The sequence below is a fragment of the Pleurodeles waltl genome, chromosome 1_2 (assembly GCF_031143425.1).
Source record: "Pleurodeles waltl isolate 20211129_DDA chromosome 1_2, aPleWal1.hap1.20221129, whole genome shotgun sequence".
Lineage (NCBI taxonomy): Eukaryota > Metazoa > Chordata > Amphibia > Caudata > Salamandridae > Pleurodeles > Pleurodeles waltl.
Window position 1 is genome coordinate 1,058,712,329 of NC_090437.1, and position 72,089 is coordinate 1,058,784,417.

Consider the following 72,089-nt stretch of genomic DNA (forward strand, 5'->3'; position numbering starts at 1 on the left):
GCAAGAGGCAGCAGCATGTGAACAAGGTGATTACTAGCCACATGTAGGCCCACATGTGACTTGGAAGTGCTCTAGTGTCAGTATATTGGTACTGGGTCATACCCTAATTCTCACAGCACAGTGATGCATCAGTTTTCCACATAAAATTGTGCATACCTGTATTGTGATGTACATGTAGGACTGTATGGGTAACTGTCTCCCAGCATTTAGCCCCATACGTTTAACTCCATTTACATAACACTTATGTGTTATGTAATAGGCATGCATGCAGGTGAAGGCCAGACGTGTGCTGGCATCAATGTGGGTGTTTTGGGAATTGTGTTGGCAGATCAAGTGTTGATAGTTGTCCACAACTGGACACATGAATGTAGATGTGAATGACCTATGGATACCTTATTCCTAGGTGGCAGCCCTCCTCACACGTGTTCCACTCACTAAATCCATGTATAAGTGAACATGCCTTTGTGGTTGTCCTCAACAGTTGTGATGATGTATTCAATGCCCATCACCCCTGAGACCCAGGGGTAGGAGAACATCATATATGTAGGTAGATGTGATGGTCACAGTGTAGATGACAGTCATCTCATTCAAGCATGCATGCGTCCCAAACAACACTGGCCCCTTATGATTAGCAACTGCATACCATCCTGCCAGTTACATCTATTAGTCACTAGTCGGGTGTGCTTTGAAGTTGACTCAGATGATAAAGATTAGTCTGCCTGGCCCATGTAAAGTAGTTGCAGCCTTTGCATTGTGACACATTGCACTACACCAATGCACAGATCACTTTATTTGATCCAACACTTGTTGCGCTTTGCTGTGGTGTAAATGACATGATGAGTAGGCAGCGTTGCCATTACATTCATCAGGGACATTGTATTATCTGGACTGTGATTCTGACTGCATGTGCAAATGGAGGCAGAGTGTTATATTATCATCTGTACATGCATAACACAATGATGACACTGATGGTTGCTTGTCTCATTTTTACAGCTGCAAACATAGATGTTGCGTAAATCAGGGCTTACCAAATGCGGGCAGTGCGATATTGCTACATCTTGGATGTTGAGTCTGGGTACCGCGATATGGCACGACGCTATCAAAGAATGGTGAGCCACAGGAAAATGGCAGGCTTTCAGCCAAGGGGGACCGGCATTGGCCACAAAGGTTGTAGACACCACCACACCTACACAGGGGAACTCAGCCACCACCGTCACTTCTGCCCCACCTGCTGCACCATCAACCTCAGCACCACAGCCCACCACACATGCTGCAATGGACATGTTGGCAATAGGGGAGCTCCAGAGGAACATGAGAAAGGTCCTCAAAAAGCTGGACAGCATTCAGAAGTATGCTGACAAAAAACACAAGGAGACCGAAGGCAATCAAAAAGACACTGAGGAGGGCCAACCTGTGAACTCTTGCTTCCCCTCACCCGTAGTGCAGTTGCCTCCCTCCTCATTCCTCATTCTGTTTTGTAGTGAGTTTAAGGGGTTTAGTGATAGGTTAGAGTACTGTAGTTGTTTAGATAGGATAAGCTGGTTTGGGGGTGGTTTTTCATATTATTACATGTTAGTTTGTAGGTGGGTGGGTTTTTTGTTTAATGTTGGGGTTTTTGTGTATTTAAAAAAAAGAAATATATATATATATATATATATATATATATATATATATATATATATATATATATATTTGTTTAGTATTAGGTTGTACATGTTTAGGTTGGTATATGTTGTCCTGCATGTGTCTAGTCATATAAAGGGGTTGAGGTCAAATGTTTAGAGTTTGTTGTTAAATGTGGTAAGTAAGCTTAGCATAGGGTAGTTAGGGCCAGTTGTGGGTAATGTATACTTAGGATAGATTAGGTTTGTATGGGTGTGTTACATAGTTTTAAGTTCAGTTCCATACATAGATAATACACATTTTGGTACTCCCTTACTGCATGTGTCATGTGCTTGGGGTTCAGGGTCTTTGCATGAGTGTACAGTGCAAATTGTGTTTTAACCTGTGAATTCCGTCCTGCATCCACATCCCTCTCTTGACATGTTAATTCCCACTTCCAACTGAGCTATCACATTGGCAGCTATAACAAATCTAAATCTCAATGCATTTGCCATGCAATGTGCTCACCACTCAACGTGACTATGGTTCACATGTATTGGACAGGTAGGTGTGGTTTTTAAGCTGTAATTGTTTTGATCCTGTGTCATGATGTTGGGCACTGTGGGATGTCTGCCTGCAGCCTGAAGTTCATGTCAACACTGCTAAACTGAGTAGTGCCAATTTCAGATGAGGTCAAATATACCAATGTCACGCCAATGTGTTTTACAATGTGTTTTACTTGTACTCCCAGCTGACGGGATTGGACGAGCACTCTTACACAGCCATTCCTGCTGTATGTAGTGGGAGAGCCAAGTATGTTTTAAATGTCACATACACAGTGACTTGCTTGTAGAGGGTGTGGCCAGCATTGATGTTCATCATGTAGATACCTTGTGCGTAGATAGCTGCCCACATTATTTCTGCACTCTTGTATTGACATTCTGGCCCTCATTACAACATTGGCGGTAAATCCCGCTTACCGCCATGCAGAAGACTGCCAACACACCGCCACGGCCGCGGAATTCCGCCACAGCTATTATGACCCACAGTTCTGAATCTGCCAAAACCTAGACACCCACACAAGTCCGCCGCACCAAAGGTCAGTGATAAACTGGCAATAACAAAACCGACACCGTCATGCCAACAGAAATACGCCCACACTATCACGACCCATGAATCCACGTGGCGGTCTTTCAACCGCGGTATTCCATTGGCGGGACACACCGCTGCGCTCAAAATACACACACATTTACAAAACACTACCACATTGGACAATTACAAGTAGACACACCTGATACACATACACACACCACTCCCACACACCCAATACAATATAAAACACACATCCACATCACCCACAAACCCTTACTACAACAATTCACGAAAGAAAGCCAGAGAGAGACAGCACCAGCAAGAACAACATCATCCACAGGCACACAACACCATCACCCACAGAACTTCCACGCACCTCACACAACACCCCACTACATATCAGCACACTTATCACCTCACACTCCACCCCACACATCACCTACACCACCCCATGGCACGGCAAAGACACCCCAGGTTTTCGGAGGAGGAGCTCAGGGTCATGGTGGAGGAAATCATCCGGGTAGAGCCACAGCTATTCGGATCACAGGTGCAGCACACCTCCATTGCAAGGAAGATGGAGCTATGGCGAAGAATAGTGGACAGGGTGAACGCAGTGGGACAGCACCCAAGAAATCGGGAGGACATCAGGAAGAGGTGGAACGACCTACGGGGGAAGGTGCGTTCCGTGGTCTCCAGACACCACCTGGCGGTTCAGCGGACTGGCGGCGGACCCTCACCTCCTCCCCCACAACTAACAACATGGGAGGAGCAGGTCTTGGTGATTCTGCATCCTGAGGGCCTCGCAGGAGTAGGTGGAGGAATGGACTCTGGTAAGATAAATCTTAACTATTACATCCCCCACCCTACCTGCATGCCAGCACATACCCCCACCCTCGCCCTCACCCCCAGCACTCCAACTCCTCACAAATGTCCCAACATCACAAACCACACATCCCAACAACAAGCCCTGCATGCAACAACAAAGCATGGACACCCATCACTAAAGCATGCTCACTGAACATACCCATACACCCCCCTAAACCATCATCACACGAGGTCCCACACAGGAATGCAAGCACTGGGGTACACGGTCACCCACCCATTGCACACAATGACACACACAGATGTAATAACCATCCTTTTATACTCCTGCAGGACCCCTACCCAACGTCACCGGACAGGAGGGTCCACACATGTCCACACCACCAACAGAAGAGGCCCACAGTGATGACAGCAGCTCTGTCCAACTGGATCTAGATGACCAGCCCGGCCCATCGGGGACCTCTGGACAGTCGGTTCCTCTGACATAGTCACAGGCCACTACAGAGCTTCCCCCCTCTGGAAACACCAGCACAACACCCACCCAGCGGGCCCATACCTCCGTCCCCAGGACACGTCAATCAGCTGTGTGTCCACCACTACAGGGAACCCAGGATAACCCACTACCCCAACAAAAACAGGGACCTGGGGGCAGTGGTAGTGGGCACATGGTCCAGGGGACGGAGGCCCAGGAAAACTGGGGAACTGGGAGGGCTGCTGTGCGACAGGGGGCGGACAGGCCAAGGGAACCCACTCTCCATGAGGCCCTCTCCTCCATCATGGGAGCCTACCACCACTCCCAGGAGAAGATTGCAACGGTACTGGCCAAGTTTCATGAGACCCAGCGACTGCAGGAGGAACAGTATATGGGCTTTAGGGAGGAACTCAGAACCATCAACTCCACCCTCAGCACTATTGTAGGGGTGCTGAAGGAAGTACTCAACACCAGGAGGGACACTGTGGCACTACAAGGGGCCCCTGACACTAGCCTGGACGATGAACTGCCCACCACCTCCGCCGGCGCTAGTGGACAGGACGCTTCGCCACAGGACCACCACACCAGCACCCCACCCCCTGCAGAGGGAGAACCACCTCGCAAACGGTCCCTGAGATCCAGGAACAAGACAGAGAACGATGCCAAGAGCCCCGCCAAGAAATGAGACCACCCTGATTGTCATCCTACTGTCCCACTTTGTCACCCTGTTCATAATTAAACTGCCCCAGCTCCACTTCCTATGCCTCTTTGGACAATGCACCTGTGAGACTAATAGACTGGACTCTGCCATGGACATTCCTCCACCATCACCCCACACCTTTTTACTACCCCTTCCAATATTGAACACTTAAATAAACACACTTAAAGCACAAAACAATCTGGAGTCTGTCTGTGATTTCGAAATAGTGTATTAGCAATTACAGTGGCAAAATGTTCATTCAAATGTAATGTCAACATACCTATGTCACACAGCTCTAGTCCATGAGTGATCGAAGCAGATGTCACACAGTGGGACCCACATCTGTGAAATCGTATGGGAAAGTGACAACTCAGTGACCATACACTGGGTGAAACGACAGACAGTAGAGAGGCAGTAGTGTTTAAGTACATGTAGTAGGCAGGTCTGTACTCTTACCTGTGTCTCACTGGAAATATTGCTGGATCACTGAGTCCCTGTTGTTCATGTCTTCTTCCTCTGCTTCCTCGTCGTCACTGTCCACAGGCTCCACAGCTGCCACAACACCTCCATCTGGACCATCCTCCTGCAGAAAAGGCACCTGTCGTCGCAAAGCCAAGTTGTGAAGCATATAGCAGGCCGCGATGATCTGGCACACCTTCTTTGGTGAGTAGAATAGGGTTCCACCTGTCATATGGAAGCACTGGAACCTGGCCTTCAGGAGGTCGAAGGTCCGCTCGATCACTCTCCTAGTTCACCCATGGGCCTCATTGTAGCGTTCCTCTGCCCTTGTCCTGGGATTCCTCACTGGGGTCAGTAGCCATGACAGGTTGGGGTAACCAGAGTCATCTGCAAATGGCGAGGGACAACTGTTAGACATGCACTAACCTGTAGGGATATCCCAAGACCCAGACAACCATTCCCACTGACTAGCTTCCAGGTGCTCACCTAATAGCCACACACAGTGCCTCTGGAGTTGACCCATCACATAAGGGATGCTGATATTCCGCAGGATGTAGGCGTCATGCACTAAGCCAGGGAACATGGCATTCACATGGGAGATGTACATTCATCGAATGATAACTCTTCCGGTTTCTGTACACCTGTTCACTCCTGTGGGGGGGGCACCAAAGCCACATGGGTTCCATCAATGGCACCTATGATGTTGGGGATATGTCCCAGGGCATAGAAATCACCTTTCACTGTAGGCAAATCCTCCACCTGAGGTAAAACGATGTAGCTACGCATGTGTTTCAGAAGGGCAGACAACACTCTGGACAACACATTGAAAAACATAGGCTGGGACATCCCTGATGCTATGGCCACTGTTGTTTGAAAAGACCCACTTGCAAGGAAATGGAGCACTGACAGCACCTGCACTTGAGGGGGGATTCCTGTGGGATGGCGGATAGTTGACATCAGGTCTGGCTCCAACCGGGTAAACAGTTCCTGGATTGTGGCACGGTCGAGCCTGTATGTGATAATCACATGTCTTTCCTCCATTGTTGACAGGTCCACCAACGGTTGGTACACCGGAGGATGCTGCCATCTCCTCACATATCCCAGCGGATGGTGCCTATGAAGGACAACAGCTAGCACAGAGTCAAACAACTCAGAGGTACGTACCCACAGTTTACACAGAACACCATTCATATTCAAAAAGTGGCCTGTATGTGTGTTGAGTCTAGGCCTAGGTATGTGTGACGCAGTTGAAAATGAAGCCATGTGGGCCCCTGAAATGGCGGCTGCCTGACCTTTCAAGTGGGACAATGGGATGTGAGGTAACTGCACTGGCGTTGTACACCGTCGCGGTAGGTGGTTGAAGACTGCGGCGCAATGCTGCATTGGTTAACATTGGACCCTATGGGTCCCGGGAGCCAATGACGATGTGACCGCCATTATCTATCTGTTCAATCACTCGATACCTGATCTTCGACAGGAGAGGACCTACACTGCAAGTGCTGCTGTGACCTCGGTCTGGGAGAGACAATGGCTCGAGTGTCTGGGGAAAGGGCCCCTGCCTTCACATCGGAGGAGTTGGAGAAACTCGTGGATGGGGTACTCCCCAGTACACGCTACTCTACGGTCCTCCAGACAAACAGGTAAGTACACTGGAAGCATGATGAATGGGCTATGCCTGTGTGGAGAGGGCTGGATGTAAGAAGAAAGGGGGGAGAGTGCGGCGTGCATGAAACAACTGTGAATGCATGTGTCACATGGCAAGGGTAGGGATGGGGGCCAATCACTTTGACGGTGCAGTTGGTAATAACTTTCTCTTCCCCCTGTACAATTCATGTAGGTCAGCGCCCACCAGAAAAAACATATTTGTCGTGCCATCGCCAAAGACGTCTGTACCCTGGGGGCCTACCACAGACAGGGCACCCACTGCCGGAAAAGATGGGAGGACATTTGCCGCTGGAGCAAGAAGGCGGCGGAGGCTCAGGTGGGGATGGCCTCCCAACGTGCGAGGGGTGCCCGTCGCAGCATGACCCCCCTGATGTTCAGGATCCTGGCGGTGGCCTACCCGGAGTTGGATGGGTGCTTGAGGGCATCACAGCAGCAACAAGGGGGTGAGTACACTCTCATTCTGCTGACTTTGTGCACAGTAGAGGGGTCTGGGTGGGGGAGGTGGGCTGTGGGTTTCCCTAGGCTAGGGCGAGTTCCGTAGGCAAGGTCCCTCCGTAAGGCAGGCCATGTGGCACCCCACCCCACCTCTGTAGAGTGCCAAGTACACCTAATCATGCCCCTGTGTCATCTATGTGTGCAGATGTCGTCCATAGCCTTGTTGGCCATTTCCCAGGAATTGAACAGTGGAGCCCAAGAGCGCGGCGTAGTGCAGGGGGCTTGTGTGTCTGTCATGTCCGCCAACGGTAGCGGTAATGTATGCACTCAACATGTCTTTCTTCTGCCACCCCCCCCTTTTGTGGTCTCCCTGTTCTTGTGTGCATTAGCATCATCAGGCAGAGGAGCAGTGTCACCGGAGCACCAGGGGGCTGCATCACACATGGCCATGGAGGGCCACACTACGGACTCGGAGTTCACCACGGCGGGGACTGGAGCTGAGACCAGTGACACGGACTCGCCCTCTGATGGGAGCTCCCTTGTGGTGACAGCAACGTCTGTGCCACCCCCATCTACAGGTACAGCCGTCACCCCCCTTCCAGCACCGCCCTCCCAGCAGCCCCTCAGCCTTCGCCCAGTGCCCACTCACCCGGGAGGGTAGGCATCACCTTCGCCCCAGGCACCTCAAGCCCTGCCCCAGTCACCCCTGCTGCCCTCAGTGAGGAGGCCATTGACCTCCTCAGGTCCCTCACTGTTGGGCAGTCTACCATTATGAATGCCATCCAGGGTGTAGAAAGGCAGTTGCAACAAACAAATGCATTCCTGGAGGGCATTCATTCTGGTCAGGCGGCCCTTCAGCAAGCTTTTCAGACTCTGGCCTCTGCACTGATGGCAGCCATTGTCCCTGTCTCTAGCCCCCCCCTCCAACTTCCTCCACCCAGACCCAATCCCCTGTACCTCAGCCTATCCCAAGCACACCAACAGACCAGCATGCACACACGTCAACACACAAGGGAAGCTCAGGTACACATAAGCACCACACATCCCACAGGCACTCACGCAAGCATCACACACATGCAGACACACCAACTTCCACTGCCTCCACTGTGTCCCCCTCCTCCTTGTCTCCCTCCTCCCTCCATGTCACGTCTACACTCACACCTGCATGTACTACCTCTACAGCCACTACGTCCCTCTCTAGCACACCCACCACCACACCACGCTCACGTGCAGTCACCACCCCCACTACCATTCACACGTCCCCTGTGTCCTCTCCCAGTGTGTCTGTGACGCCCCCTCCCAAGATACACAATCGCAGGCACACACCCACCCAACAGTCATCCACCTCACGACAGCCTCCAGCGCATGCACCTTCACCCAAAGTCAGCAAACAAACACCTCCTACAACCACCACCTCTTCCTCCACTCCCAAACCCCCTCCAGCTACCTGTCCCAGTGTGTCCAAAAAATATTTCCTGTCCAACCTTGACCTCTTTCCCACACCTCTCCCACCCCGTTCGTCTCCTATGTCCCAAACTAGCACCTCAGCCACAACATCTCCAGGACCAGTGGTGCCTGTAGTCACCGGAATCTGGAGTGCACTGGCCACCAGGGCAGCCAGTGTGGCACGGAGCCAGAGCACAGACAGTCCCCCACCTGTCAAGCATCAGAAGTTGGCCAGTGCCCGGCGGGAGAGGGGGAAGACTCCAGCCTCCAAAGCCGCTCCCAGGGGTCCCGGTGGGAGTGTGGAGTAAGCTGTGACACTTTCCAAGGTGGGGAAGGGCCACAAGAAACCCAGCAAGTCTGGGAAGAGCAGTACGGGGGAGAAGACTGCCATCATCCCTGCTGCCCAGGAGGCCACCGCCATCATCCCCGCTGCCGAGGAGGCCACCACCATCATCCCCGCTGCCCAGGAGACCACCTCCAGCACCAGCCCAGCTGCCCAGGACAGGACCGCCAGCACCAGCCCACCTGCCCAGGACAGGACCGCCAGCACAAGCCAAGCTGCCAAGGACTTGACCGCCAGGACCAGCCCAGCTGCCCAGTACAGGACTGCCAGCACCAGCCCACCTGCCCAGGACAGGACCGCCAGCACAAGCCCACCTGCCCAGGACAGGACTGCCAGCACCAGCCCAGCTGCCCAGGACAGGACCGCCAGCACCAGCCCAGCTGCCCAGGACAGGACCGCCAGCACCAGTCCAGCTGCCCAGGAGGCCACCGCCAGCCCAAGCCCAGCTGTCCACGAGGCCACCGCCAGCACCAGCCCAGCTGCCCAGGAGGCCACCACCAGCACAAGCCCAGCTGCCCAGGAGGCCACCGCCAGCACCAGCCCAGCTGCCCAGGAGGCCACCACCAGCACAAGCCCAGCTGCCCAGGAGGCCACCGCCAGCACCAGCCCCGCTGGGCCATGAAGGACTGCCAGCAAAAGCCCAGCTGGGCCATGAAGGACTGCCAGCAGCTGAGTCCCTGCAATGGAGACCGCCGCCTCAAGCACCGCTGTACAGGGCACCGCCATCTCAAGCACCGCTGAACGGGGCAGCGCCGTCTCAAGCACCGCTGAACAGGACACCGCCGTCTCAAGCACTGCTGAACAGGGGACCGCCGTCTCAAGCACCGCTGAACAGGGCTCCACCATCTCAAGCACCGCTGGCCCATGAGCGGCAAGGGCACTGACGCTACTGAGTCCGTCACGGGGTGAATGAAGCACTCTGGGCACCATGCCCCCTCCAGAACCAGTGGAGAATGTCATCCACTACCTCTGTCCTTAGCAGGATGAAGCACTCTGGGCACCATGCCCCCTCCATATCCAGTGGAGAGATCCATCCACTACCTCTGTCCTTAGCAGGATGAAGCACTCTGGGCACCATGCCCCCTCCAGAACCAGTGGAGAATGTCATCCACTACCTCTTTCCTTAGCAGGATGAAGCACTCTGGGCACCATGCCCTCTCCAGAACCAGTGGGGAGATCCATCCACTACCTCTGTCCTTAGCAGGATGAAGCACTCTGGGCACAAGTCCCCCTCCAGAACCAGTGGAGACTGTCATCCACTTGATAGACTGTATCTTTGCACTCCCCAGGATGTAACAGTGGGCAACCCACCCACTGTATAGACTTGAGAGACTGTGGCTTTGCACTCCCCAGGATGGGACAGTGGGCAAATCACCCACTTGAGAGACTGTGGCTTTGCACTCCCCAGGATGGAACAGTGGGCAACCCACCCACTTTAGAGACTTGAGAGACTGTGGCTTTGCACTCCCCAGGATGTAACAGTGGGCAACCCACCCACTGTAGAGGCATGAGAGAGTGTGGCTTTGCACTCCCCAGGATGTAACAGTGGTCAACCCACCCACTATATAGACTTGAGAGACTGTGGCTTTGCACTCCCCAGGATGGAACAGTGGACATGTGGCCCCATCGTGGATTTGGCGTTGTGCCCTCAAGCGGCTGAGGTGCCCCCCCTTTCCCTCCCCCTGAGGTGCCTGTTAAGTTGCTCTCTGATGCCGCTGCAGTGTTCTCTCCATTATGGTCGGGGATCTTGTGTGGTCCCAGTGTTCCACAGACTTAAATAGAGCACTACCTGGACAACTATGCTTGTTATATATTTTGTACATGGTGTATTTATGTATTTCTGCCTACTTGCTTTTAATATATTACAATGGTTACACTCATTTTCTATTGTCTTTGCATTCTAGTGGGGGGTTTGGGGGTGTAACTGTGATGTACTGATATGCATTAATGTGTGTGTTGTAGTGGGTGGGGGTGGGGGTGTTGCGTGCTGCATGTGAGTGTCACTCTCTTTTCCCTCCCACTCCCCTGTGTCGTAGGTGCAGTACTCACCGTGGTCTTCGCCGCCGGCGTTCGTGCTCCTGGTAGAGGAGCAGGATGACTATTGCAGGTAGAATTTGGAGTTCCGGGTCCATGCTGTCCTCGTGGGGTGTGTAGAGGTGAGAGTTTTTCCTTTGGAATTCCGGTTTCCGCCGTGTTTTTACACGCGGTGAATCCGCCCAGGAAAAGATGGTGGATTGGCCTGTCATAATAGTGTGGGTGGTACATTGTCCTCATGCTGTTTGTTTGTACCACCGTGGTCAGAGTATTAAAGTGGCTGCCTTTGTTGGCAGTTTCCACCACGTTCATAATTGCTAATTCTTTACCGCCAGCCTGTTGGCGGTCTTATCACCGCTTTATCACTGTCTGCCAGGGTTGTAATGACCACCTCTGTGACCATAGAGATGTTACAAGCATCACAAATCTCCAGCAAAGGAGATGTGTCACATTACACAGAAACAAAGTGGTTGTGTAGGTGCTGTTTTATTTTAAAGTGCTGTAGTACAATATTTACATAGTCCCGGTCTGTGACCCCATTAGTGTAAAACATTCTATTGTTACGCAACACAAATGTTGAGGGACATGTCATTGGACATGCATTAGTGAAGTGTTGTTCAGTGCAGGGGAACATGAATTGCCAATCGAGTAGTGAGAGGCAATTGCAGTCCATAGTGGAAAGGTTAACAGTGTGTCGGTGAAGAGTGCATGTCACTAACTGTAGCAACACTGGCATGTTGTCAAGCACAGGACAAAGGGAAATCACTGCCAATGTGGCATGGGCTGGTGCTACCGGGTACTCCTACGGGTGAAGATGATCTGTTCCACATCTTTATCCTCTGATGTGTGTGTCGTCTCCTCTGCCCTTGATGGTGGTGGGTTTTAGGGGGCCACACACTTCAGTGGTTGGAGAAGTGGACACCAAGTTCTCAGCAGCTGCCATCAGTTGACCTACGTATGGCATCACTGCAGCAAGGAGGAGCTGCTGATTATTGAGTCTGGCAGCAACATACCTGTGGTAGACAGCCATGTCTGCCCTGAGGGAGGCCAGTTCGCAGTGCATGGAGTCCTGCTTGTTGGCATGCATGCAGAAGCAAGATTGGGAGGGAAGGTATTGTGGCATCTCCCTCACGGCAGTTGTTAGGTCCCTCACACACTGTTGTATAGGGATAGTGTGACTTGTTTGGCTGCAGTCTGTTCAGTAGATGTTATCATGCACATCCCCTCAACGCTGTCTGCCATAGTTTGCATCCCCCACCCGCACCTCCTTGGCCAGCTCTCGCTGTACTCCCACTACTGTCCTGCCAAAGGTGGTCCCTGTGTCATCAGAGTCCTCAGCCGTGTTTGAGATGGCAGGTCGTACTATTGGGGTGGTGGGTGGGTCCTCTGGGATGGCTGCTACATGTATGCTCCTCCTTGTGACTGGAGGTGGTGTCCGGAGGGTTTCCAGGACATCTTCGAGGATTTCCTGGCTGATGGTTGTCAGCTGGTCATCAGGGTAGTCCAGGACAGGCAGATCCACAGGAGAGCCAACATCCTCAGCAATGAGATATTGTATAATTAGTGTGTTTTGTTGTGCCAGTTGTAATGTGATGTCACTGACTTCCTATTGGTGGTACATTGTCATCTTGGTTCCCATGCATTCTTCCTGTCATTAATGTTTGCAGTCTCTCTACCCTATGCTCCACCTGCATGTCACATGTGGTGAAGGGCAGTTTGGGCAATTGTCTGCGTTACATCTTCTAGGTGTGGGTTCTGTCCAAATTGTGGCTTGCCTCCTTCTTGTCCTCATCAACCCTCCCTCTGCTTCCATTTCCATGGTGAGGCCTTGCAATGATTGTAGGTGTGCTGATGCCAAAGCACCACACATGACAATATGGCCTTCTCCCAGTCTTTCATTTTTCACATACACCTATGCGGTGCTGGAACCTAGTACCACCCCATGCATGGCATTTTCATGAGGCAATGCACGTGTTACCATTGGTAGTTTCCCATGTTGATGTTTGTGTACGTGTGCTACATTGCATTGCAGTGATGGACGTGGCAGAGTTCCGTTTCCTCTTGTGACTGTGCGGGTGTGTTTGCCTTCCTACACACATGTGTCCTCCCTGTAGGAGGATGACCTGGTTTGTAGTGGGTACCTTGGGTACTTACACATTATACAAGGTCCAGTTATCCCTTATTAGATAAATGTGGTAGTGTTCTAGCAGCTTTGGCTGATAGAGGTAGCTATAGCAGAGCAGCTTAGGCTGAACTAGGAGACATGCAAAGCTCATGCACAGTACTGTACATATACACAAGTAAAGACAATACTCAGTGTTACCAAAAATAAAGGTATCTATTTGGGTGACACAGTACCAAAAAGATCTTAGAGACAATACTCCTTCTGGATGTTAGTATTGTACACAATATATACACTAGACACCAAAATTAGACAAGTAAATAGTCATAGAACAATGCAAACAATAGGAAATGCTATAGATTGTAATGGGGGAAAATAAGTCTAGGGGCAACACAAAAGATATGCTAAGAAAGTGGAATGTGAGTCACGAATTCCCCACTAGACAAGTGTAGTGTGTGCAGAATCGCTGGGAGAGTAAGAATACGGTAAAGATAAGTAAATTACCCCACCCCAGGGCCCAAAAAAGCAGCAGTAAAGTACTGCAAGTTTCCTTAGGACACACTATACCTCGTGATTGGGATTACGCAGTAACCATCCAAGTCTGCTAATGACAACTAATGGATTCCTGGACCTGAAGACTTGCAAAAGAAGAGGACCTAGTCAAGAAGTCAAAAGAAGTTCCAGGAAGGACAGACGACCCTGCCAACCCAGAAGAGAGTGCAAAAGAAGAGTCCCCGGTTAGTCGAAGACTGCAGAAATGCACCCTAGGAAGCTGCCAGCGGGTTTCTTCATGATGCAAAAGATGTCCCATGACATGAAAATAGATGCAGACATGATTTTCTGTTGGAAGTCGCCAACAATCCTTGGTTACTACAAAAGTGCGTGTTGCGTTAAAATGGTGCTGGCTGGACCCAGGAGGGACCTGGTGGCCTCAACTTGGTGTGAGGAGGAAGAGGGGGCTCTCAGCACTTTAGAGATGCAGCACCCACAGGAGTCCCTGGACCCGGGTACAAAGAAGGTGCAAAACGCAGTTGGTGCAGCACAACACACCACCGGAGAACAAGTCAGCAAGTTGAGCGTCACAGGATGGAGTGCTGGGGACCTGGGTCAGGCTGTGCATGAAGGAATTTTGCAAATAGTACACAGAGAGGGAGATTGGCTACCTTATCAGGTAAGGACCCATCAGGAGGGGTCTCTGACGCCACCTGCTTCCACTGGCCACTCAGAGCCCTCCAGAGTGCCCCCATCACCTTGCAAAGCAAGATAGCTGAAGTCTGAGACACACTGGAGGAGCTCTGGGCACCACCCCTGGGGTGATGATGGACAGGGCAATGGTCAACCCCCTTTCCTTTGTCCAGTTTCATGCCAGAGCAGGGACTGGTGGTCCCTGAACCGCTGTAGTCTGCCTTATGCAAGGAGGGCACCATCTGTGCCCTTCAAAGCATTTCCAGAGGCTGGGGGAGGCTACCCCTCCCCAGCCTGTAACGCCTATTTCCAAAGGGAGAGGGTGTAACACCCTCCTCTGAGAGGAAATGCTTTATTCTGCCTTCCTGGGACTGGGCTGCCCATACCCCAGGAGGGCAGAACCCTGTCTGTGAGGTGGCAGCAGCTGTAGCTGCAGTGCAATCCTCAGAGATCTGGTTTGGCAGTACTGTGGGTCCATGCTGGATCCCCCAGGATGCAAGGAATTGGCTCCCCAATACCAGGTTTGGAAAGGGGGGACAACTCCATGATCTTAGACATGTTGCATGGCCATATTCGGAGTTACCATTGTAAAGCTACATATAAGTATTTACCTATATGTGGTGCACATGTGTAATGGCATTCCCGCACTCACAAAGTTTTGGGAAATGGCCCTGAACTATGTGGGGGCACCTTTGCTAGCGCAAGGGTGCCCTCACACTTAGTAACTTTGCACCTCACCTTCAGCAAGTGAAGGTTAGAAATATAGGTGACTTATAAGTTGCTTAAGTACATTAAAAATGGCTGTGAAATAACGTGTGTGTTATTTTACGCAGGCTGCAATGGCAGGCCTGTGCAAGGCTTTTTCTGAGCTCCCTATTGGTGGCAAAAGAAATGCTGCAGCCCATATGGATCTCCTGGAACCCCAATGCCTTGGGTACCTCGGTATCATATACTAGGGACTTTTAAGGGGGGGAGGTCCAGTGTGCCAAATGAAATTGGTAAATGAAGTCACTAGCCTACAGTGACAAATTTAAAAGCAGAGCAAGCATAAGAACTGAGGTTCTCATTAGCAGAGCCTCAGTGACACAGTCAAGCACTATACAGAAACACATTAGGTGATAAACTATGAGCACTGGGGTCCTGACCAGCAGGATCCCAGTGAGACAGGCAAAAACATACTGACAAACATGTAAAAATGAAGGTAACATGCCAAGGAAGATGGTACTTTCCTACCCTCCCCCTCAATGCAGTTGTCTTAGCACTATGATACCTGAGATGTTGTATGGTGGCATTGTAGCTATTGTGACACAGGCACAGGAGTAAACACAGGGATGGCCAGCATGCGTATGAGATTACTGCTGTGTACATCAATATGTATGTGACAGTGCTTGATGGTTACTGAGTCTATGGACATGACCAGTTGACAGGAGTTGCACTTGGATAGGGATTGATGGGGATTGATCACGTAGTCATACTGAACCCCCATTTCGAGTGTATTTGTTCCATGGGCACCTAACTGCCATTTCCTAATTGAGCAGTGCACACAGCACAGGTAGTTGTGCCAAATGCTGTCAATGGGGCAGGACGCTTGAGCAAATGGCCTGAGATCGGGCATTGTCCTCTACTTTACATTCTGACAATACCAGCTTTCCTGTGACACCAGACCAGTTTTACATCTTACCCTACCTTCCTGGTCTGCTTCAACATTTCCACTAGCCTTGGCATTGCGGTGTATCCCCATGCAAAGGTTGTTGGTGTTGTGCTTTGCTGTGCCCCTGGATGCCCCTGTGCAGCCCATGCACCTGGCATGGGCAGTGCAGGGAGTCCCATGCCCTGCCTCTTTGCCTTTACCACAGCCTGATTTGCAGGGCTGACATGCATTGTGTAGTAGTTATGTGCCTCCCCCTTCTTGCACTTGACACTTTGGCATTTTAGTCACCCATGCAACTTACCCTGCATATGTGTTGTTTTGTGGTAGTCTGCGCTGTCCTGTACTGCAATACCAAGGACGATTTCCTCTGGGATGATGGCTGCAACCATCTCATCCATCTCGTCCAAGTCCTCTTGCAGTGCTGGACTCCCACCTTCAGTCTTCAGTGCTGCCTTCCTGTTCCTTGCCATTTTTTCCTTTGTCCTCCACTTGTAAACATGCCAGCATTTCTTGCACTCACTGACAGTTCTCCTGACCTCTGCCACACTGTTAATCTTGTCCACAATCTGTTGCCAAATTGCCTCTCTCCTCTTAAGTGGCATTTTAGAGGTGATGAAGAGTTGATGTTGGTGCTCCGTCACCTCTCTCACCAGTATTTATGCTTCTCTGCACTGAAACAACACTTCCTCCTCTTCTTGTCTCTCCCTTGGGTCTTGTCTGTGTCCTCCTGGCTGGTTCCTGGTTGTCTGGGGTCTCCATGGGGTCTCTCCTGGATTTGTGGATCCATTTTGCCTCTCCTTTGCACTGTTTGCTCTGTTTACATCGCTTTTTGACGCTATTGCAGGCAAAAATGGCACATTTCCGTTTTGCGATGTGTTTCCATGTCGTAAACCAGATTAAAGTCATTTTTCTTGGGTTAACGTCATTTTGCCTTAGTACAAGGTACAATGGTTAGGGTCAGGAAAAATGACTCTAACGTATTCTTAGTGCCACCCAGCATCAAAGTATAAATATGATGCATGGGTGGCGTTGAGAAATGCCGCTAGACAGAGCTAAACCTTTTGATGCAAAACAGCGTTAGCGCAGTTTTGCATCAAAAAGTATAAATCTGGCTGCTAATATTTAAATGTAGCATATCACCATCTCGGACGTGCAGTGTAGATCTTTTCAAGTAAAGACTCACAGCCCATAAGATTGTTATTCCAAATATAGGAATATAGGACTCAATTGCGATATTTAGGTTTGACAATAGGGCCGTGAAGGTCGAATGAGAGAATTATTTTGGGTAGGATTAGAACAGAGAGAATGCATATGCTAAAACCAGTGATAGTCAACACTATTTCCTTTGATAAAACGTCTCTCATTGTGTCTGTAAAAACTGTACCATCAAGATTTAATCATCAGATGGAAATGTTCTCATTTACATTATAAACCCGAGGCCTACCGATCATGAAAGGACTTCATATCAGCTATCATAGATAAGTATTTTTGCTTTAATAATTCATTGAGACCACTTTCCAGTTGTTGACAACTGTAAATAAACACAGTAGCCTGGTACATCACAATATGGCTCACATATTTTCTGTTCTCTGGCTTAAACTTTGAGCTAATGACTTGAGACTTAAGCCCAGATTTACGTGGGCCTAGTGCCCCCTTGCTCCACTTTGCAATTTTTTTATGATGCTAATGTGGCTCAAAGGGGCCAAATTCACCACACCATATGCATGCATTGCACCACGTTGTAACCGCATGGGCCACATTATGCCTGTGATGTGCATAATGTATGCAAGGGGGCGTTCCACATGTGTGTTCACAATACCTATAGTACTGAAAGAGAAACCTGGCCCTGCATTGTACACGTTCTGCTTCATAACCATAACTGCAGAGTCCAATATCATGGTACATCACTCAACAGCATGCTGTCTGCATATTTTCAATGTCTAAAATAATATGCACCTGCATTGGACACATAAGATCTGGATGAAAGAGACAACAGGGCTGTGAAATCAATGGATCTGTCAAGGTTATGTGACAAACATTGTCAGAGATGATATGAGCACATCAGTCACAGATTATGACCCTTCCCCCAATGCAATCCCAGTAGTAATCAGTGGACATAGCCTCAAGAAGCTGTATATTGACAGTAAGGCAAGATTTGGCACCATAACATTCTGTCCAGGGATACTGGGAGTGGGAACAGTGTCACACTTGTAGTGGAAAAGGGAATTGATACCAGCCCAGATGTCCAGGTATGGAGTGAGTGACAATCCACAGGCACCTTTCTCTGCAGGCTGAGCACACATACCTACACAATACACCATGTCCAAAGTATCACATGCATCACAGTACATCATGTAGCCTACAGCCAATTTAATTGGCTGTCTATATGCAGAGCTGAGGGGCATAGGGAGTCATTACCTGGCTTCGGAACAACAGTCCAACAACGCCAGATGTGGCCATATATCAAACACAACAAGCGCTAAAATTGTGGCCATCCAACAGATGCAACATTCATTGAACCCTCCTGCTGTCATGTAACCACATGTGACTACAATTTACAGACATCTTGTGGCAAGATTACGCTGGGGATGGCTATCCTAGCACCTCACCTAGCCATGTACATAAAACGCAAGCTGGTTCAGGCAACACTCAATGCACACTCACCACATTGTCTCAGGTCGACAAACCTGTCACTTGACATAGTTACATGCAGAGTGACTCAACCATAAATGCACACTGACAGGATCGACAGGGCTTTGCAGACACATTCCTACAAACTGGTCTTAAGCCTATGATAACTAAAGATTATATAAGAAGAGTACCAGAGAAAAGTGTGAACATTGTACACTTACCTGCTCCTCATGTGCACCATAGAGCTGTTCATACAGGGGTAGGACCTCCTCAACCAGCTTCTCCAGCTCTTCGGGTGAGAAGGCAGGGGCCCTATCACCTGTAGGACGTGACATGAGGTGGTATACAGCAGCTCCGGTCGTGGATGACTTGCTGGTAGTAGTGTATGGAGTCAAGTGAGAGAATCAGTAGAAAATGGAGGTCACATCCACAACATACACAACCACCATCACAAGTGGACACTGCTATTGACCCAAGACTGACACAGGCAGCAATGTTATCCAATGGCAGTGTCCGCCTCAATAGCATCCGCCTGACCCCATGACGACTTCCGCCGGAGGTGGCAGGCACTTCCTAACAACCAGTGGAGTAGGTTAAGCAGTTGTCATTTTAGAGGTCTTGTCCTGACATGTAGGTCAATAGTTTATGTTATAATGTAGGCATGTGGTCCTGCAAATGTGACAACATCATTGGGGGTTCAGCCACCACCCTCTCCACGTGTAATCCAGGATTTGGGGCACTAAATCACAGGCAGTTTATGGAGTAATTTGGACTTGAGGTTGCTGACCACATAGAGGTCTTGTACACATATGTAGATAAGTCATGCGTTAATGTTTCACAAATGTGTACGTTTTATCCCCGGTGCGTGTTGTGTATCATGATTACAGTGACTCACATGACATGTCACATTTCATATCTGACATGTATTATATAATTTGCTATGGACACATTGAGTGACTGCCTTTTTTTCTTTTTGGCCCACTTAGTTACCCAGGGAGGAGAGGGATCAGACACCCTCCTATGTCCATCCACTAGAAGACTTGCAGACCATGGAGAACAGACATATCATACGGATCTACCACCCTGATAGGCTCACAATCATAGATCTCTGTCATCAGTTGGAGCAAGCTCTGATGCCAGCCATACGTCATGCAGATAGCATACCACCCATAGAACAAGTCATGTCAGTGCTGCACTTCTTGGCCGCAGGGCCCTTTCAAAACACAGTAGTCCTATCTGCTGGTACGTCCCACACTATCTTCAGTTTGCGTTCAAGGATGTTCTCTCAGCAATGTTTTAACACCTGGACAGCTACATTTGTTTAAATCAACGTGAGGATTTTGTCAATAAAAAACAGAGTTCTATGGTTTGGCACACATACCACATGTTGTGGAAGCCATTGATGTTACCCATGTGCCCCAGGTTTCACTGGATGGCAAAGAACAGGTCTATCAGAAAAGGCAGAACTTCTAGTCCATCAATGTCCAAGTAGTGTGTTTAGAAGACTTCTACATTTGTCAAATCTGTGCCCCGTGCCCTGGTTCAGTCCATGATGCCTTTATCATGGGGAACAGCAGAATTTCCCATTTGATGACACAACTATACCATAGAGGACCTGGTTCGTTGGTAAGTAACATATGTCATGTGTGTTGTATGCTATATCTTCTACTAGAGAGACGTTGCTCTGGAGTGATGGTTGAATGCATGTCTCATTTCCTTACAGGGGATTCTGCCTACCCAAACCGTTCCTGGTTGTTGACACCAGTGAGGAATCCAACTGTGCCAGAAGAAATCTGCTTCACTAAAGCACATGGAAGAACACACCATGTTGTGGAGCGGGCTTTTAGGCTCCTGAGGGCAAGATTCTGTAGCATAGACAAATCAAGTGGAACCCTCCTCTATTCACCGGCAAAGGTTTGTAAGATCATTGTGGCCTGCAGCATACTCCACAACCTTGCACTGAGTAGAAATATCTCATACATCCGTAATGAGGTGGATCTGGCAGTGCCACCGGGTGAGCCTCCTGAAATGCAAAGTGAGGATGACTGTGATAAGGATGAAAGAGGCATATCTCATCAATCAGTACTTCACTAGAGTGTAAGTATGTGATGTTCTGTGATTACTGTGACTGCATGGGGTACTGTAGGGGTGTAGATGTGTGCAGAAGGGTATCTCTGCTACCATGAGACTGGGCATTTCGTGCTATGCATCACACAGGCCAGGTTTGCTGGCTACATCAGACTTGAAGATGTGCCTCTATTGAGGATCTCCTTTATTTGGGCTGGGCACATTACACTGTCAGAGAAACAACAGAAGTTTAAAATGACTTTTTTGTATCATGTATGCCTTTACCTGATAAAACTCCTCGTATGTTGCTTTTTCTTTCCAGGTCTCTTCACCATCCCATCCTCCAGTGGGCATTTCAGAGATGTGTCATTGGCAGGTGGCTGTAGCTGGTCTAACATGTAAGGGGGGTATGGAATTGATCTAGGAACTGTTAGTTGCAAATTTGGGTTGTGTGTGTTCCATGCCAAGGCTGCCTGGACAGTGAGAGGGCAGTTATCTGAAATGCAGAATATACCTGTTTGCCCTGGTATGTTGGTCTAATAGTTTCAAGTATGTGATCATGTGGCCTTGGAACATGTCATCCTGTGCAATCTATTGATTCTCCCTTTACATTGTATTGATAATGATCCTGTATGCCCTGTATGTAGATGTTGATGTGTTTCCTCATTGCAGACCATAGTGTCTGTGCCACAACACTGACATAGGTGTGGAACATGCCACTAGATGCCCGACCATTGTAATAGGATGGGCCTCTGACTAGGGACTATTTTACTGTCCTCTGTCTGTGTCATGGGGTATATTAAGTTGGATAGACCTGGTTTTGGTATGTGATAAGGGTCATACAAAACGCCTCCGCACGCCTGATCATCGATGCCCATCGCCACAGCCACATCACCCCCCTCCTGAGAGACCTACACTGGATCTCCGTCAGCAAAAGGATAACCTTCAAAGTCCTCACCCACGCACACAAGGCACTCCACAACACTGGTCCTTATGTGATAAGGGTCATACATAATGCATCCGCACGCCTGATCCTCAATGCCCACCGCCACATCACCCCCCTCCTGAGAGACCTACGCTGGCTCCCCATCAGCAAAAGGATAACCTTCATACTCCTCACCCACACACACAAGGCGCTCCACAACACCAGTCCAGCCTACCTCAATTGACGAATCACCTTCTACACCCCATCCCGCCAACTCCACTCCTCCGACCTCGCTCTTGCCACCGTCCCCTGCATCCAAAGAGCGACAACCGGAGGCAGATCCTTCTCCCACCTCGCCGCCAAGACCTGGAACACACTTCCTCTGCTCCTACCTCAGACCGAAGACCTGCTGACCTTTAGGAAGTGGCTCAGACCCTGGCTATTCGAGAAGTAGCAGCACCCCCCCAGCGCCTTGAGACCCTCACAGGTGGTAGTGCGCTCTACAAATACTTGATTGATTGATTGATTGATGATGGTGACAACATCCACAAATCTGTTTGTCTATACTACAGGACACGATCTGACATAGCTCTTTCTTTTTTGGCCAGGGGGATGGTACTTTGAGATATATGTCCTGAAGCAACTATGTTTGCTCATTCATGGCAATGACAGCCCAGGAAATTTTTGCAGCCTATGGGCTGTACAGTGTAAATACAAATGTTGGTGTGAGTGTCCGCTTGTGTATTTGTATTGCTATAATCCTATGCCTGACACTGCCTGTGATGTATCCCTTCTTACATTACCATCTTAAGAGTACTTCATGTGCATTGAATGAATTTCATATTGTACATCCGACAATGATGAAAAATCACTATAATGCAATGATTGTGTGCTAGTTGTGCTTATTCACATGTGCTCTAAACATAGCGGTGAACATTGATTTAAAAAATAAGTCAAATAGTGATGGAATAAGCCATGGTGTATGTAATAATTGGTGTAGCTGCTACAGCATTTGAAGTCCAAAGTCCAGTGTCCTAGTATCCTGGTAAAAGGATAGTGTATGATGAAAACTCAACAGAGTGATTCTGTGGGACATAAAGGGGCTCCATCAGGAAGGGGTTGTTTCCTGGCAGTGGTTGAGGTCTTGGGATCTACACCTCCTGACTGTTTAGGTGGATGTCCCGCTTGCAAGGTATTCTACAGAGGCAGGGGTGTCTGAGGCAGGTCTTTCCACTTGCAGGGCCTCTCTTCCACTGGCTGCCACAGAGGTCAAAGTGGCAGATGTAACTAGGCCAGTGTAACAGGTCTGGTGTTGCTCTCAATCCCTGCTCATGGTGGTGTTCATGTCCCTCAGCACCCAAGGTAGGGAGGCCAATGTGGCATTGTGGGCCGTCCTCTGTTGCAACATTTCTTGTTGGTAATCCATCTGCAGCTGCTTGATCTCCCTGGGTTCAGTGAGTACCTGGCCCATCATGCATTGGGATTGTTGGTAGGCTCCCCAAACTTGGGTGATGGTGTACTGGCCAGACCCACCCCCAGCAGCCTCATGCCAATGGCCCATGCCATCCATTCCATGTACCCTACCTCCACATGCTTGCGTCCTTGGCACAGTTTGTCCCCTACTACTGGGTACAGGTCCATCATTTGCCTAAATGTAACTCAGGTACCTGGAATAGGGGAGCACAAGATTGGTAATTCTGTCCTCTCGACCCAGGTTTGGTGGCGACTGGTTGCCTGAGATGTTGATGCTACAGGGCTGGGAGGAGTTGATGTGGTCAGGGTGGGGCTGGAAGGTATCATCCGACCAGTTTCCCCAGATGGGACAGCGTTGTCCTCAATGTCCACATGTAGAGGAGTGGTATCCTCACTGAGAGCATTATCCATGGGGGGAGCAGTAGTCTCTTGATAGGTGTCGGTGGACCCAGTGGCAAGTAGATCTGTTGAAGTGAGAGACAGAATGTTACAGGTTGTATTGTGACTCGTACCTCCAATAGTTTACAGTGACATTTGATTAAGGCCATGTACACATTGGCTTTGCATTTGTCCCTTATGTGAGAGACACACATGCTATTAACAGTATAAACCTGATGTTGGAAAATGGGTTATTGGTAAGGGCAGGTCGGTACCTACACTTAGCAATAGGCCACTAACCTCCACTAAGGTCCAGTTAGGTCTCAGTAAATTAACCCCAGCTCAACCCTTGGTAGCTTGGCAACGAGCGTCAAGGCTTGACTTAGGAGACAGAGGGGGTCATTCTGACCTCGGCGGTAAAAGGCTCTTACCGCCGGTCAGAAGACCGCCATTCTACCGCCGCGGCCGCGGTAAACCGCCACGGTCATTCTGACCCACAACTGCCAAACCGCCAAAAACCCGACATCCACAGAAGGCCGCCTCATCACCGGTCAGCGATAAACTGGAGATGACCAAACCTCCACCGTCATGCCAACACAAACACGCCCATGCCATTACGACCCACGAATCCACACGGCGGTCATTTAACCGCGATATTCCATTGGCGGTACACACTGCTGCGGTCAAAATACACACCCAGCTCCAAAACACAGCCACATTGGACAATTAGAAATACACACACCTGATACACATACAAACACCAATCCCACACATCCAATCAACTATAAAACACACACCCACATCACCCACAAACCCCCACTACTAGAAATTCAGAGAGAAGGCGAGAGAGAGAGAGAGAGAGCACAGCTATTGAAAACCCCAACACACAGAGGAACACAATATCATCACCCACACTACATCCACGCACAAAACACCACACACCACAACACACACCACACTCATCACCACAAACACCACCCCACACCACCCCATGGCACCCCAAAGACACCCCAGGTTCTCGGACCAAGAACTCAGGGTCATGGTGGAGGAAATAATTAGGGTAGAGCCCCAGCTATTCGGCACACAGGTGCAGCACACCACAATAGCCAGGAAGGCAGAGCTATGGCAAAGGATCGTCGACAGGGTCAACGCTGTGGGACAGCATCCCAGAAACCGGGAAGACATCCGAAAGCGCTGGAACGACCTACGGGGGAAGGTGCGGTCGATGGTGTCAAGACACAACATCGCTGTGCAGAAGACTGGCGGCGGAACCCCACCCACTCCACCCGAATTCACAGCATGGGAGCAAGAGGTCTTGAACATCCTGCATCCTGAGGGCCTCGCTGGAGTAGGCGGAGGAATGGACTCTGGTAAGTCTAATCTCAACTACTTCACCCCCCCCAACCACCAGCATGCCAACCCACACACCCACCCTCACCCCCAACCCCCAGCACACATCCTCCCTGCCAATGTCTCACCAGCACAACCCACCCAACACAACACCAATCCCTGAATGCCAACACAAACCATGGACACGCATCACCTAAGCATGACCACTGCACATACCCATCCCCCCCACAAACCACCCTCACAACTCCTCCCACAAGGGAATGCCAGCACTGGGGAACAAGGGCACCCACAAATCGCACGCCATGGCACACACAGAAGCAATAACCATACTCTTTTACCCCTGCAGGGCCCGAACGCCAACACACCGTCCAGGAGGGTCCAGATTTGTCCATCCCGCCCCCAGAACAGGCCCCCAGTGATGACAGCAGCTCTGTCGACCTAGAACCTGATGACCAGCCCGGACCATCGGGGACCTCTGGACAGTCGGTTCCCCACACACAGACACAGGCCACAGCAGACCCAACCCCCTCTGGGAATACCAGCACAGCTCCCACCCAGCGGGCCCATGCCTCTGTCTCCAGGACGCGTCAATCAGCGGTGTGTCCGCCACTACAGGGCCCCCAGGCTGACCCACCACCCCAACAACAACAGGGACCTGGGGGCAGTGGTAGTGGGCACACCGTCCAGGGGACAGAGGCCCGGGGAAACAGGGGAACTGGGAGGGCTGCTGTGCGAGAGGGGGTTGACCGGCCCAGGGAACCCACTCTCCAAGAGGCCCTCACCACCATCATGGGAGCATACCACCACTCCCAGGAGACGATGGCGACGGTACTGGCCAGGTTCCAGGAGATCCAGGCACAGCCGGAGGAACGGTACATGGGGTTCAGAGACGAACTCAGGAACATCGGTACCGCAATGGGGACCATCGTCCTGGCCCTCAACCAGATAGTCACCACATTGCGGGACCATGTGGCACCCCAAAGCGCCCCTGTCACTGGCCCGGACGACGAACAGCCTACCACCTCCGCCGGCGCTAGTGGACAGGAGGCCCCCACACCACGACAGGCCACCAGAACCCCACCTCCTGCTGAAGATCAACCACCCCGCAAGCGGAACCTGAGATGACGCAAGAAGACAGAGTAGGATGCCAAGACCCCCGCCAGCATAAGATACCCCCTGATGTCATCCCACTGTCCCACATTGTCACCCTGTCCAACCTTGAACTGCCCCTGCTCCATCCTTCCACAGGCATATGGACAATGCACCTGTGCGACTGAGAACTGGACTCTGCCATGGACATTACTCCACCCCCACCCATCACCGTTTTACTATCATGGACCTATATGCAGCACTTAAAATAAATCACTAATTGCACTTCAAATTTCAGGAGTCTGCTTGTATTCTTTACAAATGTATTACACATAACGGTGCAATAATGTTCAGTTACATTGTGATGACAACATACCAATGTCAATAAGCATTAGTCCATGGGCTAACAAAGCAGAAGTCACGCTGTGGGTCATACAGCTCTGAAAAGGGAAGGGAAAGTCAAAAATCAGTTAAAAGGAACTGGGGGGGAAACACAGAAAGTAGAGATGCAGGAGGCCAGAAGTAAATGTAAAATGGCGTGGGTGATTCTTACCTGTGTGCTACTGAAAATACTGTTGTATAACTGTGTCCCTGTTGTCCGTGTCGTCCCCGTCATCTTCCTCCTCTTCACTCTCCACAGGCTCCACAGCTGCTACAACACCACCATCTCGACCATCCTCCTGCAGGAAAGGCACCTGGCGTCGCAATGCAAGATTGTGAAGCATACAGCAGGCCACGATGATATGACACACCTTCTTTGGTGAGTACATGAGGGATCCCCCTGTCATATGCAGGCACCTAAATCTGGCCTTCAGGACCCCGAAGGTCCGTTCTATAATCCTCCTAGTTCGCCCATGTGCCTCATTGTACCGTTCCTCTGCCCTGGTCCAGGGATTCCTCACTGGGGTCAGTAGCCACGACAGGTTGGGGTAACCAGAGTCACCAATTAGCCACACACGGTGTCTCTGTAGCTGTTCCATCACATAAGGGATGCTGCTATTTCGCATGACATACGCGTCATGCACTGACCCAGGGAACTTGGCATTTAGATGGGAGATGTACTGGTCAGCCAAACAGACCACCTGGACATTCATCGAATGATAATTTTTTCTATTTCTGTACACCTGCTCATTGTCTTTTGGGGGTACTAAAGCCACATGGGTCCCATCAATGGCACCAATGATGTTGGGGATATGTCCAAGGGCATAGAAATCACCCTTCACAGTGGCCAAATCACCATCCTCAGGGAAAACAATGTACCTCAGGGCAGACAACACTCTGGACAAAACCTTAGAAAACATAGGCTGAGACATCCCTGTTAACATGGCCACTGTTGTCTGAAAAGACCCACTTGCCAAAAAATGGAGTACTGACAGAACCTGCACCAGAGGGGGAATCCCTGTGGGTTGGCGGATGGGGGACATCAGGTCTGGCTCCAGCTGGGCACACAGTTCATGTATAGTGGCTCGGTCAAGTCGGTATCGAAGTAAAATATGTCGTTCTTCCATTGTCGACAGGTCCACCAGCGGTCGGTACACGGGAGGATTCATCCTTCTCCTCGCAAGTCCCAGCGGACGGTGCCTAGGAAGGACAACATGGAGCACAGAGTCAAGCAACCCACAGGTTCGTTCACACAGCTTGCACAGTACACGAATCGCTATGCATGGAACGGCTTGTATGAGTGGCAATGCAAGGCCTAGACCTATGTGACGCAGTAGAAATCATGCCATGTGGGCCCTTGAAATGGCGGCTGCCTGACCTGTGAAGTGTGACAGTGGGATGTGAGGTCACTGCGCTGGCGTGGCACACCGAGGCGGTAGGCGGTCAAAGACCGCGGCGCAAAGCAGCATTGGTTAACATTGAACCCTATGGGTCTCAGGAGCCAATGGCGATGTGCGCCGGCGGTCGCGGTACGCACCGCCGTGGTAAGCACTGCTGCGGTACGCACCGCCGCGGGCATGACCGCCATTTTCTATCTGCTTAATCACTCGAGACCTGATCATCCACAGGAGAGGACCTATACTGCAAGTGCTGCTGTGACCTCGGTCTGGAAGAGACAATGGCTGCTGCGACTGGGGAAAGGGCCCCTGCATTCACTTCAGAAGAGTTGGAGAAACTTGTGGATGGGGTCCTGCCCCAGTATGCGCTACTCTACGGTCCTCCAGACCAACAGGTAAGTACACTGGGTGCACGTTGAATGGGCTATGCCTGGGTTGTGTAAGGTGGATGTAAGATGGTGGGGTGGGGAGCGAATAAGGAGTGCAAGGCACGACAGATGAGAGCATGTGCCACATGGCAGGGTTGGGGAGGGGGGGCAATCACATCTAACATGCAGAAAAATGTTGACATTTCCTTTCCCACCCTGTACATGTCAAATAGGTCAGCGCCCATCAGAAAGTCGACATTTGGCGTGCCATCGCCAAGGAAGTCCGGGACCTGGGGGTCCACAACAGACAGGGCACCCACTGCCGAAAGAGGTGGGAGGACATCCGCCGCGGGACCAGGAAGACCGCCGAGTCACTGCTGGGGATGGCCTCCCAACGTATGAGGGGTGCCAGTTGTACCTTGACCCCCCTGTTGTCCCGGATCCTGGTGGTGGCCTACCCCGATTTGGATGGGCGCGTGAGGACATCACAGCAGACACAAGGGGGTGAGTACCAGCACATTCTGCTATCTTTACGCGCAGTGCAGGTGCCTGGGTGGGGGAGGAGAGCTGTGGGTGACATTAGGCCAGGGCGCTTTCTGTAGTGTAGTCCCCTCCTTTAGGCATGGCCCTGTGTCCCCGCCCCCCACCTCTGTAGGGTGCCAAGTACAGCAATCCATGGTCCAGCATCACCCATGTGTGCATTTGTTGTCCATAGACCTGTAGGCCTAGTCACAAGTACTGAGTAGTGTACCCCGATTGCGCGGCGTAGTACTGGAGGCTCCTGTGTCTGTCCTCTCCGACAACGGTGTTTACAATGCATGCACTCAACCTGTCTTTATTTCTCTCCCCACCCTTTTTCTTTATCTTCTTGTGCATGTGTGCATTAGCATCATCAGGCGGAGGAGAATTGGCATCGGAGCACGAGGGAGCTGAAACTCACAAGGCCCCGGTGGGCCATGCTACAGACACCGAGGTCACCAGTGATACGGAGGGCGAGGGGAGCTCCACAACGGGGACCTGTGGTGACACCAGGACACTGACACGTCCTCGGAAGGGAGCTCCCTAGCGGTGGCGGCAACATCCGTGCCCCCCGCCTCAACAGGTACAGCCGCCACCCAGCGCACCAGCTCCGCCCTCCCAGCAGCCCCTCAGCCTTCGCTCCGTGCGCGCTCGCCCAAGAAGGCGGGCATCTCCTTCGCCCCAGGCACCTCAGGCCCTGCCCCAGTTACCCCTGCTGCCCTCAGTGAGGAGGTCATTGACCTCCTACAGACCATCATTGTTGGGGAGTCTACCCTTTTGAATGCCATCCAGGGGGTAGAGAGGGAGGTGCATCGGAGCAATGCATACCTGGAGGGCATTCATTCGGGTCAGGCTGCCCATCAACGATCGTTCAATGCTCTGGCCTCAGCACTGACAGCAGCCATTGTCCCTGTTTCCAGCCTCCCTCTTCTAACTGTCTCCACCGTCTCCCAGTCTCCTGTTCCTCAGCCTATCCCATCCACACCATCAGACCAGCCTGCACACACCTCAACACCCAAGGGCAGCTCATCCAGACATAAGCACCACAGATCCCACAAGCATTCACCCAAGCAACATCCACATGCAGACATGCCAACAGTCACTACCACCTCTGTGTCCCCCTCCTCCTCGTCTCCCTCCCCCCTCCCTGTGACGTCTCCACTCACACCTGCATGCACACCACCATCAGCCAGTACTTCCATCACCTCCACACCCTCCAGTACAGTCCGCACAAGTGCAGTCACCACCCCCACTGCCATTTACACGTCCCCTGTGTCCTCTCCCACTGTGTCTGTCACCCCCTCTTCCAAAACACACAAACGCAGGCAGCCACCCACACAACAGCCAACCACCATACGACAGCCTACGTCACAAGCACCTGCACCCATAGACAGCACACCTGACTCTCCTACAACCACATCCTCTCCCTCCACTCCCATACCCACTGCACCTACCCTTCCCATTGCTCCTAAAAAACTTTTCCTCTCCAAACTTGACCTCTTTGCACCACCTGACCCACCCCCTCCATCTGGTAAGAGTCCGAAGAGCACCTCAGCCACCACCAGCCCTGCATCAAGTCTGACCATTGTGCACGGGTTCTGGAGTCCACCCTTTCCCAGCACAGATACATCAGCCAGCAGCAAGGGAACAGCCAGCCCCCCCCTGGAAAGAGAACCCGTAAAACCAATGCCCACCGTGAGAAGGCTGACACGGCTGCCCCCAAGGAGCAAAGTCGTGGCCCGTCACCTGCCACAACATCAAGGGCAGGCAAGGGCCAGAGAGCCTCATCGAAGGAGGGCAAGGGCAGCAGGGCGGAGAAGTCAGCCAGCAGGGGAGCGGACCAGGAGGGCCCCACAAGCCCCATCCCGGGTGTGACGGAGGACAGCCACGGGCCCAGGACTCCGTCACAGGAGGGTCCAGCAACTGCAGGGTCGGATGGCGACTAAGCAGGGAGTCCTGGCCAGGTATGGCTCCCTTGATAGACAAGAAAGGCACCGCTGAACAGGGCCCCGCCGTGAAGACAGGCACTGCTGAACAGGGCCCCGCCGAGAAGAAAGGCACCGCTGAACAGGGCCCCGCAGAGAAGAAAGGCACCGCTGAACAGGGCCCCGCCGAGAAGAAAGGCACCACTGAACAGGGCCCCGCCAAGAAGAAAGGCACCGCTGAACAGGGCCCCGCCGAGAAGAAAGGCACCGCTGAACAGGGCCCCGCCGTGAAGACAGGCATCGCTGAACAGGGCCCCGCCGAGAAGAAATGCACCGCTGAACAGGGCCCCGCCGTGAAGACAGGCACCGCTGAACAGGGCCCCGCCGTGAAGACAGGCACCACTGAACAGGGCCCCGCCGTGAAGACAGGCACTGCTGAACAGGGCCCTGCCGAGAAGAAAGGCACCGCTGAACAGGGCCCCGCCGAGAAGATAGGCACCGCTGAACAGGGCCCCGCCGTGAAGACAGGCACCGCTGAACAGGGCGCCGCCGAGAAGAAAGGCACTGCTGAACAGGGCCCCGCCGAGAAGAAAGGCACCGCTGAACAGGGCCCCGCCGAGAAGAAAGGCACCGCTGAACAGGGCCCCGCCGAGAAGAAAGGCACCGCTGAACAGGGCCCCGCCGTGAAGACAGGCACCGCTGAACAGGGCCCCGCCGAGAAGAAAGGCACCACTGAACAGGGCCCCACCGTGAAGACAGGCACCGCTGAACAGGGCCCCGCCGTGAAGACAGGCACCGCTGAACAGGGCCCCGCCGTGAAGACAGGCACCGCTGAACAGGGCCCCGCCAAGAAGAAAGGCACCGCTGAACAGGGCCCCGCCGAGAAGACAGGCACCGCTGAACAGGGCCCCGCCGTGAAGACAGGCACCGCTGAACAGGGCCCCGCCGAGAAGAAAGGCACCGCTGAACAGGGCCCCGCCGTGAAGACAGGCACCGCTGAACAGGGCCCCGCCGTGAAGACAGGCACCGCTGAACAGGGCCCCGCCGTCTCAAGCACCGCTCCGCTGGGCCCCGCCGTCTCAAGCAGCGCTCCACTGGGTCCTTCCTGTCAAGCACCGCTCCGCTGGGCCCTTCCTGTCAAGCAGCGCTCCGCTGGGCCCTTCCTGTCAAGCACCGCTCCGCTGGGCCCTTCCTGTCAAGCACCGCTCCGCTGGGCCCCGCCGTCTCAAGCAGCGCTCCGCTGGGCCCTTCCTGTCAAGCACCGCTCCGCTGGGCCCTTCCTGTCAAGTACCGCTCCGCTGGGCCCTTCCTGTCAAGCACCGCTCCGCTGGCCCCTTCCTGTCAAGCACCACTCCGCTGGGCCCTTCCTGTCAAGCACTGCTCCGCTGGGCCCCGCCGTCTCAAGCAGCGCTCCGCTGGGCCCTTCCTGTCAAGCACCGCTCCGCTGGGCCCTTCCTGTCAAGCACCGCTCCGCTGGGCCCCGCCGTCTCAAGCACCGCTCCGCTGAGCCCTTCCTGTCAAGCACCGCTCCGCTGGGCCCTTCCTGTCAAGCACCACTCCGCTGGGCCCCGCCGTCTCAAGCACCGCTCCGCTGGGCCCCGCCGTCTCAAGCACCGCTACGCTGGCCCATTGACAGTGCCAGTTCTGTGTCGAGCTAGTGTTCACGCTGCACTCTGGGCACCCTGCCTCCTCCATGACCAGTGGAGTCTGTAATCCACCTGATGGACTGTGGCTTTGCACTCCCCAGGATGGCACAGTGGGCATGGTGGCCCCTTCGTGGTTCTGGCGTCGCAGACTCCTGTGGCTGAGGTGCCCCCCCTTCCCTTCCCCCTGAGGTGCCTGTAGTTTTGTCATCTGATGCCCCAGCAGTGTTCTCTCCAACGGACTCAGGTCTCCTGTGTGGGCTTTGCCCATGTGTTTGGTAGACATTGGCCCACGGACTGTGGATATTTGACACACTGAGCAGGACTTATTGATTATGTACATAGCTTTCGCACTGATCATGATTTTTGCTTTGATATTTCATGACGATAATTTTCCATGACTTCAATGAACCTAATTTATACATAAATTTAAATTGAAATTTTATTGTGTCTTTGCATTTTTCAGGGGGGTTTGGGGGGTGTCACTCAGTTGTTGCTCTGCATTGGTATGTTGATAGTTGGGGGGGGGCGTATGTGTGTGCCCGTAACCTTTCGTCCTCCCCCCTCCCCTGTGTCGTAGGTGCAGTACTCACCATTGTCTTCTGCGCCGGAGTTCGTACTCGTGGTAGATGAGCAGGTAGACAAGAGCTGGTAGGATGTTTAATTCGGGTTCCATGCTGTCCTCCGTCCTCGTGGAGTGTAGAGAGGTGAGCGTTTTCCCGTTCGTAGCCTGTTTCCGCCGTGTTTTTATCGGCGGGGCTCCCGCCCCGGAAAAGGTGGCGGATTGGTGAGTTGTGATACTGTGGGCGGTACATTGTCTGCCGCCTGCCTGTTGGCGGTGACCGCCGCTCTGTTTGTCTGCCCCGCCGTGGCGGTCGGAGTGTTAAAGTGGCGGCCTGTGTTGGCGGTTCCCGCCAGGGTCAGAATTCCGTTTTTTGGCCCGCCTGCCTGTTGGCGGGTTGGCCGCCGCTTTATCACAATCTGGACAGCATGGAACCCGAATTAAAAATCCTACCAGCGATTGTCTACCTGTGCTAATATAGCGGAATGTGCTGATACTCACCCCCTTGTGTCTGCTGTGATGTCCTCACGCGCCCATCCAAATCGGGGTAGGCCACCGCCAGGATCCGGGACATCAGGGGGGTCAATTGACGACTGGCACCCCTCCTACGTTGGGAGGCCATCCCCAGCAGAGCCTCGGCGGTCTTTCTGCTCCCGCGGCGGATGTCCTCCCACCTCTTGCGGCAGTGGGTGCCCCGTCTGTTGTGGACCCCCAGGGCCGGACGCCGTTGACGATGGCACGCCAAATGTCAATCTTCTGATGGGCGCTGACCTATGTGACATGTACAGGGTTGAAAAATAAATATCATCACTTTTCTGCATGGTCGATGTGCGCGGCCCCCCCTGCCCAACCTTGCCATGTGGCACATGCTCTCATCTGTCGTGCGTTGCACTCCTCATTCGCTCCCCTCCCCACCATCTAACATCCACCCCACTCAACACAGGCATAGCCCATACTACGTGCTCCCAGTGTACTTACCTGTTGGTCTGGAGGACTGTAGAGTAGCGCATACTGGGGGAGGACCCCATCAACAAGTATATCCAATTCCTCAGATGTGAAGGCAGGGGCACTTTCCCCAGTCGCAGCAGCCATTGTCTCTTCCAGACCGAGTTCACAGCAGCACTTGCAGTATAGGTCCTCTCCTGTGGATGATCAGGTCTCGAGTGATTAAGCAAGTAGAAAATGGCGGTCACGGCCGTGGCGGTGCGTACCGCGGCGGTGCGTACCGCGACCGCCGGCGCACATCGTCATTGGCTCCTGAGACCCATAGGGTTCAAATGTTAACCAATGCTGCTTTGCGCCACGGTCTTCGACCGCCTACCGCCACGGTGTGCCACACCAGCGCATTGACCTCACATCCCATTGTCACACTTCACAGGTCAGCAGCCGCCATTTCAAGGGCCCAAATGGCTTAATTTCTACTGCGTCACACAGGCCTAGGCATTGTATTGCCACTCATACAAGCCATTCAATGCATAGCGAATCATGTTCTGTGCAAGCTGTGGTTACGTACCTGTGGGTTGCTTGACTCTGTGCTCCATGTTGTCCTTCCTAGGCACCGTCCGCTGGAACTTGCGAGGAGATGGAGGAATCCTCCTGTGTACAGACCGCTGGTGGACCTGTCGACAAGCCACATGGTCCCGCAATGTGGTGACTATCTGGTTGAGGGCCACTACAATGGTCCCCATTGCGGAATACACACATACATACACCACTCCCACACTCCCAATTAAATATAAAACACACACCCACATAACCCACAAACCCTTACGACCACAATTGCAAGTGAAGGACAGAGAGAGAGAGCACAGCATAGAGTAGACCATCACACAGAGGCAAATCACAACATCACCCACACAATTTCCACGCACAAAACACCATACACCACCACACTCACCACACTCTACAACACATACACCACCCCTCACCTCATCCACACCACCCCATGGCACCCCAAAGACACCCCAGGTTCTCTGACGCAGAACTCAGGGTCATGGTGGAGGAAATAGTTTGTGTAGCGCCCCAGCTCTTCGGGGCACAGGTGCAGCACACCACCATTGCCAGGAAGATGGAGCTATGGAGCAGAATAGTGGACAGGGTCAACGCAGTGGGACAGCATCCACGCAATCGGGACGACATCAGGAAGCAGTGGAACGACCTACGGGGGAAGGTGCGTTCCATGGTATCAAGGCACAACATTGCGGTGCAGAAGACTGGCGGCGGACCCCCACCTACTCCCCCAGAATTCACAGCATGGGAGGAGGAAGTCTTGCACATCCTGCATCCTGAGGGCCTCGCAGGAGTAGCGGAGGAATGGACTCTGGTAAGTCAAATCTTCACTACTCCATTCCCCCCACCCCACCTGCATGCCAAATCATACCCCCACCCTCACCCCCACCCCCATCACACCAACACCTAGCAAAAGGCTCACCATCACAACCCACCCATCCCAACACCAAGCCCTGCATGCGACCACAAAGCATGGACACCCATCACCAAAGCATGCCCACTGCACACACACATCACCCCCACAAGCCACCCTCACAAAAGCCCCCACAAGGAAATGCCTGCACTTGGGTACACGGACACCCACCCATCACACGAAATGCCACACACAGAAGCAATAACCATACCTTTATACCCCTGCAGGACCCGAACGCCACCACACCGCCACGGAGGGTCCAGAGATGTCCATCCCACCCCCAGAAGAGGCCCCCAGCGATGACAGCAGCTTTGTCTCCCTGGAGCCAGATGACCAGCCCGGCCCATCGGGGACCTCTGGACAGTCGGTTCCCCACAGACAGCCACAGGCTACACCAGACCCAACCCCCTCTGGGAATACCAGCACAGCTTCCACCCAGCGGGCCCATGCCTCTGTCTCCAGGACACGTAAATCAGCGGTGTGTCCACCACTACAGGGCACCCAGGTTGACCCACCACCCCAACAACAACAGGGACCTGGGGGCAGTGGTAGTGGGCACACCGTCCAGGGGACAGAGGCCCAGGAACACAGGGGAACTGGGAGGGCGGCTGTGCGACAGGGGGGGACAGGCCCGGGGAACCGACTCTCCAAGAGGCCCTCTCCTCCATCATGGGAGCATACCACTGCTCCCAGGAGACGATGGCGACGGTACTGGCCCGGTTCCAGGAGATCCAGGAACTGCAGGAGGAACGGTACATGGGGTTTAGGGAGGAACTGAGGAACATCGGTTCCGCAATGGGGACCATCGTCGTGGCCCTTACCCAGATCGTCACCACATTGCGGGACCATGTGGCACCCCAAAGGGCCCCTGTCACTAGCCCAGGCCAGGAACAGCCTACCACCTCCGCCGGCGCTAGTGGACAGGAGGCCCCCACACAACGACAGGCCACCAGAACCCCACCTCCTGCAGAAGAAGAACCACCCCGCAAGCGGAACCTGAGATCTCACAACAAGACAGAGTAGGATTGCAAGACCCCCGCCAGCCTAAGATACCCCCTGATGTCATCCCACTGTCCCACATTGTCACCCTGTCCAACCTTGAACTTCCCCTGCTCCATCCTTCCCCAGGCATATGAACAATGCACCTGTGCGACGGAGAACTGGACTCTGCCATGGACATTACTCCACCCCCACCCATCACCGTTTCCCAATCATGTACCTATATGTAGCACTTAAAAGAAATCACTTATTGCACTTAAAAAAACAGGAGTCTGCTTGTATTCTTAACAAATGTATTACACATAACGGTGCAATAATGTCCAGTTACTTTGTGATGACAACATACCAATTTCAATAAGCTTTAGTCCATGGGCAAACAAAGCTGAAGTCAGGCAGTGGGTCATACAGCTCTGAAAAGGGAAGGGAAAGTCACAAATAAGTTAACAGGAACTGGGGGGAACACAGACAGTGGAGACGCATGAGGCCTTAAGTAAATGTAAAATGGCGTGGCTGATTCTTACCTGTGTGCTACTGAAAATATTGTTGTATGACTGTATCCCTGTTGTCCGTGTCGTCCCCGTCGTCTTCCTCCTCTTCAATCTCCACAGGCTCCACAGCTGCTACAACACCACCATCTGGACCATCCTCCTGCAGAAAAGGCACCTGGCGTCGCAAAGCAAGATTGTGAAGCATACAGCAGGCCACGATGATCTGGCACACCTTCTTTGGTGAGTACATTAGGGATCCCCCTGTCATATGCAGGCACCTAAACCTGGCCTTCAGGACCCCGAAGGTCCTTTCTATGATCCTCCTAGTTCGCCCATGGGCCTCATTGTACCGTTCCTCTGCCCTGGTCCGGGGATTCCTCACTGGGGTCAGTAGCCACAACAGGTTGGGGTAACCAGAGTTACCAATTAGCCACACACGGTGCCTCTGTAGCTGTTCCATCACATAAGGGATGCTGCTATTTCGCATGACATACTCGTCATGCACTGACCCAGGGAACTTGGCATTTACATGGGAGATGTACTGGTCAGCCAAACAGACTACCTGGACATTCATCGAATGATAACTTTTTCTGTTTCTGTACACCTGCTCACTTTCTTTGGGGGGAACCAAAGCCACATGGGTCCCATCAATGGCACCAATGATGTTGGGGATATGTCCAAGGGCATAGAAATCACCCTTCACTGTAGCCAATTCGCCCACCTCAGGGAAAATAATGTAGCTCCGCATGTATTTCATCAGGGCAGACAACACTCTGGACAAAACCTTAGAAAACATAGGCTGAGACATTCCAGATGATGTGGCCACTGTTGTCTGAAAAGACCCACTTGCCAAAAAATGGAGTACTGACAGAACCTGCACCAGAGGGGGAATCCCTGTGGGTTGGCGGATGGGGGACATCAGGTCTGGCTCCAGCTGGGCACATAGTTCATGTATAGTTGCTCTGTCAAGCCTGTATGTAAGTATGATATGTCGTTCTTCCATTGTCGACAGGTCCACCAGCGGTCGGTACACAGGAGGATTCATCCTTCTCCTCGCAAGTCCCAGCGGACGGTGCCTAGGAAGGACAACATGGAGCACAGAGTCAAGCAACCCACAGGTTCGTTCACACAGCTTGCACAGTACACGAATCGCTATGCATTGAAAGGCTTGTATGAGTGGCAATGCAACACCTAGGCCTGTGTGACGCAGTAGAAATTATGCCATGTGGGCCCTTGAAATGGCGGCTGCCTGACCTGTGAAGTGTGACAGTGGGATGTGAGGTCACTGCGCTGGCGTGGCACACCGTGGCGGTAGGCGGTCGAAGACCGCGGCGCAAAGCAGCATTGGTTAACATTGAACCCTATGGGTCTCAGGAGCCAATGACGATGTGCGCCGGCGGTCGCGGTACGCACCGCTGCGGTACGCACCGCCGCGAGCGTGACCGCCATTTTCTATCTGATTAATCACTCGAGACCTGATCATCCACAGGAGAGGACCTATACTGCAAGTGCTGCTGTGACCTCGGTCTGGGAGATACAATGGCTGCTGCGACTGGGGAAAGGGCCCCTGCCTTCACTTCCGAAGAATTGGAGAGACTTGTTGATGGGGTCCTCCCCCAGTATGCGCTACTCTACGGTCCTCCAGACCAACAGGTTTGTACACAGGGAGCACATTGAATGGGCTATGCCTGTGTTGAGTGGGGTGTATGTAAGATGGTGGGGAGGGGAGCGAATGAGGAGTGCAACCCACGAAAGATGAGAGCATGTGCCACATGGCAAGGTTGGGGTAGGGGGGGCACTCACATTGACCTGGCAGAAAACTGATGCGATTTCCTTTACCACCCTGTACATGTCACATAGGTCAGCGCCCATCAGAAGATCGACATTTGGCGTACCATCGCCAAGGACGTCCGGGCCCTGGGGGTCCACAACAGATGGGGCACCCACTGCCGAAAGAGGTGGGAGGACATCCACTGCGAGACGAGAAAGACCGCCGAGTCTCTGCTTGGGATGGCCTCCCAATGTAGGAGGGGTGCCAGCCGCCAATTGACCACCCTGATGTCCCGGATCCTGGCGGTGGCCTACCCCGATTTGGATGGGCGCGTGAGGACATCACAGCAGACACAAGGGGGTGAGTATCAGCACATTCTGCTATCTTTGCGCGCAGTGAAGGTGTCTGGGTGGGTGAGGAGGGCTGTGGCTATCTCCAGGCCAGGGCGCATTCTGTAGGCTAGGCCCCTCCGTTAGACACGGCCCTGTGCCCCCGCCCCCCACCTCTGTAGGGTGCCAAGTACAGCTATCCATGGTCCGGCCTCACCCATGTGTGCATTTGTCGTCCATAGACCTGTAGGCCTAGTCACAATAACTGAGTAGTGTACCCCAATTGCGCGGCCTAGTTCAGGGGGCTTCTGTGTCTGTCCTCTCCGATAACGGTGTTACCAATGCATGCACTCAACCTGTCTTCATTTCTCCCCCCCCCATTTTCTCTGTCTTCCTGTTCATGTGTGCATTAGCATCATCAGGCGGAGGAGAAGTGGCATCGGCGCATGAGGGAGCTGCATCTCACATGGCCCCGGAGGGCCATACAACAGACTCCGAGTACACCAGTGAGACGGAGGGCGAGTGGAGCTCCACAACGGGGACCCGTGGAGACGTCAGCGACACCGACACGTCCTCGGAAGGGAGCTCCCTAGCGGTGGCGGCAACATCCGTGCCCACCGCCACAACAGGTGCAGCCGCCACCCAGCGCACCAGCCCCGCCCTCCCAGCAGCCCCTCAGCCTTCGCTCCGTGCCCGCTCGCCCAGGAAGGTGGGCATCTCCTTCGCCCCAGGCACCTCAGGCCCTGCCCCAGTTACCCCTGCTGCCCTCAGTGAGGAGGTCATTGACCTCATCAGGACACTCATTGTTGGGCAGTCTACCCTTTTGAATGCCATCCAGGGTGTAGAAAGGGAGGTGCATCGGAGCAATGCATACCTGGAGGGCATTCATTCGGGTCAGGCTGCCCATCAGCGATCATTCAACGCTCTGGCCTCAGCACTGACGGCAGCCATTGTCCCTGTCTCCAGCCTCCCTCTTCTGACTCCCTCCACCCAGTCCCAGTCTCCTGTTCCTCTGCCTATCCCATCCACACCATCAGACCAGCCTGCACACACCTCTACACCCAAGGGCAGCTCATCCAGACATAAGCACCACAGATCCCACAAGCATTCACCCAAGCAACATCCAGATGCAGACATGCCAACAGTCACTACCACCTCTGTGTCCCCCACCTCCTCATCTCCCTCCTCCCTCCCTGTGACGTCTCCACTCACACCTGCATGCACACCACCATCAGCCAGTACTTCCATCACCAGCACACCCTCCATTACAGTCCGCACATGTGCAGTCACCACCCCCACTGCCATTTACACATCCCCTGTGTCCTCTCCCAGTGTGTCTGTCACCCCCTCTTCCAAAGCACACAAACGCAGGCAGCCACCCACCCAACAGCCATCCACCTCACGACAGCCTCCGTCACAAGCACCTGCACCCAAAGACAGCACACTTGACTCTCCTACAACCACATCCTCTTCCTCCACTCCCATACCCACTACACCTACCCGTCCCTGTCCTTCCCAAGTCGTTTTCCTTTCCAACTTTGAGCTCGTTCCAATCACTGACCCAACCCCTCCATCTGGTAAGAGTAAAAAAAGCACCTCAGCCACCACCAGCCCTGCATCTACTGTGACCATAGTGCAGGGCTATTGGAGTCCACCAGCTCCTAGGGCAGGAACATCGGCCAGCAGCAAGGGGACTGCCAGCCCACCCCCTGGGAAGAGGACAAAAAAAAAAAAGGCCCGGCGCGACAAGACTGAGACGGCTGCCACCAAGGACAGTAGCCTTGCCCCGTCACCTGCCACATCATCCAAGGGAGGCAAGGGCCACAGAGCTTCAGCGAAGGAGGGCAAGGGCAGCAGGGCGGAGAAGTCAGGCAGCAGGCGAACTGCCCAGGAGGGCCCCACCAGCCCCATTCCGGTTGTGACGGACGACACCCACGGGCCCAGGACTCCATCACAGGAGGGCCCCGCGACCGCAAGTTCGGATGGCGAATGAGCGGGAAGTCTTGCCCAGGTCTGGCTCCCTAGACACACAGGACAAGCACCGCTGAACAGGGCCCCGCCGGGAGGAGCACCGCTGAACAGGGGCCCGCCGGGAGGAGCACCGCTGAACAGGGCCCCGCTGGGAGGAGCACCGCTGAACAGGGGCCCGCCGGGACAAGAACCGCTGAACAGGGGCCCGCCGGGACAAGAACCGTTGAACAGGGGCCCGCCGGGAGGAGCACCGCTGAACAGGGGCCTGCCGGGACAAGAACCGCTGAACAGGGGCCCGCCGGGACAAGAACCGCTGAACAGGGGCCCGCCGGGAGGAGCACCGCTGAACAGGGCCCCGCCGGAAGGAGCACCGCTGAACAGGGACCCGCCGGGACAAGAACCGCTGAACAGGGGACCGCCGGGACAAGAACTGCTGAACAGGGGCCCGCCGGGAGGAGCACCGCTGAACAGGGGCCCGCCGGGACAAGAACCGCTGAACAGGGGCCCGCCTGGACAAGAACCGCTGAACAGGGGCCCGCCGGGAGGAGCACCGCTGAACAGGGGCCCGCCGGGACAAGAACCGCTGAACAGGGGCCCGCCGGGAGGAGCACCGCTGAAAAGGGCCCCGCCGGGAGGAGCACCGCTGAACAGGGGCCCGCCGGGACAAGAACCGCTGAACAGGGGCCCGCCGGGACAAGAACCGCTGAACATGGGCCCGCCGGGAGGAGCACCGCTGAACAGGGGCCCGCCGGGACAAGAACCGCTGAACAGGGGCCCGCCGGGACAACGACCGCTGAACAGGGGCCCGCAGGGAGGAGCACCGCTGAACAGGGCCCCGCCGGGAGGAGCACCGCTGAACAGGGGCCCGCTGGGACAAGAACTGCTGAACAGAGGCCCGCCGGGAGGAGCACCGCTGAAAAGGGCCCCGCCGGGAGGAGCACCGCTGAACAGGGGCCCGCCGGGAAAGAACCGCTGAACAGGGGCCCGCCGGGACAAGAACCGCTGAACATGGGCCCGCCGGGAGGAGCACCGCTGAACAGGGGCCCGCCGGGACAAGAACCGCTGAACAGGGGCCCGCCGGGACAACAACCGCTGAACAGGGGCCCGCAGGGAGGAGCACCGCTGAACAGGGCCCCGCCGGGAGGAGCACCGCTGAACAGGGGCCCGCCGGGACAAGAACTGCTGAACAGAGGCCCGCCGGGACAAGAATCGCTGAACAGGGGCCCGCCGGGACAAGAACCGCTCCGCTGGGCCCTTCATCTCAAGCACCGCTCCGCTGGGCCCTTCCTGTCAAGCACCGCTCCGCTGGGCCCCGCCGCCTCAAGCACCGCTCCGATGGGCCCTTCATCTCAAGCCCCGCTCCGCTGGGCCCCACCATCTCAGGCACCGCTCCGCTGGGCCCTTCCTGTCAAGTACCGCTCCGCTGGGCCCTTCCTGTCAAGCACCGCTCTGCTGGGCCTCGCCGTCTCTGCACCACTCCGCTGGGCCCTTCATCTCAAGCACCGCTCCGCTGGGCCCTTCCTGTCAAGCACCGCTCCGCTGGGCCCCGCCGTCTCTGCACCGCTCCGCTGGGCCCTTCATCTCAAGCACCGCTCCGCTGGGCCCCGCCGTCTCTGCACCGCTCCACTGGGCCCTTCATCTCAAGCACCGCTCCGCTGGGCCCTTCCTGTCAAGCACCGCTCCGCTGGGCCCTTCCTGTCAAGCACCGCTCTGCTGGGCCCGCCCGTCTCTGCACCGCTCCGCTGGGCCCTTCATCTCAAGCACCACTCCGCTGGGCCCTCCCTTTCAAGCACCGCTCCGCTGGGCCCCGCCGTCTCAGGCACCGCTCTGCCGGGCCCTTCCTGTCAAGCACCGCTCCGCTGGGCCCCGCTGTCTCTGCACCGCTCCGCTGGGCCCTTCGTCTCAGGCACCGCTCCGCTGGGCCCTTCCTGTCAAGCACCGCTCCGCTGGGCCCCGCCGTCTCTGCACTGCTCCGCTGGGCCCTTCGTCTCAAGCACCGCTCCGCTGGGCCCTTCCTGTCAAGCACCGCTCCGCTGGGCCCCTCCGTCTCAGGCACTGCTCAGCTGGGCCCTTCCTGTCAAGCACCGCTCCGCTGGGCCCCGCCGTCTCTGCACCGCTCCGCTGGGCCCTTCCTGTCAAGCACCGCTCCGCTGGGCCCCACCGTCTCTGTACCGCTCCGCTGGGCCCTTCATCTCAAGCACCGCTCCGCTGGGCCCCGCTGTCTCTGCACCGCTCCGCTGGGCCCTTCATCTCAAGCACCACTCCGCTGGGCCCTTCCTGTCAAGCACCGCTCCGCTGGGCCCCGCCGTCTCTGCACCGCTCCGCTGGGCCCTATATCTCAAGCACCGCTCCGCTGGGCCCCGCCGTCTCTGCACCGCTCCGCTGGGCCCTTCATCTCAAGCACCGCTCCGCTGGGGCCTTCATCTCAAGCACCGCTGGCCCATTGACAGTGCCGGTTCTGTGTCGAGCAGGGCTTCAGGAAGCACTCTGGGCACCATGCCTCCTCCATTAACAGTGGAGTCGGTAATCCATCTGATGGACTGTGGCTTGGCACTTCCCAGGATGGAACAGTGGGCAACCCACCCACTGTAGAGACTTGAGAGACTGTGGCTTTGCACTCCCCAGGATGGAACAGTGGTCAAGCCACCCACTGTAGGGACTTGAGAGACTGTGGCTTTGCACTCCCCAGGATGGGACAGTGGGCAAGCCACACACTGTTGGGACTTGAGAGACTGTAGCTTTTCACTCCTCAGGATGGTACAGTGGGCAACCCACCCACTGTAGAGACTTGTGAGACTGTAGCTTTGCACTCCCCAGGATGGGACAGTGGGCATGGAGGCCCCTCGTGGATCTGGCATCAAGGACTCATGTGGCTGAGGTGCCCCCCCTTCCCTTCCCCCTGAGGTGCCTGTAGTTTTATCATCTGATGCCCCAGCAGTGTTCTCTCCAATGGTATCTGGTCTCCTGTGTGGGCTTTGCCCATGTGTTTGTGCACATTGGCCCACGGACTATGGAACTTTGACGGAATGTGCAGGACTTATTGCCTATGTATGTATTGTTGACTATGTTCATTCCTTATTTTTGTGTCTTTTATATAGCATATTTCCCATACCTTTAATGGAGCTATTTATACATATATTTTATAGATCATTTTAATTGTGTCTTTGCATTATTCCGGTGGGTTTGGGTGGTGTCACTCTGACTTGTTGCTCGGCATTGGTGTGTAGGTATTTGTGGTGGGGGGGTGGGTGTATGGCGCATGTGTGTGCCCGTAAGCTTTCCTCCTCCCCCCTCCCCTGTGTCGTAGGTGCAGTACTCACCGTTGTCGTCTGCGCCGGCGTTCGTACTCCTGGTAGATGAGCAGGTATACAATAGCTGGTAGGATGTTTAATTCGGGTTCCATGCTGTCCTCCTTCCTCGTGGAGTGTGTATAGGTAAGCGTTTTCCCGTTTGTAGTCTGTTTCCGCCGTGTTTTTATTGGCGGGGCTCCCGCCCCGGAAAAGGTGGCAGATTGGTGAGTTGTGATAGGGTGGGCGGTACATTGTCTGCCACCTGCCTGTTGGCGGTGACCGCCGCGCTGTTTGTCTGTCCCGCCGTGGCGGTCGGAGTGTTAAAGTAGCGCGCTGTGTTGGCGGTTCCCGCCAGGGTCAGAATTCCTTTTTTTTGACCGCCTGCCTGTTGGCGGGTTGGCCGCCGCTTTATCACCGCCCGCCAGGGTTGGAATGACCCCCTTAGTCTCTTTTTCGGAGATTTTCTTTACCGGGACGAACCAGCAAATCAGGCCCGGTCGCGGTTGAGGCAAGCCGGCTAGAGTTGCTGCGGCGGGTCGGTCCCTCTATGGAGCTTTTTTACAAAAGTTGTCCAAACTTCTCCAAACTTCTGGGGCTTCTCCCAGATGTCCTTTTAAGGTTCTTTTGGGGTTCACAGCTCACCCCAAGGGTCCAGAAGTTCTGAGATGGTCCTTGGGGGGTGCAGACTACAACTCCCAGAATGCACCTGGCGCAAACTCCTTTTTGGCCACTGGACAGTGGTCAGCTGGTCGCTTTCTTCAGGAGTTGGTGCAGGGGACTCTGGATAGCAATTTTTCACCTGTAGCAAACAGGGAGTCCCTCCTTGAACCAGTTGAAGCCAGGCAAAGTCCTTCTTGTGGTGAAGCCCAAGTGTGCAGCTGGTGCAGTCCTTCTGAGTGCAGGTTCCAGGTGCAGGCCAGGGGTCCAGCAGGGCAATCCTTCTTCTGTGTTGTTCTTCCATGTTGGATGTGGTAGGGAACTGAGGTGTGGGTGCAGGTCTGCCAGTTTTATCCTTGCTCCTGGGTGGAACGCAGGGGGGTCCTGGTTCTCCAATCAGGTGCAGAGTCCTTCCCCCTGTGATGACCACTTCCTATGAAGTGTGGCAAAAATCAATCCCAGGAGGCAACATTCTCTAAAAATCCATCATGGCTGAATCTGATTTTTGGAGGTTACATCTGGATGAGCCCACCCACTGGTGTGGCTAAAAATCATAAACACACCCCTCTCCTGCCCTCTCCTAATCTAATCAAGGGGGCACCTAGTTGTCTGGGGTTGCAGGATGTGGGGGTGTTGCTGGTTGCTCCAAATGTCCTTCTCTGCCTTTGAAGACCAGTTTGGCTGCCCTTCCCCTTCCTGCCTCACCATCTGCTGAGGGGAGATTCCTTCCCACAGGCACATTTCTTTGTGTGAAGCCAGGCCACTTCACACCTCATCAAGGCAGCTTGACCAAGCTGCTACAGGCTGGCCAATCAGAGCACAGCAGCAAAAACAATGCAGGGCTGAAATTGGCAACTTTTTAGGTAAAGTTTAAAACTCTTTACCTGAACAAGTTATATTAAATCCCACAACTTCCAGTTGTGGGATTTATTACAACAATAAATTTGATACCAAACTCTTGGTATGCATCATTTAAGGAGACTTTAAAAATTAAAATAAAGTCTCCCCATTCTAGCCTATGAAGGCCATTTACTACAATGAGGGAAAAATGAATTTGGCTGTTTTTACCTCACCAGGGCTTATAAAACTATTTTTATAAAGTCCCTGCTTATAGTTACATGGCACCCAGCCCTAGGGGCACATAGGGCACACCTTAGGGGTGACTTATATGTAAAAATAAGGTAGTTTAAGACTTTGGAACTACTTTTAATTCCAAAGTTGAATTTGCTTATAACTTTAATTTAAAAGCAGCCAGCAAGGCAGGCCTGCCTTTAAAATGACACTGGTCACCTCAGCAGTGCACCTATGGGTGCACTACCTATGCTGTGGTCCCTAAACCTACATGCCCTACCATATACTAGGGACTTATAGGTAGGTTAACTTAGCCAATTATAATTAGCCTAATTTGCATATCCAGTTTACACAGAGCACAGGCCCTGGGACTGGTTAGCAGTACCCAGGGCACCATCAGAGTCAGGAAAACACCAGCAAAAAGTGGAAAATGGGGGCAAAAAGTTAGGGGTCCTCTGCAATCAGCCCTGTTTTCTCACACCTGACATTTGGGGAACAGACTAATTCCATTTCAAGTCACCTTAATACAGGATGTCAGAGTATCTTGGCACTTTTATGTCTGTTCATGGACTCCCACCTTTCCAGCAGTGCATTGAAATCAGTGGCTGTTCATGCTGTGGCTTATGTCATTTCAAGACCTAGTAGACTGCTGTGTGGCCAGACCTGATGATGTTAGTTGTCATCATGTGGTCAGTGCCCTGTGAATATGTGTTCTGCCACAAGCATTTAGATGATGCATCCTGGTACCTTTTAGTTGTCCTACATTCATTGGGCACATAGGTTTGGGCTGTCCTTCCTGTCCACATTATTTTCATCTTGGATTATTTGCTCGAGATGGATCTAGTTGAATAGGCACATCAAAGAGTGTACCATGGTCTGTATGTTTGTCCCTCCTACGTAGGAAACCTGCATTTTTGAATTAACAGGCAGCGGCACAATGTCATTGTGGACAGTGTCCCGGTTATTGGAGTTACAGGGACTGATCGTCCTGGGATTTATAGTCATGTTACACCAAGTACTATACATAGCATCATCCTCTCAGATCAGTAGACTTTCAAAGAGAGTTGATGTACATGGATGAAAGATGCACTCTGAGCATGTGTTTTGCATTGAGTAGACAGTGCCTTCTGACCTTGGCATTGTAAGTCTTTGCCTGTCCTACCCACACACAATATAGTTGGTGTCCCCATAGGTGAGTACATGGCCAAAGTTGAGTAAAGGGAGAATGGTCCTACTAGCATAGAACACAGTATTGCCTGAGTGGAGTGATATTACCAGTGCCTTCTGACCTTGGCATTGCTATCTTTGCCTGCCCTACCCACCCCATGTACAGATGATATCACATTAAATACATTAGCAAAACATTTTAGATAGCATATAACATTTCCCATCCTCAAAAAATAAATTCAACATACGATTTTGTAGCTGAAGATCTGCATCTAAATTCAAATAGTAAAATTGTTCATTCAATAAAAATTACACTAACAAAAATCAAAAAGTAACAGTATTCCATCTACACAATCCACAGTCTCTGGTATTGATAACAAAATCTAAAAAAAAACTCTAAAAAAGAACTGCTCTAGGAAACATGAAAAACAAATTTATATGTAAAATTGGATCAAAAAATACGTATTTTCGTTAAAAAAAAATAGACAAGTCCAACTTCCCTCAGGGACACCCACAAGGAGCAATCCTGTAATAAAGAAAGAAAGCACCCTCCTGTACAAACAATTATGTTCCCAAATACACACATAAAAACAATGAATCTATACTAAACTGATTGGCAATGTCAACCTTAATTAAAACTTGCACTATAGATTACTCTGCCAAAAAAACTGCCTTAGAGCACCACAATCCTAAATAACGTAAAAAATGCATTAAAGCACACAAAACTATTAACAGTAACAACAAACATATGATGAACAATTACACTATATCCCCCAACGTTTGAAATACCTTAAAAGTTAGTAAAAATGTACTTATCGTACATCAACAGCATCCTTGCTGAAATAACCCAAACCAACACTAATGCAAGTAAGAAAAAAACAATCTCCCCATAGGAATGAAGGGGAAAAATATAATGAAAATGTTGAAAAAAATATATTAAAAAAACTAGGCATATACAACAATGTTAAGAATAATTCCAGAACAATTGTAAAGTATATTTTAAATAATATTATACTATATATAGAGTTATTTAATAAATATTAATAATGCTTATATTAAATATTACTTACATTATGTATATAAAACTGTATAAAAAATGTAAAAAGAAAAAATATATAATGTGCACAAAAAATGACAAAACATGCGAGTTTGGTGGTCCCGTGACCTCCATGTTGGCGGTGTCGGTCCGACCGCCAGCAGGGTGACAGAGTAGACAGCAAAATTATGACATTGGTGGTGGTGCATATGAAGACCATCAAACCACAGCCAGCACCGCCAAGCATGACAGACCACCGTGACCGAATGGAGGCACAAACAGTCCAGCGGAGACCATGTTTCCACCAGACTCATTACGAGGATGAACACTGCCAACATAACTGCCGAGTTCGAACCACCATGGAACACCAGGGAGATGCTCACTTCCAGGAAGCCAGACACATCCGGAGCCAACATGGAACCACAACTAGATGTTGTCCTGCTACTCCTGCTCACCAAAAGACAATGGAATCATTGCCTGAAGAGGATCACAACAACCATAGGTGCACAGACTCACACTCTTGGTTGGTGTTTGTGGGAGGTATACTTGTGGGTGTCCGGTGTCTGTTGGGTGGGTGAGTGAGGACATTTATGTGTCTTGGACTGTGAGGTTAGAGATGCTAGATGATGCTGTGGTGAGTGGGTGGCTGTCAGGATGGTGGCTGCAGGTATGGTAGATGTGCTGTATGTAGGCGTGTCAGTGTTAATGGTGTCTACAGATATGGTGACTGGGGTGGATGTCTGAGGGTCTGCTGAAGTGCTATCTGTTGGTAGGTTAGGTGTGGTTGCTGGATCACTGAATTCTGGTCTGCAGGTGTGTCAGGTGTTATGTCTGTGATGCTAGGGGTGGTGGGGGTGTCAGGGTGGGGTGTGAATGTTGCTGTGTCTGCAGTTGGATATTGTCAGTGTACGTACCAATGGTGTGCCTTGTGGTACTTTGGTTTGTCTGCACTACCCTTGGATGTTGAGATGGATCCATGTCTGTCTGTTTGTGTGCTTTGGCTGTGTCGAGGAAGGGGGGGTTTGGACTGGGAAGAGGAAGGTGAATGAGGTTGGTAGCCAAGGGGTGACTGGCTGCCGTCAGTGTGGAGGCCAGAGCCTGAAATGATCTCTGTAAGCCAAAGATTGCACTGTGAATGCCCCCAAGGAATGCATTGCTCTGTTGGATCTGGCTTGCTTGTCCCTGGATGGCATTCAAGATGGCCGTCTGACCCACAGAGATAGACCTCAGGAGGTCAATAGCCTCCTCACTGAGGGCAGCAGGGCTAACAGGGGCTGGGGCAAAGGTGCCTCCTGCTAAGGAGATGCCCACACTCTTGGATGGGCGGGCACAGCCAATTGGGTGGGAAGCTACAGGGAGGGCGTTATAGAAAGGGGGGCGGTAGACAGAGATGGTACTGGGGTGGTCCCAGATGTGTCCACCACCACTAGGGAGTCTCCACTCCAGGAGGATACCAAAGAAGATGTAGTGGATCCGGTCTCCCCTGTGGCACTCCCCTTACCCTCCAGGCCACTGGGTCTCTCGGCATCTGTGGTGTTGTGACTGGAGGTCCTGTGGCCAGAAGCTTTCCAACTTGGCTGTGCTGCGTCTCCTTCGCGTGCCAGTGCTGAAAATGGATAGTGAAGTAGGAGCATCACATTCACAAGATAAAACTTCCATCATACATTACACATAAGTTACATAACATCCTGTTTACTAACACCCTCATGAAGTGCCTCAAAATCTACACTGTGATACACCAGCAAAGCCCTACAATACCATGATTTAAGATAACCAATCACACTGACCATACCTTGACAAGGAGATTATGCCACTTGATACTTGTTCTCTATCCCGAATAACATAGACAAGCACTAATCAAACAATAATGCAGAAATGTGGAATAGCTTTCCGCAAACGCAAAAACATATTTAACACACAAATACTTTACCCTGATTTTATGTACCAGGCAATGACATGTGGTAAAGTAAAGGCAAGCAAGCCTTGTGCAAACAAGCCATACCTTCCTCATGTCACAAAGTTACTTCTATACACTATGGAGACATGCCAGCATGTAACACCTCAAATTGTCACATATGTGAAATGTTGTTCAAGGGGTTAGAACACATGTCACACACATGCAGAAATGGTGACTTACCAAGGAGTGCCAGGACAATGTGGATTAAGTCATATAGGAACATGGGGCCAGATAAGAGAACAAAAAAAATTGCGAGTCGGAAATTAGCGACTCCTTGCGAATCGCTATTTCCGACTTGCAAAACGAGATGCATGTAAAAATTGCTATACCAAATAGCGATTCGTTGTGGAGTCGCACCGCACTTCGCGAAATCGCTATTTGCAAGTTCGCAGTTTGTGAGGTCGCAAATTGCACAAGGGTATGGTCCGGAGTCGCAAATTGTGACTGACTCACAAATTGCACACAGGTGCAAATAAAATAGTGAAAAACCCACTTCCTGGTTCTGAGTGATGACATCAGAACCAGGAAGTACCCCCATGGAACAGGGAGGAGCCTACCCAGCCCAAACAGCAGAGTCACACCCAGCTCAGAGGAGCTACTTCAACAATGGCATCTCAGGACAAGGAGACACCCAGTGCTGGCAGGAAAAGAAAACTGCAGTTTTCAGAGAAGGAGCTGGAGGTGCTAACAGAGGAGTGCTGCCTGCACCATGATGTATTGTTTGGAAAGGCAGCAATGAGTGTTCCTGACACCCAAAAGAAAAAAAATCTGGCAGGACATCCTCACCAAGATTAATGCCATTGGAGTCAGCCACTCCACAATAGATGAGGTCCGCAAAAGGTAGTACGACCTCTGGTCCAGGACCAAGGGAAGAGTGGCTGAGCGTATGGGGGAGATACATGGCACTGGAGGAGGCCAATCTACAGTACCACCACCTACTGCCATAGAGACCATGGTGGAGACCACTCTGAGCGGGAGGCAGTACTTGGAATTGGAGACCTTGACAATTCAGCTCCAGGAACATCCAAAAGTAAGTACCAAAATTAACGTATTTACACCACTCTGTGCACCATGCACACAACCACAGTACACATAAGCATACACCTCCAGATTAGCTCCATTCCTATATTGCAACCTAAAGAACAGTGAATTATGAGCAATGTAGTACAGTAGTCCAAATATTGAGAAATATTTATTCTGAGACATCAAACATATGTGAGGCACTGACAGAGTATCCCCTGTGTCCCACAGGTCTCACAAAAGGACCCACCAACAGCCCTACTGTGCAGGGAGATGAGCCAGCCACACACACACAAGACGAGGCAGGCACAGAAACTGCAGAGGAGTGCATGACAACACCACCCGGCCAACATGCACCAGAGGACATGGATGAGCCTGATCTGGGTTTTGAGACAGCCAACATGACACCGGGGCAAATGATGAGGGAGAGTCGATCACATAGATCAGCTGGCTCTGTGTGGAGACGGCAAAGCCCAATGCAGTCAGCGAGTGAGGAGGATACCACTGACGAACAATTGTTAAGACTGGAGGCATCCTTACTGCAAAGTCATCCGCTGCAAAACAGACACATGCGGGTGATGAATAGGAACCTGAACAGACTGCAGCACACACTCTCCCAGGGTTTTGCCAATATGGACAACCAGTTCACTGCTATGAACACAAACATGGCAAACCTTGCCAGTTTCATAAACAACTTGGTCAGGGAAATGGTGGCAGAAAGGGCACATGTAAGGCGCAGGGAGCGCCCGTGTGGACAGACAGTGTTTCATTTGGGCGCCTTGCAACCACAACAACCTGCCTGTCAAGGCACACAGTGAAGCTGCAGGTTGAACTTTGCCATTTTGCAGGTAATGTGGCAAGAAGACTTGGGCGTATCAGCCATGCAGTGGACCTGCTAGAGACCAGTCAGGCAGCAGGGGACATTGCCAATACCCCTCAGGATAGCGAGATCTCCAGTGTAAGCAGTATATCTGCCACTGATGCACGAATCCTGCGGAGTAGCCGTGCCCGGCAAGGATCAGAGGACCAACCTGGATTGAGACATGGTGGACATAGTCGCAGGAGGCTGTGAACTACCAATCTGTATTGTGACTGAGACACATGAACTAAATGTGTCAGACTTTACTTTTTGCTTTGTTCATGCAGTTTAGTTGACTATATTTTCTTCATTATATTCCTGAAATTAAAGGTGTCTTACATTAGTGAGTGTTGTCACAGTTGCCACGTACCTGCCAAAGTAGTGGGTTGCAATGTGGTTCCATCTCTGTCTGCCCTCCATTGTGATGCTTCCATTCCCAGGCTGACGGTGTGGTAGATCTTGCTCTTCATCCTCCGAATCTGTGTCTTCAGGGGTGAGATATAGCCCACTTCTGGTGGCAATGTTATGTAGGATGGTACAAGTAGCAATGATCTTGCATGCAGTTTCTGGCGCTTATTGGAGTGCCCTTCCACGTTTGTGCAGGATTCGGAATCGTGACTTCAACAAGCCGAACGTCCTTTCTATGACAGATCTGGTCCGATGTCCTATGTTGTATCGCCTCTCATTCTGATTGCCAGGTGTTAGGTATGGGGCGAGTATCCATGGCCTCAGGGCATATGCACTGTCACCTGTGTGACAAAAGTGGCAAAATTAGAAGGGCATCAAAGGGTTACACAGTAACATGTATTTAAGACATCAGAGTGTACTACACAGCACCTAATAAATATCCTTCACCAAACTCCCCATGTTCTAGGCGTTGATGTATCCCACTGTGCCTGAATATGTATGCATCATGTGTACTCCCTGGATATTTAGCCACAATGTCAGTAATGACATTATGGGCGTCACATACCACCTGGATGTTTAGTGAGTGGGTACATTTCCTATTGCGGAACACATATTCCAGATTTACAGCATATTGGTATATGTGTCCCGTCCACACACCATATTACATGGGGGAAGTTGGCAATTCTGTAGAAGTCCAACTTGGTCTTGTTAATTTCCATCTCATTCCTGGGAAGGTATATATATCTGGGAATGTGTGCCAGTTTGGCATGTAGGAAACGTCTGAAGAATCTTGAGAGGGCACTTTGGGATACCCCACCTGCCACTACAATCACCCCCTGATAGCTACCAGACGCCAAGAGGTGCAGTGAGCATAGCACTTGCACATGTGTGGGGATGGCGCAGCTGGACATTGTCTGGCGTACAAGCTGAGGTTTCAGCAGTTCAATGATCTCTAGGATAACTGCACTGCTCAGTCTGTATTTATCATAAATCTCATCCTCAGTTTGTTGAGATAGTTTCTGCTTGGTTCGGTATATCCTCTCCTGTCTTTGCCTCCTCCTCCTCTGCTGGGCAGCCTGGACTCTCCTTCTCCATGCAATCACGTATAGTGCAGCCATTGTGAGAAAGCCAGATGCTTTCTGGGTCTCCATTTATACTTTGGTTCTGGTTACCACCTGTTTGGAATCAGTGCTAACTTGGGTGTGCAAAATTGGCTTTTTGTGACTAGTCGCAACTTGCGACTGGCTTGTGCATTCGGTTTGTGTAAGAAAGTACCATCTTGCCTGGCATGTTACCCCCATTTTTACTGTATGTATGTTTGTTTTTATCTATGTGTCACTGGGATCCTACTAGCCAGGACCCCAGTGTTCATAAAGTGTGCCCTGTATGTGTTCCCTGTGTGGTGCCTAACTGTATTACTGAGGCTCTGCTAACCAGAACCTCAGTGTTTATGCTCTCTCTGCTTTTAAAATTGTCACTGCAGGCTAGTGACTAATTTGACCTATTTTGATTGGCACACAGGAACACACTTATAATTCCCTAGTATATGGTACCTAGGTACCCAGGGTATTGGGGTTCCAGGAGATCCCTATGGGCTGCAGCATTTCTTTTGCCACCCATAGGGAGCTCAGACAAATCTTACACAAGACTGCCACTGCAGCCTGAGTGAAATAACATCCACGTTATTTCACAGCCATTTTAAACTGCACTTAAATAATTTATAAGTCACCCATATGTCTAACCGTCACTTAGTGAAGGTTAGGTGCAAAGTTACTTAGTGTGAGGGCACCCTGGCACTAGCCAAGGTGCCCACACATTGTTCAGGGCAATTTCCCTGGACTTTGTGAGTGTGGGACACCATTACACGTGTGCACTACATATAGGTCTATACCTATGTGTAGCGTCACCATGGTAACTACGAAAATGGCCATGTAACATGTCTAGGATCATGGAATTGTCACCCCAATACCATTCTGGGATAAATCCATGCATCCTCGGGGCTCCAGCATAGAGCCCGGGTACTGCCAAACTAACTTTCCGGGGTTTTCTCTGCAGCTACCGCTGCTGCCAACCCTCAGACAGGTTTCTGCCCCCCTGGGCAGCCCAGTCCCAGGAAGGCAGAACAAAGGATTTCCTCTGATAGAGGAAATAGGTGTGAAGGGCCTGAGAGGAGTAGCCTCTCCTGGCCTCTGGAAATGCTTTGAAGGGCACAGATGGTGCCCTCCTTGCATAAGCCAGTCTACACTGGTTCAGGGATCCCCCAGCCCTGCTCTAGCGTTGAACTGGACAGAGGAAAGGGGAGTGACCACTCCCCTGACCAGCACCTCCCAAGGGAAGGTGCCCAGAGCTCCTCCAGTGTGTCCCAGACCTCCGCCATCTTGGATGCAGAGGTGTGAGGGCACAGTGGACACCTCTGAGTGGCCAGTGCCAGCAGGTGACGTCAGAGATCCCTCCTGATAGGTGCTTACCTTTCTCTGTAGCCAATCCTCCTCTGAGGGCAATTTGGGGTCTCTCCTGTGGGCATCTCACCAAATAACGAATGCAAGAGCTCACCAGAGTTCCTCTGCACTTCTCTCTTTGACTTTTGCCAAGGATCGACCACTGACTGCTCCAGGATGCCTGCAAAACTGCAACAAAGTACCAGCAACATTGTAGCGCCTCATCCTGCTGGCTTTCTCGACTGTTTTCTGGTGGTGCACGCTCTCAGGGCTGTCTGCTGTCACCCTGCACTGGAAGCCAAGAAGAAATCTCCCGTGGGTCGACGGAATCTTCCCCCTGCCAACGCAGGCATCAAACTTCTGCATCACCGGTCTTCTGGGTCCCCTCTTATCCTGACGAGCGTGGTCCCTGGAACACAGGAGCTGGGTCAAAGTATCCCTGAAAGTCCAGTGACCCTTCTGTCCAAATTTGGTGGAGGTAAGTCCTTGCCTCCCCTTGCCAGACAGTAATTCTGTGTACTGGGTGAACTGCAGCTGCTCAGGCTTCTGTGCACTTTTGCAAGTCTTCCTTTGTGCACAGCCTAGCCCAGGTCCCCAGCACTCCATCCTGCACTGCCCAACTCGCTGAGTTGGACTCCGACTTCGTGTGACCCTCTTTTGTTGTGCTGAGTTGACCGTCATGCTCAGATCTTCTGAATGCCTGTTCAGGTGCTTCTGCGGGTGCTGCCTGCTTCTGTGTGGGCTCTCTGTATTGAGAGTGTCCCCTCTGTCTCCTCCTCCAAGGGGCAACCTCCTGGTCCTTCCTGGGCCCTGGAAGCACCCAAAATCCTCAACTGTAACTCTTGCAGCTAGCAAGGCTTGTTTGCGGTCTTTCTGCATGGAAATAACTCTGCATCCTTCAGCATGCCGTAGGACATCTTCTGACCAAAGGAGAAGTTTGTGGCACCTCCCGTTGTAGCAGAATTTGTGGCTTCTTCCAACCGGAGGTAGCCCTTTTGCACCTTCATCTGGGGTTTAGTGGGCTCCTGCCCCCCCGGACACTTGCGTGACTCTTGGACTTGGTCCCCTTACTTTGCAGGTCTTCAGGTCCAAGAATCTGTCTCAGTGCTTTGCAGTCTGTTGTTGTCTTTGCAAAATCCCCTATCTCGACTTTACTGTCTTTCTGAAGTAGTAGGGTAACTTTACTCTTACTTTTCAGGGTCTTGGTGTGGGGTATCTTGGACACCCTTAGTGTTTTCTTATACTCCCAGCGACCCTCTACACACTACACTAGGCCTGGGGTCCATTTGTGGTTCACATTCCACTTTTGGAGTATATGGTTTGTGTTGCCTCTAGGCCTATTGTCTCCTATTGCATTCTATTGTGTTCTACAGTGTTTGCCCTACTTTTCTAACTGTTTACTTATCTGATTTTGGTTTGTGTGTATATTTTGTGTATATGACTTACCTCCTAAGGGAGTATATCCTCTGAGATACTTTTGACATATTGTCACTAAAATAAAGTAACTTTATTTTTAGTAACTCTGACCATTGTGTTTTCTTGTGATGTAGTGCTAAGTGATATATAGTAGGAGCTTTGCATGTCTCCTAGTTCAGCCTAAGCTGCTCTGCTATAGCTACCTCTATCAGCCTAAGCTGCTAGAACACTTCTACTCTACTAACAAGGGATAACTGGGCCTGGCACAAGGTGTAAGTACCATAAGGTACCAACTATAGATCAAGCCAGCATCCAAAGGTTTGCGACTAGCAATTTGCGACTTCGTAATGGATTGCATCGCTATTTGCAACTCCGAAATGGCATTGGTACATACCATTTCGCTTTTTGCGAGGTCGCAAATAGCGCTGAGACTCATTTGCGACTCGCAAAAAATTCCCACATCTGGCCCATGGTCTCCAGGAATAGAACAATATCAGTCATGTGGGTAACAAGTAAGCTCAGACCAATGTCCCACACACAATAACAAGTTGTCAGTAAAGTGAATGTATCATATGGACTACTGTGCTGTGCAAAAAGGTAAGATCCAGACATAACTAACTATGCAATTAGTCATTCAATAGGCCACTGACTGACTAGCAACATCACACCCCACACATATCACATGGCATCCCTGACATCTGTCTGTGGAAGCTTCCTAGAACCAAAGCATATGTGATGCTGACATAACTGGTACACCAACCATGGTACAAGCCAATAGCCTGGACACCCTAACCAACCTACTCACAGGTGTATATGAACTTCCACAAAGGCACCAAATAGGTGGCATGGTAAAAATGAGGTTGCAACACAGGTGGGACTCATTAGACATATCCTTCATAGCAACAGCAGGTACACATAACAAATATCAACGTTGAGTCATTAAGTTACCTTTCATTGACACATGATGTTGTCAAATTACTGTCTGGGCAATAGCTGTGAATAGGCTACCATTGCCTATGTATCATACCAACAAAGGTTGCCTATGGATACAGCTGTGTGGCCATTTTCCACTATCGGAACATCAGCATGGTGGTTACATTCATATCTCTGATATAAAGATATGTGTGCCTATCTAAATGCCTATATAAATGTTGGAACACCTCAGTGATATTAAATATGTATATTGCTCACTCTAATGAGACATCATCAATGTCTATGTACATCCCTCACTTACCAAGGGGGATTACCTTGCTACAGGTGTGAATATGTTAACCTTGTAAGTCATGTGACATGTCATATGGACATCACAGCCTCAGATGAGACTCTCACATGTCAGAAACCATTTTAAAAATAGAGATGACTTGATCATATCTGACTCAGTGCTGCACATAGACATGGATCTTGAGACATTGCAGAGGACAGAGAGCAAGAACCTACACACCTTAACATTATGGGGGTCATTACAACCTCGGCGGTCTTTATACAAGACCGCCAAGCTGAAGACCGCCAGTGGTGGCGGTTTTCCGCTCGGCGTATTATGACTGTTGGCAGCTCTACGCCGTTTTTCAGATGGAGAGCCACCAACAGCCATAGTGACGGGCGGCGGGGAAGTGGAGGTTGCTCCACCTCCACCGCCACGGCAACAGAACACCGGCCAGCGAATCACGTCCTGTGATTCGCCGTGGCGGTGTTCTGTTGGCGGTGTAGTGTCGGCGGAGCTGCCCTCATGGCTCCCGTCCCCTCCCGGAGGATCGACGGAACAGGTAAGTCGATCGTCCATTAGGGGAGGGGAGTGGGGGGGTGTTGTGTGTGTGCATGGGGGTGTGCGTGGGTGTATGTAGAGCGGATGTGTGAGTACGTGTATGCTTGCGGGGGTGTTGCGTGTTTTGGGAATGAGTGCACGTGTGTCTGTAGGTATGTCTGTATGGATGTGCGCGTGTATGTTTGAATGTGGGTGTGCATGTCTGACTGTGTGTGAGGATGTTGGCATGTGGGTCGGTGTGTGTATGCGTGTTGGTGGTGCCTGCGTGCGTGTCGGGTGTGTATGTGTAAGGTAATGTCAGGGTTCGGGGTGGTGGGGGGTGTAGGAGAGGGAGTCGGGGTCGGGGTGAGGGGTAGGGGAGACCCATATCAGTGCCAGGGAAGGAATTCCCTGGCATTGATAGTGCTTACCGCCATGGATTTCATGGCGGTTCCTACCGCTGGAAATCCACGGTGGTAAGCCGGGTCACAATACCGGCGGCAGTATTGTCACGGCCGCCGGGCTGGATACCTAGGTCTCCAGCCCAGCGGTCGTCTCCGCCCTGGCGGGCGGAACGGAGAAGCGGCGGATGACCATGGCGGTAACCGCCATGGTCATAATTCCCAAAAAAAGACCGCCAGCCTGGTGGCGGTCTTACCGCCGCTTTAACACCATCCGCCAGGGTTGTAATGACCCCCTTAGTCTCTTTTCTGAAGATTTTCTTCAGCGGGACAAACCTGTCAGTCCAATCCGACCTTCTGGAGCCCTTCTCCGGATACGTGTCGCGGGAATCCTCAGTGGAGATTTTTACCTTCGGACTTAGTTTTTTTTAGGTGAAAATCCTTCGCCCGGGGTAAACCTTGATCTTGATCCGACGTCCCTGGAGCCCTCCTCGGATACGCTGGCTGGGAGGTCCCGGTCAACTTTTCACCTTGGGACTTTGGAGGTCATTACAACATTGGCGGTAAAAGCAGCTTACTGCCGTGCAGAACACCGCCAACACACCGCCGCGGCCGCGGAATTCCGCCACATCTATTATGACCCACATTTTGGAATCTGCCCAAATTCAGACACCCACACAAGTCCGCCACACCAAAGGTCAGTGATAAACTGGTGAAAACAAAACCGATACCGTCACGCCAACAGAAATACGCCCACACTATCACGACACACGAATCCACGCGGCGGTCTTTCAACCGCGGTATTCCATTGGCGGTACACACCGCCGCACTCAAAATACACACACATTTCCAAAACACAGCCACATTGGACAATTCAAAATACACACACCTGATACACATACACACACCACTTCCACACACCCATTACAATATTAAACACACACCCACATCACCCACAAACCCCCACGACCAGAATCACTGAGAAAAGGCCAGAGAGAGACACCACCATCAACAAACTAGCATCCACAGGCACACAACACCATCACCCACACAACTTCCACACACCTCACACAACACACCACTACATATCACCACCCTCATCAACACACACTCCACCCCACACATCACCTACACCACCCCATGGCACGGCAAAGACACCCCAGGTTCTCAGAGGAGGAGCTCAGGGTCATGGTGGAGGAAATCATCCGGGTAGGGCCACAGCTATTCGGAGCACAGGTGCAGCACACCTCAATTGCAAGGTAGATGGAGCTATGGTGAAGAATAGTGGACAGGGTCAACGCAGTGGGACAGCACCCAAGAAATCGGGAGGACATCAGGAAGAGGTGGAACGACCTACGGGGAAGGTGCATTCCGTGGTCTCAAGACACCACCTGGCGGTTCAGCGGACTGGCGGTGGACCCCACCTCCTCCCCCACAACTAACAACATAGGAGGAGCAGGTCTTGGTGATTCTGCATCCTGAGGGCCTCGCAGGAGTAGGTGGAGGAATAGACTCTGGTAAGTCAAAGCTTTACAATTACATCCCCCACCCTACCTGCATGCTATCACAAACCCCCACCCTCACCCCCATCACCCCAACTCCTCACATATGTCCCAACAACACAAACCACCCATCCCAACACCAACTGCAAATCACACTGAGAGGAACATGACGGTCAGCTAACGAGCTGCCGTGAACTCCCGTCGGACGGATGTGACGCCGAAACCGCGCGTCTTGCATTGTGAGCAGACCTTCCCTCGGTCTCTGCTCGGGAAAGCAGCAGAGGTTTCTTCCCGTCGGATCCACGTTTGTTTGTCCCCCCTGGCCCCCCCCCCGGACGACGGCCTGAAGGATAAAGGGGCGAGGGTGAGGAGTTTCCTCATCTCGCCTTCGCGCTCCGGTTTGGGAGTCTGGACGCGTGAGACTCGGGAAAGCTGCGGCAGCTTTCACTGCCGGATCCGCGTGTGTTTGTGCCCCCGGCCCCCACCCGGGCGACGGCTTGATCGACAGGGAGGCGAGGGTGAGGATTCTCTCCTCTTGCCTTCGTGCAATGGATTGGGAGCCCGGGAGTGTGAGCTTTGGATCTCCCGTTTCAGCGTTTCTTGAGGGAAGCCCCTGGAGCTGCGCTAACGGAGCAAGGAGCAGCAAAGACGGTGACAGGGTTTTTCTGGTGGAGTGGGGGGGTGCCTGGGTAACTAGTCCTATGATTTGTGCTTGACTATAGCTTGTCTCCAGCAGGCAGAGACTGTTATCATTATCGTTGCTGCCCTCCCAGGAGTATTGGGGAGCTTAAAGAAAACATTTATATCTGTGAAAGTGCTGCCTATTGCAACAATAACCAGATGCAAGAGCCTTCTACTAGAAGTTTGTATTAGAGGAACTCCAAGCCTAAATATTGAGTTTTACAGCTGCGTATTCGCTAGGGATTGCTACGTTTCAGCGCTTGTCATTTTATAATCACAAATTCTGTGCAAAACTTGTTGCTTTATACAGAAGGGTAGTGAGACTCAGAGGGACGCCAAAAACTCAAAACACTTTTGTATTCATGGTGCTTTGCCGTTTCCTGGAAGGACTGAGAGTGTAAATTGTTGTTTCAATTGAGAGCTCCTCAGGTTTAAGGGTCTTGAGAAAGGAGGTGGGACATCGCTTAGATAGGTTCCCTGTCGGGTGGGGGTACTTGGCCCTCCACTTCTTGCGCTGTTTTTCCCCTGGATTTCTAGGCGTTAAAAAGAGAAAAAAGGGGCAAGAAGAATACTTTTGGTTATTGTGCCTTGTTAATTTCATTCCTCCTCTCTACTGTGTTTTCCTTTTTCCGACTTTTGTCGGGAAAACTAGGGAGGAAAAACGGCGAACAAGAAGGGGGGGTCATTATCTACGGAGAGGGGTGGCGGGGTGCCTTGGAAGCGGGCTCTAAACTCCAGTATTTGGGCAGAAGCGGTAAAGGGTGTGCGACGTGGGAGATCTTATATCTCCCGCTGCTCTCTCCGTGGGAGCCTCCCGGAGTCCCCGGGGAGCCACACCAGATCCAACTTAAGTGGGACGGGGGCAAGAAAGGAGTGTGAGAGTGTTGGAACCCCGCAGTGCATGTCATTAATCAAGCGACGCCCCAGGGGTGCCCGGGCAGAAGTCAACGATGTGATTGTGGCCAGGAAAAGTAAGCCCGGTACCCGTGGTACGAGTGCTAATCTTCGGACTCAGGTTTCTGGAACTATAACAACAGGTATAACAACAGGTATAACGGACTCAGATCCTAAAATCTATGGTGAAGGGCCACCCCTCACAACACTATTAGTGGATCATCCTTTACCCCTCCGGGAAGAGAGTCAAATTGAGATCCAGGGGAGGAGTGATTCGTTGATCACAAGGTACTTCCAGACCGCAATTCCCCCACCACAGGATATGGCAAACGTTAAACCGGCCTTAGACAAGCTAGAGGCTTCTAAGCTAGTTGAAGGTGGTTCAGTTGTCGGCCCAGCACAAGAATTGTTAGATATGGAACCAGCTACAATGAGAGAGGGCCCTTTAAAGATACTACCCTTGCCGGAAGTTGACGGTAATTTTTCCAGTGGATCAATAACGCATGACTTGGATGTACAGGCTCTGCTAATTTCTCTCACCAAAGAAATTAGAGGGAAATTCGAAATTTCAGAAGCTAATCAAACTAGGATTCGGGAAGCCTGTGAGGTCTTGGAAAGTAAAATCAACCTGCTATCAGACCGGCTGGGGAAACTAGAGGCTGTGGTGGAGGCCCACGAGGAACGAGTGTTAGCTCAAGCTAAGGACATTTCACAATTGAAACGGGGAGAAAAGATGTTGCAGGACAGATTGGAAATGTTGGAAAATAATATGAGGAGAAACAATATAAGGCTCTTGGGAGTTCCAGAGGGGTTGGAAGGGGAAAATATTAAGAGCTATGTGATTTCGCTGATTAGGGATGTCCTCCCCAGTATGGTAGGGGTTAATCTGGAGGATGACATTCAGAGAGTCCATCGTGATCCTTTCAAGAAAAATCCAGGAAGGAAAAACCCCAGGAGGATTTTGATAAATTTCAACACATACTCTATTAAGGAAAGAATCTTGTCCGAAGCTCTCAAGGTTGGGGCTTTTCCCAAAGGGGAATGGTCTCTTAGGATAAGATCTGATGTGTCTAAGGCAACGTTAGATAGGCAGTGGGAGCTGGGAAGTTTTATGCGTGAGCTCCGCGAGCTAGGGGCGACGGTCCAACTAAGGTTCCCGGCAGCTCTCCGCATAATGTGGAAGAATAAAATGTACAATATGAGAGATCCTGGGGAGGTCAGTATATTTATAGAGCAGATTAAGGCGTCTCAATAAGATCTAGTGGGAAGCCCCCGTCCGGCGTGGGGTTCGAATATAGGATAACAGGATGGTTATCCCAGTAGAAAAAGGGAGGGTTCCTCTGGGGGGGGAATGGGGTTTGGGGGGCACGTTGGTGGTGGACGTTGGTGGTAGGGGTGGGTGACACGGGGAGTCTGGGTGTGTTTTGGGTATGGTGGGTTGAAAGGGATAAAATAAGAAAGTCCTCATATGTTGCTAATATAGGTCGGGGGGGTTGCTGTTCTCCCTTTGTTTTCCTTCTCGCTTTGAATGAGCATGCAGGGTATTGAAAAGTTGAGATTTATCTCATGGAATGTGAATGGGTTAAGGGTGTCTGGTAGGAGGAGGAAGATCTTTGAGTACTTACGTTTGGTTGAAGAGGAGATTATTATATTGCAGGAAACCCATCTTCACCAAACTGAATGGGAGACCTGGCTTAAACAGCTGAATTGGGTTGCGTTTAGCGTATGCTCTTCTCAAACTAGTACAATAAAAGGTGTGGCAGTTTTGATTAAGAAATCCATGAGGTGCAGGGTAGGAATAGTACATGCTGATCCTAGAGGGAGGTGGGTAGTGGTAGAGCTGTGTGTAGGTGGTCATTGGATTACAGTGTCGGGTTACTACGGGCCGAATATTGACGACCCTTCGCCATTTCAAGACTTATTTAATATTCTACTCTCAGCTAGGTACCCAGTGGTGTTGGGTGGGGATTTTAATATACTGCTAGACCCTGTACAGGATAAGTCAACCCCTAGGGGTACGGTTAATTCACCTAAAACAAGGGCAGTAGTGAAGCAAGCAATGCAGGATTTAGGCTTGGTAGATGTCTGGCACTGGAGAAGGGGTGAAGGAGATAGATATACATTCCACAATAAAAAATATGGGCATAGATCTAGAATAGATTTTTTTTTAATTCATAAAAGTTTATGCCCGGAGGTAAGAAGGGTAGCTCACAACACAGCACACTTGTCAGACCATTCTGCAGTAATATTACATTTAGATATTAGGGTGAGTAACAGGACAATTAGGAGCACAATCAATCGTGCTCTATTTTTAGACGACGCATTAGTAGAAGTGTTAAAAAAAGATACTAGAGAATTTTTTCAGTTGAATCAAGGAACAGCAAGTTTGGGGTGTGTTTGGGATGCGTTCAAGGCTTTTATAAGAGGGAGGCTAGTTAACCTTGCAGCTTATAAGTATCGTGAAGAGAGGGAAAAGTTGGGAAACATGGAGTTGTCATTGAAAACCTTGCAGGTTGCAAGGTATAATGCGCAGTTAGAAGGGAAAACGGATTTAGTAATGGAGCTGTCTTGTCAAGAGGAAAAGGTCCGGTCTAATCTAGATGCTTTTTTGGAAAACCGCTGCAGGTTAAAATGGGAAAGTAGTCAATATGCTCATTTTGATTATGGAGAAGGCTGCAGTAAACTGTTAGCGTGGAAGGTTAAGTCAGACTTTTCCAAAAGGCACATTTTATCAGTCAAATTAGAGCCTGCGAATCAGGTCTGTACGGAGCAAGAGGAGATTGAGGGGGCATTCGTATCTTTCTTTCAGGAGATATATTCAGAAAGTTCGGTTAACTTAGAAGAGCCGGTAAGAGAATTCTTAGATAATGTAGATCTTCCAGTTTTAGAGGAGTCGAAGAGGCTCCTACTGAATGATAAGTTAAATGAGGCTGAGTTGGCGGAAGGTCTAAAGGCACTAAAAAAAGGTAAGGCAGCGGGGCCAGATAGTCTCCCTAACGAATTATATAGGGCTTTGGGGGAGGAACTTATCCCTTTTTTATTAGAGTTATTCAACTCTATGTTGATAGAAGGGACCCAAATTCCCAATTCCTGGAGAGAGGCGACAATTTGCTTATTGCTAAAGCCGGGTAAGGATTCCACGTCATGTTCCTCCTATAGGCCCATCTCTTTGCTGAACGTAGACTATAAACTTTATTCAGGACTTTTAGCCAAGAGACTGGGGAGAGTTGCTGGCAATCTAATCCATTTGGACCAAAAGGGCTTTATGAAGGGGAGGCAGCTTCACGAGATAACTCACGAGTTATTTGCTGCAATTGATTTGGCGGTTCACGAGAAGGCGCCTCTGGCGATCTTGTCTTTTGATGCGGCCAAGGCCTTTGACCGTGTTAATTGGTTGTTTCTAAAGGTGGTTCTGGAAAAAGCGGGCTTGGGAATCCCTTTTATCAGGGCAATAGGAGAACTGTATAGATGTCCTCTAGCGAGAATTCTGGTAAATGGTCATTTAACACAAGAGTTTAGGATTTGGCGAGGTACGAGACAGGGATGCCCCCTATCTCCTTTGCTTTTTAATTTATACATTGAACCCTTGGCAACTTTACTCCGGTCTTCTAAAGAGATTACCAAGCTGTGCATGCAACAACAAAGCATGGACACCCATCACTAAAGCACTCCCACTGCACATACCCATACACCCCCCCTAAACCATCATCACACAAGGTCCTACAGAGGAATGCTAGCACTGGGGTACACGGTCACCCACCCATTGCACACCATTACACACACAGATTTAATAAACATCCTTTTATACCCCTGCAAGACCCCTACCCAACGTCACCGGACAGGAGGGTCCACACATGTCCACACCATCAACAGAAGAGGCCCACAGTGATGACAGCACCTCTGTCCAACTGGATCTAGATGACCAGCCCAGACCATCAGGGACCTCGGGACAGTCGGTTTCCCTCACACAGGCACAGGCCACCACAGACTTTCCCCCCTCTGGAAACACCAGCACAGCACCCACCCAGCGGGCCATACCTCCGTCCCCAGGACACGTCAATCAGCAGTGTGTCCACCACTACAGGGAACCCAGGATAACCCACCACCCCAACAACAGGGACCGGGGGGCAGTGGTAGTGGGCACACGGTCCAGGGGACAGAGGCCCAGCAACACAGGGGAAGTAGGAGGGCTGCTGTGCGACAGGGGGCGAAAGGGAACCCACTCTCCACGAGGCCCTGTCCTCCATCATGGAAGCCTACCACCACTCCCAGGAGACAATGGCAACGGTACTGGCCAAGTTTCAGGAGACCCAGCGCATGCAGGAGGAACAGTATATGGGCTTCAGGGAGGAACTCAGAACCATCAGCTCCACCCTGGGCACCATCGTAGGGGTGCTGAAGGAAGTACTCAACACCAGGAGGGACACTGTGGCACTACAAGGGGCCCCTGACACTAGCATGGACGATGAACTGCCCACCACCTCCGCCTGCGCTAGTGAACAGGAGCACCCGCCACAGGATCACCACACCAGCACCCCACCCCCTGCAGAGGGAGAACCACCCCACAAACGGTTCCTGAGATCCAGGACAAAGACAGCGCACGATGCCAAGACCCCCACCAAGAAATGAGACCACCCTGATTGTCATCCTACGGTCCCACTTTGTCACCCTGTCCATACTTAAACTGGCCCAGCTCTGCTTCCTATGCCCATATGGGTAATGTACCTGTGAGACTAATAGACTGGACTCTGCCATGGACACTCCTCCACCATCACCCCTCACCATTTCACTACCCCCTCCAATATTGAGCACTTAAATAAACACACCTAAAGTACAAAACGATCTGGAGTCTGTCTGTGATTTCGAAATAGTGTATAAGCAATTACAGTGACAAAATGCTTTTTAAATAGTAATGTCAACATACCTATGTCACACAGCTCTAGTCCATGAGGAATCTAAGCAGATGTCACACAGTGGGACCCACATCTGTGAAATCGTAAAGGAAAGTGACAACTCAGTGACCATACACTGGGTGAAACTGACAGACAGTAGAGAGGTAGTAGTGTTAAAGTACATGTAGTAGGCAGGTTTGTATTCTTACCTGTGTCTCACTGGAAATATTGCAGGATCACTGAGTCCCTGTTGTGCATGTCTTCTTCCTTTGCTTCCTCCTCTTCACTGTCCACAGGCTCCACAGCTGCCACAACACCGCCATCTGGACCATCCTCCTGCAGAAAAGGCACCTGTCGTCGCAAAGCCAAGTTGTGAAGCATACAGCAGGCCACGATGATCTGGCACACCTTCTTTGGTGAGTAGAATAGGGATCCACCTGTCATATGGAGACACCTGAACCTGGCCTTCAGGAGCCCGAAGGTCCGCTCGATCACCCTCCTAGTTCACCCATGGGCCTCATTGTAGCGTTCCTCTGCCCTTGTCCTGGGATTCCTCACCGGGGTCAGTAGCCATGACAGGTTGGGGTAACCAGAGTCACCTGCAAGTGTCGAGGGACAACTGTTAGACACACACTAAGCTGTAGGGATAACCCCAGACCCAGACAACCATTCCCAATGACTTGCTTCCAGGTGCTCACCTAATAGCCACAAACGGTGCCTCTGGAGTTGATCCATCACATAAGGAATGCTGCTATTCCGCAGGATGTAGGCATCATGCACTGAGACAGGGAGTATTGCATTCACATGGGAGATGTACTGGTCTGCCAAACATACCATCTGTACATTCATCAAATGATAACTCTTCCGGATTCTGTACACCTGTTCACTCCTGTGGGGGGGTGGACCAAAGCCACATGTGTCCCATCAATGGCACCTATGATGTTGGGGATATGTCCCAGGGCATAGAAGTCAACTTTCACTGTAGGCAAATCCTCCACCTGAGGGAAAACGATGTAGCTCTGCATGTGTTTTAGAAGGGCAGACAACACTCTGGACAATACGTTGGAAAACATAGGCTAGGACATCCCTGATGCCATGGCCACAGTTGTTTGAAATGAGCAACTTGCAAGGAAATGGAGCACTGACAGCACCTGCACTTGAGGGGTGATTCCTGTGGGATGGCGGATTGCTGACATCAGGTCTGGCTCCAACTGGGTACACAGTTCCTGGATTGTGGCACGGTCAAGTCTGTAGGTGATTATCAAATGTCGCTCCTCCATTGTCGACAGGTCCACCAATGGTCGGTACACCGGAGGATGCCACCATCTCCTCACATGTCCCAGCGGACGGTGCCTTTGAAGGACAACAGCAAGCACAGAGTCAACCAACTCAGAGGTACGCACCCACAGTTTACACATAACACCATTCATACACAAAAGGTGGCCTGTATGTGTGTTGAGTCTAGGCCTAGGTCTGTGTGACGCAGTTGAAAATGAAGCCATGTGGGCCCCTGAAATGGCGAATGCCTGACCTCTAAAGTGGGACAATGGGATGTGAGATAACTGCGCTGGCGTTGTACACCGTCGTGGTAGGTGGTCCAAGACCGCGGCGCAATGCTGCATTGGTTAACATTGGACCCTATGGGTCCCGGGAGCCAATGATGATGTACGCCGGAGGTGACGGTGCGCACCGCCATGGACGTGACCGCCATTTTCTATCTGTTCAATCACTCGATACCTGATCTTCGACAGGAGAGGACCTACACTGCAAGTGCTGCTGTGACCTCGGTCTGGAAGAGACAATGGCTCGAGTTTCTGGGAAAGCGGCCCCTGCCTTCACATCGGAGGAGTTCTAGAAACTCGTTGATGGGGTCCTCCCCCAGTACAAGCTACTCTACGGTCGTCCAGACAAACAGGTAAGTACACAGGGAGCATGTTGTATGGGCTATGCCTGTGTGGAGAGGGCTGGATGTAAGAAGGAAGGGGGCAGAGTGGTGCGTGCATGAAAGACGGTGAATGCATGTGCCACATGGCAAGGGTAGGGATGGGGGCCAATCACTTTGACGGTGCAGTTGGTAATGACTTTTTTTTTTCCCCTGTACATTTCATGTAGGTCAGCGCCGACCAGAAGAAAGATATTTGGCGTGCCATCGCCAAGGACGTCCGGACCCTGGGGGTCTACCACAGACGCAGCACCCACTGCCGTAAAAGATGGTAGGACATTCACCGCTGGAGCAAGAAGACGGCAGAGGCTCAGCTGGGGATGGCCTCCCAACGTGGGAGGGGTGCCTGTCGCACCATGACCCCCCTGATGTTCAGGATCCTGGCGGTGGCATACCCAGAGTTGGATGGGCTCTTGAGGGCATCACAGCAGACACAAGGGGGTGAGTACACTCTCATTCGGCTGACTTTACGTGCATTACGAGGTGTCTAGGTGGGGGATGTGGGCTGTGGGTTTCCCTAGGCCAGGGAGAGTTCCGTAGTCAAGGCCCCTCCATATGGCAGGCCATGTGGCACCCCACCCCACCTCTGTAGAGTGCCAAGTACAGCTATTCATGCCCCTGTGTCATCTATGTGTGCAGATGTCGTCCATAGCCTTGTAGGCCATTTCCCAGGAATTGAACAGTGGAGCCCAAGAGCATGGCGTAGTGCAGGGGGCTTCTGTGCCTGTCGTGTCCGCCAACGGTAGCGGTAATGCAGGCACTCAACATGTCTTTCTTCTGTTCCTCCCCCATTTTTGTGGTCTCCCTGTTCTTGTGTGCATTAGCATCATCAGGCAGAGGAGCAGTGGCACCGGAGCGCGAGGGAGCTGCATCCCACATGGCCCTGGAGGGCGACTCTACGGAGTCTGAATTCACACCAGTGGAACGGAGGGCGAGGGGAGCTCCATGGCGGGGACAGGAGCTGAGACCAGCGACACGGACTCGTCCTCTGATGGGAGCTCCCTTGTGGTGGCGGCAACATCTGTGCCCCCCGCATCTACAGCCGCCACCCTCCCAACAGCACCGTCCTCCCAGCAGCCCCTCAGCCTTTGCCCCGTGCCTGCTCACCCAGGAGGGTGGGCATCACCTTCGCCCCAGGAACCTCAGGCCCTGCCCCAGTCACCCCTGCTGCCCTCAGGGAGGAGGCCATTGACCTCCTCAGGTCCCTCACTGTTGGGCAGTCTACCATTTTGAATGCCATCCATGGTGTAGAGAGGCAGTTGCAACAAACCAATGCATTCCTGGAGGGCATTCATTCTGGTCAGGCGGCCCTTCACTGAGCTTTTCAGACTCTGGCCTCAGCACTGATGGCAGCCATTGTCCCCGTCTCTAGCCTCCCCCCTCCAACTTCCTCCACCCTGACCCAATCCCCTGTACCTCTTCCTATCCCAAGCACACCATCAGTATAGCCTGCACACACGTCAACACACAAGGGAAGCTCAGGCAAACATAAGCACCACACATCCCACAGGCACTGACGCAAGCAACACACACATGCAGACACAGCAACATCCACTGCCTCCACTGTGTCCCCCTCCTCCTCATCTCCCTCCTCCCTCCCAGTCTTGTCTACACTCACACCTGCATGCACTACCTCTACAGCCACTACGTCCCTCTCCAGCACACCCACCACCACACCCCTGTCACGTGCAGTCACCACCCCCACTACCATTCACACGTCTCCTGTGTCCTCTCCCAGTGTGTCTGTGACACCCCCTCCCAAGATACACAAACGCAGGCACACATCCACCCAAAAGCCATCCACCTCACGACAGCCTCCAGCGCATGCACCTTCACCCAAAGTTACCAAACTTACACCTCCTACAGCCACCACATCTTCCTCAACTCCCAAACCCCCTCCAGCTACCCGTCCAGTGTGTCCAAAAAAGTTTTCTGTCCACCCTTGACCTCTTTCCCACACCTCCCCCACCCCGTCCATCTCATAGGTCCCAAAGTAGCACCTCAGCCACAACATCTCCGGGACCAGTGGTGCCTGTAGTCACCGGAATGTGGAGTGCACCGGCCACCAGGACAGCCAGTGTGGCACGGAGCCACAGCACAGACAGTCCCCCGCCTGTGAAGCATCAGAAGTTGGCCAGTGCCCAGCGGGAGAGGGGGAAGACTCCAGCCACCAAAGCCGCTCCCAGGTGTCCCGTTGGGAGTGTGGAGTCAGCTGTGAAGAGCAGCTCGGTGGAGAAGACCGCCATCATCCCCGCTGCCCAGGAGGCCACTGCCAGCCCCAGCCCAGCTGCCCAGGAGGCCACAGCCAGCACCAGCCCAGCTGCCCAGGAGGCCACCGCCAGCCCCAGCCCAGCTGCCCAGGAGGCCACCGCCAGCATCAGCCCAGCTGGACCATGAAGGACCACCAGCAAAGCGCCTGTTGGGCCATGAAGGACCGCCAGCAGCTGAGACCCTGCAATGTAGACCGCCATCTGAAGCACCGCTGAACAGGGCACCGCCATCTGAAGCACCGCTGAACAGGACACCGCCATCTCAAGCACCTCTGCACAGGGCACCACCATCTCAAGCACCGCTAGCCCATGAGCGGCAGGGGCACTGACGCAACTGGGTCCGTCACGGGGTGAATGATGCACTCTGGGCACCAGTCCCCCTCCAGAACCAGTGGAGAGATCCATCCACTACCTCTGTCCTTAACAGGATGAAGCACTCTGGGCACCAGTCCCCCTCCAGAACCAGTGGAGACTGTCATCCACTTGAGAGACTGGGGCTTTGCACTCCCCAGTATTGAACAGTGGGCAACCCACCCACTGTAGACACTTGAGAGACTGTGGCTTTGCACTCCCCAGGATTGAACAGTGGGCAACCCACCCACTGTTGAGACTTGAGAGACTGTGGCTTTGCACTCCCCAGGATTGAACAGTGGGCAGCCCACCCACTGTAGAGACTTGAGAGACTGTGGCTTTGCACTCCCCAGGATTGAACAGTGGGCAACCCACCCACTGTAGAGACTTGAGAGACTGTGGCTTTGCACTCCCCAGGATTGAACAGTGGGCAACCCACCCACTGAATAGACTTGAGAGACTGTGGCTCTGCACTCCCCAGGATTGAACAGTGGGCATGTGTCCCCCTCGTGGATTTGGCGTTGTGCACTCAACCGGCTGAGGTGCCCCCCCTTTCCCTCCCCCTGAGGTGCCTGTTTTCTTGCTCTCTGATGCCCCTGCAGTGTACTCTCCGTCATGGTCGGGGATCTTGTGTGGGCCTCGCCCATACCGTGTGGTCCCAGTGTTCCACGGACTTTCTTTGTGCAGTACCTGGACTACTATGCCTGGTATTTATTTTGTACATTGTGTTTATATATATTTCTGCCTACATGTTTTTAATATATTCCGATGGTTACACTCATTTTCTTTGGTCTTTGCCTTCTTCCGGGGGGGTTTAGGGGGTGTAACTGTGATGTATTGATATACATTAGTGTGTGTGTTGTGGTGGGTGAGGGTGGGGGTGTTGCATGTGTGTGTCCCTGTTTTTTGCCTCCCCCCTCCCCTTTGTCGTAGGTGCTGTACTCACCGTGGTCTTCGCTGCCGGCGTTCGTGCTCCTGGTAGAGGAGCAGGAAGACTATCGCAGGGAGAATTTGGAGTTCCAGTTCCATGGTGTCCTCGTTCCTCGTGGAGTGTGTAGAGGTGAGCGTTTTCCCTTCAAAATTGCTGTTTCCGCCATGTTTTTATCTGCGGTGAATCCGCCCTGTAAAAGGTGGCGGATTGGTAGGTTGTGATACTGTGGGCGGTACATTGTCTCCTACCTGTCTGTTGGCGGTGACCGGTGTGCTGTTTGTTTGTACCGCCGTGGCGGTCTGAGTGTTAAAGTGGCTGTCTTTGTTGGCGGTTTCTGCCTCGGTCGTAATAGCAATTTTTTTACCGCCGTCCTGGTGGCGGTCTTACCGCCGCTTTAACACCATCCGCCAGGGTTGTAATGACCACCTTAGTCTCTTTTTCTGAGATTT